This window comes from Trematomus bernacchii, unplaced genomic scaffold (genome assembly GCF_902827165.1).
Source record: "Trematomus bernacchii unplaced genomic scaffold, fTreBer1.1, whole genome shotgun sequence".
NCBI lineage: Eukaryota > Metazoa > Chordata > Actinopteri > Perciformes > Nototheniidae > Trematomus > Trematomus bernacchii.
In genome coordinates this window covers 1,485,819-1,557,907 of record NW_022987447.1, presented here as the reverse complement: position 1 = coordinate 1,557,907, position 72,089 = coordinate 1,485,819, and the positions used below count along the sequence as shown (strand labels likewise).

The 72,089-nt window shown below is 40.2% G+C and overlaps 4 protein-coding genes and 1 long non-coding RNA gene across 7 annotated transcripts in view; all 5 read right to left on the bottom strand.

The window, feature by feature from the left end:
* Nucleotides 1-24,007: 24,007 nt before the first annotated feature.
* On the bottom strand, nt 24,008-26,398 carry LOC117492499. 2 transcript variants are annotated; one of them, XR_004556854.1, is made up of 4 exons: nt 25,835-26,398; nt 24,647-24,797; nt 24,449-24,516; nt 24,008-24,266 (listed from the first exon to the last, which is right to left on the bottom strand). It is a non-coding gene; the product is annotated as an uncharacterized LOC117492499 (long non-coding RNA). The 2 variants fall into 2 exon arrangements; XR_004556853.1 differs by lacking the exon at nt 25,835-26,398 and having other exon boundaries at nt 24,647-25,186.
* A 1,807-nt stretch (nt 26,399-28,205) lies between these two features.
* plpbp (pyridoxal phosphate binding protein) lies at nt 28,206-37,691 on the bottom strand. The gene is made up of 8 exons (XM_034142775.1): nt 37,534-37,691; nt 36,595-36,702; nt 36,054-36,089; nt 35,900-35,975; nt 35,688-35,828; nt 31,790-31,932; nt 30,643-30,741; nt 28,206-29,261 (listed from the first exon to the last, which is right to left on the bottom strand). Exons 1-8 carry the CDS (start codon nt 37,642-37,644, stop codon nt 29,094-29,096), a joined length of 882 nt encoding a protein of 293 aa, XP_033998666.1. The 5' UTR covers nt 37,645-37,691; the 3' UTR covers nt 28,206-29,093.
* A 16,867-nt stretch (nt 37,692-54,558) lies between these two features.
* snrpg (small nuclear ribonucleoprotein polypeptide G) lies at nt 54,559-57,761 on the bottom strand. The gene is made up of 4 exons (XM_034142455.1): nt 57,606-57,761; nt 57,376-57,398; nt 56,691-56,815; nt 54,559-54,803 (listed from the first exon to the last, which is right to left on the bottom strand). The coding sequence occupies exons 1-4, from the start codon at nt 57,635-57,637 to the stop codon at nt 54,753-54,755; spliced, it is 231 nt and encodes a 76-aa protein (XP_033998346.1). The 5' UTR covers nt 57,638-57,761; the 3' UTR covers nt 54,559-54,752.
* A 472-nt stretch (nt 57,762-58,233) lies between these two features.
* On the bottom strand, nt 58,234-62,253 carry si:ch211-148l7.4 (uncharacterized protein LOC563603 homolog). Of its 2 annotated transcripts, none has more exons than XM_034142828.1 (2): nt 62,078-62,253; nt 58,234-61,178 (listed from the first exon to the last, which is right to left on the bottom strand). In XM_034142828.1, exon 2 carries the CDS (start codon nt 61,155-61,157, stop codon nt 59,574-59,576), a length of 1,584 nt encoding a protein of 527 aa, XP_033998719.1. In that variant the 5' UTR covers nt 61,158-61,178; nt 62,078-62,253; the 3' UTR covers nt 58,234-59,573. The 2 variants fall into 2 exon arrangements, with proteins under 2 accessions (XP_033998719.1, XP_033998710.1); XM_034142819.1 differs by having other exon boundaries at nt 58,234-61,175.
* Nucleotides 62,254-71,398: 9,145 nt separating this feature from the next.
* The window catches only part of LOC117492455 (TBC1 domain family member 22B-like), a 16,906-nt gene continuing 16,215 nt past the window's right edge, over nt 71,399-72,089 (bottom strand). Inside the window, 1 exon segment of the mRNA XM_034142724.1 lies at nt 71,399-72,089. This exon segment is cut by the window's right edge and continues 1,224 nt beyond it. The gene's annotated coding sequence lies outside the window, so the exon portion shown is untranslated.

Below are 72,089 nucleotides of genomic sequence, written 5' to 3'. Positions count from 1 at the left end.
CCTCACTGGTCCCCTGTGTACAGAGAAAAGGCAGTGGTACAATCTCATCAGAGCCACCTGTCATCGGTGAAACCTCCTCACTGCATAACGTCTCTCATTATATGTGTTATAATGTTTTTAATTTGCGTTGTCTGATTTATAATCCTATGTGCCGGCCGCAGAGTCTGTTGATACACTCTCCAGATTAACAGCAGCATGAAAATAACTGCCAATGCTCTATGATGCAGGCTACAGTAGAAATAGCTGGGATCTGGGTTTTACCCGCTTAATGTCCCGCCAATTGTTGAAAAAGCATCTCCGTACAATGACTTTAGTTTACAGTTCATAGTCCGTTTGAGGTTGCCTGGGTGAACGCAAACCCAACCTTCTGCAAATGAAACGATGTAATACACTTGCGTCTGGTGTAAAGACGCGGACTATTCGGCATGAATGCAACCTTAGAGATGGTTATTGCTCAGATCTTTGGTTCTTAGCCCCTCTACTATGCGACGAGTGGAATGTTATGTTCATTCTTGTGAGGATCCACAGTGCGGCCTTCCTCTTTTTCCTCCTCTGTGTTTTTGTCTGTCTGTCTTCCTGGCTGGGCGTGGCTGACCTACATTTGGATTTCCGTCTCCACACCGCTCCAGCTGTTGATCATCTCACTGATTGCCACTACTCACCTGCACCTGCTTAAAACCCTGGTTCTCATCCTCAGTCTTCGCCAGTTCTTCGTTTATTCTTCAGTGGTAAACTAACGTCCAGGCCTACTTAGCATTTTTTGCCTAGTAACTTTTGATGCTCCTAGTGAGAGGATTAACCTTCCTAACCCTGCTTCTTTCCCGTTCCAGATCCACACACCTGCCGCTCCGCCTGCCACGTCCAGCCACCTCCCTGGTCAGTCCTGCTCCTCGTCTCCCCTCTCTGAGCTCCTCGAGGTCTGAACCTCGGTTCCAGGATTCTCCTTCTGCGTCCTCTCAAACTCCTAGACTGTGCCTTGGTCTAAAATAAAGCCCATTTTTGACATTTTCAGTATGATCACAAATACATAACATCTGTTAAAAATCTGTTTTTATTAAAAAGTACAGGCTGCATGTGTTCTCAGCCTTCGAGAAACTTGACATGTTTTGGTATGTGTCTGAACACATACAAACTGATATTTCAACGTGTGCCTACTTTGTTCATGTACTGTTGAGGTTAATTTCAGTAGTTGTGTGCTATCATGTATTTACAAAGTGTGAAGAGGAGGAAACTTTAGAATAGGGAACCTGTTCAGGTCAATTAGAGTCAAACTACTAGCTTATTGGTTATGAACAAGACTTCAGTTTAAAATAGGGAACATGTTCTTAGATATAAATACCTCATTTTGAGTTATTTAAACACAATTAACACTTATAGTTTCATGTATTGTTACATAAGAATAGATCATATTTGTTAAGTGTTATTATGGGAGAATTACTATTATTGTGGTACTACTGCCTTATTAGGCCCATATTGAGCAGAGCATATTAAGACCAAAACTCATGTACAACAACTTCCTTACTTGCAATAAATAAGCACTAATTAGAGGGTTATTGAGGAAAAACTCTCAACTAATGGCCTATTACTTGTAGAATATGGTCATGTAGAATAAGGCATTAATAAGTGTTTTATAATGACTATTAAAGAGCCAATATACTGCTAATAAGCATGTTAATTAACAACTAGTTGATGGTTAATTTGTGTACCTTAATATAAAGGATTACCATCAATCAGGTTATAGAGCTAGATCATTTATTTAGCATCCAAACCATGATTCTAGTGATAAATTCCAGATTAAAGATAAATTAAGAAGATTAAAACACTGAACTTTAACTCTGATCGTTTCATATTGAACCCTTCTCTGTCATCTTGATAGTCAAGATAAAAGCCACTCACATGAATAAAACAATTAGTTGGGCTATAAATGTTGAACATATGTCATGGGTGGCCATTAGGTGTAGTCATTTAGTCTTTTATAATAACGCCATAAGATTATGTTTTTGTTATAGTATTGTTTTTTTGTTCTACATTGTTGAGCTTTAGTCAACTCCTAAGCACCCATTACAAAAACAGGTTAACACTATTTCATAGTGCAGATATTAGTGATTATAGAAAACGTATTTTGACATGTATTGGCATGAAGTGAAAAATAAATTTATAAAAAAGGACACAATATTCTCCATACTCTCCCTTTTACACTTTTACAAATTTAGCTGAGAAGAAAACCATGCTTATTTATACGATGAAAAGTGTTTTTCATGTGTACTTGCTCTTTTCTGTTGACCGTATAGTCCTGCTTTGGTTATTGTTTGTGTTATTTTGTTCAATAAACTTTTGCACAGATTTTATTTAGGAATGCTTCAAAGTGATGAGCCTAGTCTTAGCGACATGATTTATTGGGAAAAGTACCATCACTCTTTTTCTGGTTATGGGAACAACAGGTGTTTAATGGACAGGGACACTACTTATCATGTTTATCTTTCACATGGACGTAAACGTACAAACCTAAAATGTACTCAACAGTACTATTTTCTGATAAACAAGACATTCATCCTCTCACGAAAGGAGGGCTTGAGTTATCAGATATAGTTAAGATTACAGAGTATATAATATATATATATATATATATATATATAGCACTCTATTAAATATACCGTAGTACTTGCATAGAGTATATTCAGACAGGCATGGCGTGAAACTCAAAAAGTGGCAGCATGGTGAATACAATAATAATAATAATAATAATAATAATAATAAATTCAATTTATAAAGCACCTTTCATTGCTAACAGCAATCCCAAGGTGCTACAGGAGGCATAATAAAAACAAACAAATAAACAAAAGTTTAATCAAAAGCTTTTTTTTAAATAAAGGTTTTTAGGCCTTTCTTGAAGGCGTCAGTGGTCTGTGGAGTCCTCAGGTGGTCTGGGAGGGAATTCCACAGACGAGGAGCAGCTGCACAGAAAGCCCGATCCCCCCATTGTGCAGAAATACAGACATGTTTATCATCAATCAATCAATCAATCAAATTGTATTTATATAGTCCAATATCACAAATGTTACATTTGTCTCAGTGGACTTCACAGTTTGTACAGAATATAAGTATGACAATACGACACCCCCTGTCCTTGGACCCTCACATCGTACAAGGAAAAACTTCCAGAGAAACCCCACAGTTTAAAGGGGAAAATGGGAGAAACCTCAGGGAGAGCAACAGAGGAGGGATCCCTCCCCCAGGACGGACAGACGTGCAATAGATGCCGTGTGTAAATTGAAAAGATAATACATTTACAACCAGGGCTGGACTGGGACAGCAAATCGGCCCTGGCATTTAGACCCAGACCGGCCCAAATCCATAAAACAAACGAATAGTAGCGGTTCCTGACAAGAAGAATAACTCAGTATAATTTAAAAAAAACGCTATTATTATCCTTTTTACGTACCAGAGGCAAACAAAACTAATACATATAAGTATGTGTAACTATCAATCATTAGAAATTAGACCTTCAAACCCTCTCACAAAGCGAACAGTGACAAGCACTAATAGGGGGGTCTGGGGGGGTATGCCCCCCCAGAAGAAAAGTTTGAAAAATAACCCCTTAAATTATGACTTCTAGTGAATTTAGGGGGGGGGGACCCTATAGTGCCCTGCCTCCCCTTTCTATGACAACACAATAGAGATAGGACCAGATGAGTCTACAGGATGAGTCGACGGCATCTTTTTATATACATTGACGCTTTCATTTAATTTTTCCATCCTTTTTTTAATCGCTGTAATTGTATTGCCTTTTTCATCTATACACACGACACCTATTGCACGTCTGTCCGTCCTGGGAGAGGGATCCCTCTTCTGTTGCTCTCACAGAGGTTTCTTCCTACTTTCCACTGTTAATTGTGGGGTCTGTTTTGGGGAGTTTTTCCTTGAGCGCTGCAAGGGTCTAAGGACAGAGGATGTCGTACCTGTACACACTGTGAAGCCCTCTGAGACAAATTGTAATTTGTGATATTGGGCTATATAAATAAAATGTGATTGATTGATTGACGCACGCAAGGGGCTATAGTGCAAGTCTTAGGCGGCTGGTTTCTCAGAACCTCACAGAGCACACAGAACTGAAGGAACACAGGTTTAACCAAAAATACTATCCACTGTCTTTATTTTTTTTCCTGAGAATAGGTTTGAAAGAGACAGATTTAAATTTACAAAGAGAGTTGAAGCAACATTTGACAGAAATCCCACATAAATTACAAAAGTACACAACTAGCAAGATATATATACTGTATATATATACTGTACACACAAAGTAACTTATATACTAGACTGAAATAACTAAAATGAATGCTTGTTGTGGAGAGGGGCACTATGTCCAGCGTCCATTCCTCGGTGTGTGTGTGTGTGTGTGTGTGTGTGTGTGTGTGTGTGTGTGTGTGTGTGTGTGTGTGTCTGTTTGCATGTGTGAGTGTAGTTGGGGGGCTTTGGGAGAGTCAAAAAGGATGCAGGTGACCTCTTTGGTCCCTGATAGAGGTCCATACAAATAGGCATTGACATAACAATACCACACAGTTAATGGTCAAAACTACATGTGTGCCTCAATTTTTTTTTTTATTTCTATATTATTCATTCTATATATTGTCAATCAAAACTACCACAAAAAGCTGACTATAAACATTTTTCAGGTCCCAAAAGACCACTGTTGCCCTTATAACCACATAAGTAAATAAACTAAACAAAACAAGCTGCCAGCTGACAGTAATTGTTCATGAATGGTGGTTAACAAAATAATGACATTCTTTCAATGAGACAACGTATCAGAGTCCCATTAAGCTATATTTTAACTTGCCAGGGAAAACCTAAAAAAGCCAGCTTACTAGCTTGTAGGCTAACGAATGTTTCTCTTATAATATTTGTCTTATTAGTGCTTCATCAAGGGGATATTAATGGGTTCCAGAACTACAGAGTATCATAACCTTAATAATAATCTTTTCCTAATTTTCTTAGCTTCTGCTTACCGCGAGTTCTCCTCCCTCTCCTCACTCGCGCTGATCTCTCTCCCTGTACTAAACATGTCGGTTATTTTGACACAAGCGGCAGCATCAGCACGAAGGGCCTGCTTTTTTCTTGCCCGCAATTTTACTGCTCCCCCTTTTCGCTTGGCCTTCGTCTTCGCCTTCTCCATTTCTAACTCGAACTTTTTTTTTTCTCGAAAAAAAAGGCGGTTTGGCTTCAACGGCCGGCTCACCTCCTGGGGGCGTGATTTAATGATGCACACCGAGCGGCCCAAAGGGGGAGGTGATTAAAGATTTGATTGGGCCGGCCCAGTGTCAATTACTAAAAACATTTAAACAGAGGGCCAATCTACCCGTTTTATGGGCCGGGACTTCAGAAAAAAAAGAAAATGACGTGTCGGCCCAAAAGGCACGTCGGCCCACCGGGAAAATGCCCGGTATGCCAGATGGCCAGTCCAGCCCTGTTTACAACATAGGTAGTCCAAATGTTTGAAAATGCATGTGTCTATAATAAGAAGATGAATCCACGAGGATATCAACAATCCTGTGGGAGCCAGTGTTGTAGTCAAGTCACCAATTCACGAGTCCAAGTCACTCTCGAGTCACCACTCTTCGAGTCCGAGTCCAAGTCCGAGTCACCCAAGGAGTATCCGAGTCGAGTCCGAGTCATCATTACCTGTGTTTGAGTCCGAGTCCAAGTCTGAGTCACCCAAGGAGTGTCCGAGTCGAGTCCGAGTCATCATTACCTGTGTTCGAGTCCGAGTCCAAGTCCGAGTCACCTAAGAAGAGTCCAAGTCAAGTCCGAGTCACAAGTCTTCATGTATTAATCTTCGTGGATATATGTGTTGAAATGTAGCTGCTCCTCTACATTGCTTTTATCCTGTCATGTTATACTAATCTGTCTATTGAACTGCTGTGAAGCGAGTTTGGCTACAATTCTTGTAATAGGTGCTATACAAATATAAAGCTTATTACTAATATTAATATTATTATTATTATTGTAAATAACCTTTAATATGTCTAACAATATTTAAAATGAGTTACCTTTTAGAGAAGTGATTATATTTGTATGCCAATATTTTCCTATGGTAAAGTTTTCATTTTGCACTTTTATTTTGATAGTAATAAGATCGGGACTCTTATTTTGAAGGAACTTTTACCGGTTAAATCGGTTTACTGATAAAGATTTAGCCCCAGAAAGGACATGGCTACTTAGCATGCAAAATGACATCATTCTGCATGTTAAGTAGCCATGTGCTTTCGTGTTATCGGCTGAATCTTTATTTATTGATTAGATCACGTTACTCTGATGATAGTGTTCAAGACAGCCTATATGTCTGAACTCGATCCTTAGAGTAATGTGTTACGGAGCCTTCTCTTCAATATTGTTTCCACATGACGAGCATTTTGCGCTGCTCTTTTCCAATGTGGAAGCAGAATGTGTGAAAGCATACAGCACAATGTCAAGAGTCTGGTTATGACTGTCTCAAGACATCTTTGGACTGGAATAGCGGGGCCCAGTACGTGAACTCGCCTCGCAGGTGCACACGCCAGGATAGAGGACATCAGACTCCAGAGAAAACTTGCTTGATTCCGAGTCCAAGTCGGAGCCTCAATGTACAAGTCGAGTCCGAGTCATCGTGGGAGGAAAAATTCACGAGTCCGAGTCCAAGTCATCGTACACGAGAATTCACGAGTCCGAGTGCAAGTCATCGTGCGCGAGAATTCACGGGTCCAAATCGCGTCAATCAGTGCGAGTCCCGAGTCCCGAAAATCGGCACTCGAGTACTCCATCACTGGTGGGAGCCATCAGGGAAGTAGTATGATGAGAGTCAGGCAGGACCACAGTGACAGGTTCAGCCACGACTCGAAATCCAGGACTCAGTATCCAGGATCCAGGACTTAGGATCCAGGACTCAGGATGCAGGACACAGTACCCAAGACTCAGGATCCAGGACCACAGCAACAGGCACAGCCACGACTCAGGATCCAGGGCTCGCGATCCAGGACTCAGGACCACAGCAACAGGATCAGCCACGACTCAGGATCCCGGCGAAGATACCAAAAAATAAAAAATAAATTTGGGGGAAGCTGGGTTATTCGGAACATGAGAGTACACAGGTACAGACTGAGACAAGGAAGAAGTAAGGTGTCCCCCGACAGTCTAAGCCAGGGGTCAGCAACCCGCGGCTCTCGAGCCGCATGCAGCTCTTTAAGCCCTCTACTCTGGCTCCCTTGAGCTTAGACAAAAATAAGAAGGAAATAAAATAAAAATATTTGTAGGACTATTTATATTTTGTTGAACGGTTAAAAATGTTCGTATCTTGTATTTTGAGGTGATACTGTGACACATACATTTAAAAAAAACAAAACGTTTTAATTAGTTCAACTAAAATATGCGTCATATCCTGATACGGTCCCGCACCAGCGCCTTTTCTTGCAGGCGAATAACCTGACCCCCGGCTCGATGAGCGAACTATGGATAAATCAAAGAAAGGAAAAGTATCCGAGGAACACAGAGGGTTTAATTCTACGTGGTTAGAGTTATCTGCTTTCACAGCAAACGATGCTGACTTACCGGTATGTTTGATATGTGGAGAGAAGTTCTCAAAGGTGCTGCAGCCTTTACGTATTGGAGGAAAAACACGGAAGAGGAAGACAGCTGACGATCTTCAGTCATAATTCAATCAGTTAACTCTTTTTAGGGTGCAGCTATATGTTTTATTTATTTCAAAGTGGGCCCATTTTAATTATATTAATTTTCTTCAAATGTGCAGAGGACTCCCCAAGTGCTGTGTTGATTTATTTTAAAGTTGGCCTGTGTATGTTTTGTTATTCTCCTTATAAGAGTTATTTGTTTATTATTAGAGGTAAACAGTTTTCTATAATGTAATTAATAATAAATGCAAAAAAACTGCAGTTTTTGTCTATGATGTAACAATATATACAACTTTATAAGCTATCAAGCTATCAAATATGTTTTGTGGTTCCAGACAAAAAAATGTTGTGGAAAAGGGGGCAAAATGGCTCTTTTGGTCAAAAAGGTTGCAGACCCCTGGTCTAAGCCTATAGCAGCTAAACTAGGGTCTGAATCTAATCAGCCCTAACTATAAGCTTTTTCAAAAAGGAAGGTCTTAAGCGCACTCTTAAAAACGGATAGGGTGTCTGCCGCCTGAACACAAACTGGAAGCTGATTCCACAAAAGTGGAGATTGATAAGAAAAGGCTCTGGCTCCCATTGTACTTTTAGAGACTCTAGGAACAACCAACAACCCTGCATTCTTGGAACGCAATGCCCTAGTAGGACAGTAGGGTATAATGAGTTAACTCCAGCCCCTCGTGTCCTGTCGGTGTTCCGGCCCACTCCAGCTCCCCGTTTCCTGTCGGTGGTCCTGCCAACCCCATGTCCTGTTCCGTTGGGGGTCCCGCCGTCACCTGTCTCGCCGGGGGTCCTGCCAACTCCTTGTCCTGTTTCGTTGGGGGTTCCGCTGAGGGTCCTACCAACTCCGTGTCCTGTCCTGTTGGGGGTCCCGTCGACTACTGTTCTGCCGGGGGTCCTGCCAACCCCATGTCCTGGTCCGTTGGGGGTTCCGCTGGGGGTCCTTCCAACTCTGTGTCCTGTTCCGTTGGGGGTCCCGCCGTCACCTGTCTCGCCGGGGGTCCTGCCAACTCCTTGTCCTGTTTCGTTGGGGGTTCCGCTGGGAGTCCTGCCAACTCCGTGCCCTGACCTGTTGGGGCTCCCGCCAACACCTGTCCCGCCGGGGGTCCCGCCAACACCTGTTCTGTCGGAGGTCCAGCCAGCTCCAAATCCTGTTCAGTCAGAGGTCCCGCTGCCACCAGATCCTAACCCGCCGGGGGTCCCGCCTACACCATGTCCAGTTCTGTTGGGGGTCCTGCTGATGTGACCCACACAAAGTGTAATCACAATTGTATGTGTATAATTAATATGATTTAATATGACCTGTTTAACAATAGACAGCAGGGGGCAGTAGATGGCAGGGTATCACTGCCGCAAAGGGGTTGGTTATTATTTACGCGTCTGCCGTAAAATGTCTGACGTGATGACGGAGCTGTCGTTAGCTTGCCATTCTGGCAGAAGAGTCACCTGTGAATGTGTCACCCCTTACCATTGACCACAGTGAGCTAGTCAATGCCCAAAGGGAGGACCATGCAATCGGTGAGCTTATCAAACTTAAAGAGGCAAAGGCAGTATTGACCAATGAGGACAGGAAGAGAGCCAGTGGTACGCTCAGAAAGCTCATGCACGAGTGGGGAAAACTGCACATGGAAAATCAACTGTTGTACCGGACAGCCAGTCAGCGGCAGCAGCTCGTCTTACCATCACGATACCACCCCCTGGTACTAAAGCATCTCCATGACGACATGGGACATGTTGGGGCTGAGAGGGTCATCCACCTGGCTCGAGACCGTTTCTACTGGCCTTTCATGAAAAAGGACATTGAAACCTATGTAACCAGAAAGTGCCCCTGTATCAAACAAAAGAAACCTGTGACACACGTCAGAGCACCAATGGGCAGCATCACTTCATCTGCACCACTTGAGCTTGTGTCTATAGACTATATGCACCTGGAAACTAGCAAAGGGGGCTACGAGTACATTTTAGTAGTTATTGACCATTTTACCAGATTTGCTCAAGTCTACGCAACAAAAAATAAATCTGGCAGAACAGCTGCTGAAAAAATCTATAATGACTTCATTCCAAGATTCGGCTACCCGGCCAGGTTGCACCACGACCAAGGCAGAGAGTTCGAAAATGACCTGTTCAAGACCCTGAGGCATCTGGCTGGAGTTGCTCATTCGAGGACAACCCCATACCACCCCCAAGGAAACCCAGCTGAGAGGTTTAATAGAACACTGCTCCAAATGTTGAGGACCCTGGGAGAAACAGAAAAGAGCAACTGGAAAGACCACTTACCCCTGGTTGTACATGCATACAACTGCATCAGGCATGAGGCAACAGGCTTCTCACCCCACTACCTCATGTTTGGACGGCACCCGTGTCTCCCAGTAGATTTAATGTTTGGTCTGTCAGCCAAAGGTCAGACTGAAACAACACAGGGCTATGCTAAGAAATGGGCTCTGAGAATGAAAGAGGCTTACCGGATTGCATCTGAAAACAGTCAACACTCCAGTGCAAGAAACAAGAAGTACTACGACTGTCACATCAAGGGAGTTGTGCTCCAACCGGGTGATAGAGTCCTAGTCCGCAACATGAGTGAGAGAGGTGGACCTGGAAAATTGAGGTCCTACTGGGAACAAACTGTGTATGTCGTCAAAGAACAAGTTGGTGACATTCCTGTGTACAAAGTGTGCTCTGAGACAGGTGGTCATAAGATCCGTACCCTCCATCGAAATCTCCTACACGTTGTCAATGACCTACCTGTAAACTTGCCTGAACCAACAGGAAAGCTGCTACCACCTAGAGGGAAGAGCAAGAGTCATCATGTTGAGAAACAACGACAGAGAGAGACATCACAAAGCAGTGACTCAGAAAACTCTGATGATGAGGCACCTAGAGTACGATACTGGCTAAGAGTACCCCCACAAGCTGGACTTCACTCACAGAATGTTGAACCTAGCTCTGGATCTCAGCAAAACACAGACGGTCTGAAAAGGGTACCTGAACCACATAGATATAGAGTGCCATTGAGATATCATATACCAGAACAACATCGAGTTGTTACACCTGAGAGAGAAACCAGACAAGAACCACCAGAAGAACGGACTGATGAGGAAGACCTGCCTGTGGATTCTGAAGCACCGGAAGAGCATGAGGATGTACAAGTACCCTATGGCTATGACCGACCTGTGACACCTCAGGATGAGCCAGTGAGGAAATCCACACGGGACAGGAGACCTCCTCAAACGCTGACATATGACTCCCTTGGTCAGCCATCCTCCAGATCATGTGGGCCTACAGACCCAGCGGGACTATATACTGTACAAGCCCTGCCATTCTGGGGAATGCAGCCCCTTCCTATGCCACATTACACTACACACCAGACACTGCCTTACACTACACACCAGACACTGCCTTACACTACACACCAGACACTGCCTTACACTGTAATGCTGCCATACATACATGCATATTGAGAAGGAAAGATTGTTACACCCACTCTCATACATATTTTTATTCACCTGTACATTTAAAGAAGTGCCCTTGTGAGAGTGTGTATAAGTGTTTTAAGTTCAAAGAGAAGGGGCACAAGTTAAGAGGTTGATGGTTAATGTCGGGAGCCATTTTTCTTTGTCGGGGAGTGTGTGACCCACACAAAGTGTAATCACAATTGTATGTGTATAATTAATATGATTTAATATGACCTGTTTAACAATGGACAGCAGGGGGCAGTAGATGGCAGGGTATCACTGCCGCAAAGGGGTTGGTTATTATTTACGCGTCTGCCGTAAAATGTCTGACGTGATGACGGAGCTGTCGTTAGCTTGCCATTCTGGCAAGACCCGCCAAACGAGCAGTAAAAGGCATTCTCTGCTCATCATTTCTCCTGTTCTACAGGTCAGTAATGTGTACAGATTGTCACAAATGTTATAAATCGCAATGTCTTAAGTTTGAAGTGATGTTTAGATGTTGTTTATTATGTTTAATGCCGCGTAGAAGACCACCTCGTGGTGTCTGTGTGTGTATGTGTAATGGCGGTCGCTATTTAGATGTAAGACCACCTTGTGGTGGCTGTGTGTATGTATAATGGCGGTTGCTATTTAGATGTAGTAGACTCACGCTCCCTGATGAAAGTGAATGCAAGTTAATTGTTTATAGCTCCTGTGCACTTTATTAGCTACCTATTTTCAGTGTTAATATTCCAAATGACAAGGTGTGTTCTGTATTATCGATAGCCTATGTGCAGTCGTTCTTTAATTATTGTAAATGCTTGTAAGATGCTAATGCTAGCACATTTTAGACTAATGCTAATAGTTATCCTGAAAAGGTACAGTACATTCTTATTTTTAGTCATGAAGGTAATGACATTTGGTTATAGACAAATGTGTTTATTTTGAATACTTCAAGCATGGTAAAAGTATATTTTGAAGACATGAACATATAAACATGTGTTTATATTGAGAATAGGAAAAGGGCAAGAACAATTGTGTTTTGTTTTGTGCCAATTGTGAATAAATTCTGGCAAGACCCGCCAAACGAGCAGTAAAAGGCATTCTCTGCTCATCATTTCTCCTGTTCTACAGGAATATAATCTGTCATCGCGCCCTGCATAGTGGGGCCTGCTACACTGACGCGTCTTCTGCCTACACCTTGTCCTGTTCCGACGGCGGTCCCGTCGACACCAGCCCTTGTTCCGTCTGGGGTCCAGTCGACACCAGCCCTTGCCCCGTCCGGGGTCCCACTGACACCAGCCCATGTTCTGTCCAGGGTCCCGTCTGTGCCTGTCCCTTCGGGGGTTCCGTCTGCACCTGTCCCGACGGCTCCGTTTCCTGTCCGGCCGACACCGGTTCCTGTACCACCGGGGGTGGTGGTAGCCACCAGAGTGTATCGCAGCTTCCGGTTTTGGCTACGCATCACTCTCACTCCTTATTTGGTAACGTGTATGTGTATGTGGAACTTCCCCTCGATTCCATTGGCTCTAACGGTTAAAAAGAGATGTCAATCATCAAAATCGATCAAGGGGGGCCAGAGATAGGTAAAATCCACCCAAATGACCCCAGAAGTGTTTTTTATTTGCTAAATCTCTGTAAAAAGGTCAAATTTCACTTGTTTTGCATCAATCTTGATACAGGGTACTTATTATATGTTATAGTTTGGATTCCTAAAGCTTTTAGTCTACTATCCCATCATTCAAGGGTGGTTTTCACTATAAGTAATGTGGTTTTTTTGGACGGACACAATCATTTACATTTATGTACTATGTTCATTCTGAATTTACTTTAAAATAAAAAAAATCTATATTGATTCTGACTTTTCTACATCCAACTCACACGTTTATCATTGCTTTGAGAAAAAAGATTATTATTATTTTCCCCTTTTAGAAGTGTAGTTACGGTCATTTTTTCTGGGAATGTCATTTTCGAGCCTGAGACCTGGAAAACAGTTTGGGCTTAACATTAACATAAAAAAATGTAAGATCATCCACGTTTTTAAGTCCTTGAGGCAGTTGTTAGTGCAATTAATGTCTCACCAACTTGAAATGTTAACACAGAGAGAGAGATCAATAAAACACAAACACAGATATGGTTGAGATTAATTATTATTCAGTTGCGCAACAACAATAATAATTTGGAGCACATCACCTTCTGCCACAGCAGCAAATCGTGGAAATGCCCCACGTGTACAACAAACAGACAGCAGATATAGGTTTCTAAATTACACACGAACATTTTCCCTAACCCACCTTTAAGTGTTTCTGAAGTGAATTACCTACCCTACCTTTAAGTGTTTCTGAAGTGAATTACCTACCCCACCTTTAAAGGAGAGGTGTCAGGGCCATTTCCACTGATCATAATTCCATTGTTGAGGTATACTAAAATAGATTTATACTGTGCATTTTTCCAAACTCACATTGGTTTCTCATACAGCATCTCTGTAAACTACGTGTATTCACTGAATTTCACTCTCTGCCTTTAACGGCTCGTTGTAGCTCCCAAAGCTCCAGCCCCCACCCTCCCTGTGAGCACAGTGTGCTCTGATTGGTCGGGACGTTGTGAATCGCGCTGAGCTCCGTGGAGGTGTTGTTTCCTTGTTTAGGATACATAGCGAAACACAGCGAAACTCATCCTGAGCACACACAAACTCACATCCGAAGTAAAAACAATAAGTGTGGATTGATATTGAGTAAGAAAAAGGTTGATAAACGCTGTGAGAATGGGTCTGCAGAGAGAATTTCGCCGCGATCCCAACTGTCTGTTATCAGCCTGCAGCCAGGGAGGAGAAATCAGCTGAGCTGCCTGCTCCCTGCACACACATGTGTGTGTGAGGAAGTCCGTGGATTGGTCAATTTGGACGAAATGGACCAATCCGTGGAGCCGTTACGTTACGTCCGCGGAGCCGTTACGTTAAGCCCCCGCTGATTGGTCCATTTCGTTCCGGGTACGGCTTGACATCATGCCGTCCCGGAAGAATCAAATGGACAATGACGTATCTCCAACGAGGCGTTTTGGGGAGGTATTTTCTGTGTTAGAGTTTTACTCGCTATAGGGTGTACTTTGAGGGTTTTGACTCTGCACACCGTTTACATGCATAAAAACCTTCATAACACACAAGGGGACGGGTAATAACCGGAAAAGCATGACACCTCTCCTTTAAGTGTTTCTACCTTTCTCTCTAGGTTGTCCTCAGACGAGCCCTCCATCGTCGCTTCCAGTCATCCCGGTTCTCCGTATAGGATTTGGGATGACTTTGTTCTTCCATGGTTGGCTTTACTATGCTGATTAAGGACTGGGGGGCGCAACTCCTCTCAGTCCTGGTTTTAGTTCAGAGTGTCCTTCTCCTAGATGGGTTGCCTTCCATGGCTATGAGCCCCATCTGCCTTGCTCAGGGACACCTCGGTAGCACTTGGTCTTGCCGGGACTTGAATTGGTGACCTTCCAGTTGCTAAGCCAACTCCCCATCGACTTCGCCACCACCGCCCACAATGCTTTTGTACATAAATACAAAAGCATTGTACACAATTTAAACCAATCAATGTTGTGTAATTAACAAGGATAATCTGATGTTTTTGAGTTGATGAGTAGTGCACTGTTGATTGTTAGGTCAAGAGTGGGACACTCTTTTCCCGGAAGAAAAAGCAGCTCAGTCTTGTCAAGGTTGAGCTTGAGGTGGTGAGCAGACATCCACTGAGAGATGTCTGCTAGACAAGCAGAGATGCGTGCGACGACCTGGGTCTCTGAACGGGGAAAAGACAGAATTAATTGAGTGTCGTCAGCGTAGCTATGGTATGAAAAACCATGCGGGCTAATGACCGATCCGAGCGAGTTTGTGTACAAACTTAAGAGAAGAGGAGGGGACCAAGAACAGAGCCCTGAGGGACCCCTGTAGTTAATTGACAAGGGTCGGACTCGGACCCTCTCCAAGTTACCCTGTAGGTACGGTTTTTGAGGTATGAGGTGAGGAGGGAAAGTGCAGAGCCTGAAACTCCAAGTTCTTGGAGAGTGCGAAGGAGGATCTGATGATTCACCGTGTCGAATGCAGCAGACAGGTCCAAAAGGATGATGACAGAGGAGAGGGAGGCTGCTTTAGCAGTGTGCAGTTCCTCAGAGACAGCGAGGAGAGCAGTTTCTGTGAAGTGACCTGCCTTGAAACCAGACTGATGCGGATCAAGAAGGTTGTTCTGATGGAGATAACAGGAGAGTTGTTTAAAGACAGCGCGTTCAAGTGTTTTAGACAGGAACGGGAGGAGAGAGACAGGCCTGTAGTTTATAACATCAGACGGGTTGAGAGTGGGTTTCTTTAGGAGAGGGTTTACTCTTGCCTCCTTGAGACTGTTTGGAAAGTGACAAGAAGTTAGAGAAGTGTTGATGAAATGGGTGAGAAACGGTTGAATATCAGGAGCGATAGTCTGAAGGAGGTTTGAGGGGATAGGGTCCAGAGGACAGGTTGTAGGACGGGCAGAGGTAATGAGGGTAAGAACCTCACTTGGAGAGAGAGGGGAAAAAGAGGTTAGTGTGTGGGTGAAGGGAGGGTCTGGTGACCCAGCGGTGAGTAAAGGTGAGTCAGAAAAAGAAGAGCGAATATCATCAACCTTTTTTTCAAAGTAGTTGACGAAGTCGCTTCGAAGAAGGGGGGAGGGGGAAGGGGCTCTGGGGGGGTCCAGGAGGGAGGAGAAGATAGAAAATAGTTTTTTGGGATTGGAATAGGAAGAATGGATCTTATCTTGAAAGAATGTGCTTTTTGCCTGAGAGATCGAAGCAGAGAAAGAGGAGAGGAGAGCCTGATAGTTTAGGAGGTCATCATGGTGTTTGGATTTCCACCGTTTCCGCTCTGCTGCCCGAAGGATGGTTCTATTAGCACGCAGTGCGTCATTTAGCCAGGGAGCAGGAGGGGACTGACGAGCCTGCCGAGATGTGAGAGGACAGAGAGAGTCCAGAGAGGATGAAAGAGTAGAGAGGAGAGTTTCTGCAGCAGAGTTTGGAGGCAGGAGTTGGAACGAGTCAGAGGAAGGGAGGGCTGAGAGCACCGATGAGGCAAAGGTAGAGGGGGAGAGGGAACGAAGGTTATGGCGGACAGGTGCAGAATGAGAAGAGATTAGTTTGTTATGTTTGGAAAGGGGTAGAGAGAATGAAATGAAAAAGTGATCCGAGGTGTGAAGTGGGTTTACAGAGAGGTTAGAAGTAGTGCAGTTCCTTGAGAATATGAGATCAAGGACATTGCCAGCTTTATGAGTTGGTGGGGACGGAGACAGTGAGAAAGCAAAGGTGGTTAAAAGAGATGTTAGTTCAGATATCTTCCCTGTCTGGAGGTTGAAGTCTCCGAGAAGTACAGTGGGAGGGCCAGTTTCAGGGATGTGTGAGAGGAGATTATCTAATTCCTCCAAGAAGTCCCCCAAGGCGCCTGGTGGACGGTAGAGAACAACAATGGTTAATTGTATAGGATGGGTTACTGTGACGGCATGGAATTCAAAGGTGGAAGGAGTGAAGTTAGGTAGCTTGAAGAGGGAAAAGCTCCATTTGGGAGAGAGCAGGAGACCAGTGCCACCTCCTCTGCCAGTGGGTCTGGGTGCATGGGAGAAGGAATATGCTGTGGAGAGAGCTGCTGGGGTGGATGTGTTGGATGGTGTAATCCAGGTCTCAGTGAGAGCAAGGAAATCCAGAGACTGCAGGGAAGCGTAGCAAGAGATGAAGTCAGCCTTAGGAACAGCTGACTGGCAGTTCCACAGGCCACCTGTAACTAGATGTTGGATCTCAGTGGAGCATGTGGGATAGACGAGAGCAGGCCGGTTATATCGATCAGGAGATACACAGGGCCAGTGATAATTGCTAGAAGACACATGAACAGGAATGGAGAATATACACATGTTTTTAGCAAGAGTGGATATAAACACCAGCGATACTTAGCTCATTTAAAGTAGGATTTACCCACACACACACACACACACGCGCACACGCACGCACGCACGCACGCACGCACACACACACACACACACACACACACACAAATACACAACAGTTATATCAACCGTGAATATGCTGTTTTATCTTTCTAAAATAAACCAAATGTTGTGTGTTGTGTGTTGTGTGTGTGTGTGTGTGTGTGTGTGTGTGTGTGTGTGTGTGTGTGTGTGTGTGTGTGTGTGTGTGTGTGTGTGTGTGTGTGTGTGTGTGTGTGTGTGTGACTCACTGCCCTCGATGGGGTGCATTGTTTGGTTGGGGTTGTGCAGGAGCTCCATGGAGATGTTGATGTAGTAGTTGATGAACTTGTTGTCACTAAAACACACACCAGTTAGAAATACACAACATATACACACTACACAGTACACACCAGAGACCTACATTAAATATATAAATGATTATTTTATTAAATTAACGTATTCATTGTTAAAATGGCTTTTTATATTTCTATGTTTCTATTAACATATTTAATCTATTTTTAACTAATTCTATTTAACCTGTTTAAGTCTTTTTTATTCACTTTATATTTTCTGCATGTGTTTATTTACAAATTATTATTTTATATATATATATATTTTATATATATATTTTACTTTTACTTTTCTGTGATTTATTATCATTATATATTTCTAAATTGTCCCATTTACATATTTAATATATAATTTCCTTCTCTTCATATTTCCACATTGGTATTATTTGTATTATTTGTTGTTTTCTGACCTGAAGCGGTTCCTCTCGGTGAACGTCAGGGTCTGATTGTCCTCCTGAAGTCTCATCTCTACTCGGGAGCTGCTGAGGTTCCTCAGGATGTCCCAACCCTCTTGGTGGTCTGAAACCGACCAGACCAGAACCCAGTCCCCCAAAACCTGAAGACCAGCAGGGAATATTCAATATAGATAAAATGATTTATGGTCTTATTTTAACAATGTGATCACATGACTCCTTCTGACTGACTAGAATGAGTTGACTAAAAAAAGGCGTCCCACAGGGATCTGTACTCGGACCACTTTAGTTTTGTCTAAAATAGGATTTTACTTCCTCTCATCTTCCAAAAATATTTTTTTTACTTCATCGACCCTTTTAAATCATTTTCTTATATTTACATTAGGGCTGTCAAGTTAACGCGTTAATAAAAAAAATTAACGCCACTAATTATTTTAACGCGATTAACGCATGTGTATTTTTTGTCCTCGGCCGCCCCGTAGTTTCAGAGCGCATCGAGTTTAAAATACCATCTACAAGCTGATGCTGACAGCCCCGCTCCTGCTGCCCGCTTGTGGCAGACCACACTTCCACGCTCACCGGCAGGCCCGGACTGGCCATCGGGAGGACCGGGAGGGTGTGTGTATGTGTGGCGCGAGCGAGGCACACCTTACGTGTTGTTGTTGTTGTTAGCATCTGGTGCTAGCTAGCTGCGCTAACGGATATAAGGAGCTGTTTCAATGAAAACAGAGGAGCGACATTTCGCCGACAACTGCGCCGAGCACTTGACTTTATGCATGTAGCCAGACAGTGGGACATTGTACGAAAAGTCAGCACACTCAGCACGGATAGTGCGCGCAACATGATTGCAGCGTCCAGGCAGCTCCCGTTCACATATATATGCCTTGAGCTGCACATAGCTCCAACGATCCATCACAGTGTCTCCACATTCTCACACACACACACACACACACACACACACACACACACACACACACACACACACACACACACACACACACACACACACACACACACTTTGTATTGTATTAATGTATGAGAGAGGTTCCAGGTTGAATTGAGGCGAATATTTGTAATGTTCAGAGGTTGTTGTGTTTAATATTCATGAGAATATTTGTCATTGTTCAAATGATAATAAACAAACATATAAAGCATATTTGTCCACTCATATGTTGATAAGAGTATTCAAAACTTGAAAAATATCCCTCTAAGGTACATTTAGAACAGATAAAAAATGTGCGATTAATTTGCGATTAATCGCGATTAACTATGGACAATCATGGGATTAATCGCGATTAAATATTTTAATCGACTGACAGCCCTAATTTACATATCTTATTAAATCATCTAAATACTACTACTACTACTTTGCCTCAATAAAGACAACCGTTAATCACAGAGAAAATAACAAATCCAAATAAACGAATGAGAGCAGACAGACGTCAGTGTCCTGATGCGTTCAAGTTAATACTTTAATAGGAATTACCCCCTTTCTCCTGAAGGGAGACTTTTGGGCGTGTTAGCACCTGTGAGACACCGTAAAATAAATGATGGGTCTCACCTGCTGCATGTCGTCTCTGGCGAGCATCTTCAGGACCTGGCACTGATCGGGGTCCGCAGGGTTAGTGTTAGCAACAGCTAGCAGCAGCAGCAGCAGCAGCGCTCCCTTTAAGACTTTCATCCTGAGACTCAAATCAAAAAATCAAATGCACCTTCTGGTATCTGTGAAGACACTGATCCATGAGACGGCTGAACGGTTTATATGCCGAGCTCCAGAGACCCCGAGAGACCCCGAGAGCCCAAGCCGGTTCAAAGTCTGTGTGCTCAGAGTGTTATTGAACTGTGATCCAACTCCAACTGGCCCACTTCATTAATGTTTAAAAAGATTAAAAACACAGCGAGAGAGAACAGACAAACACTGAAGCTATTACAACACATCTTAATAACGTTTAGTTCTTTATTTGTGTATTAAAGGGGACCTATCATGCAAAATGCACTTTTGTACGTCTTTTATACATGAATATGTGTCCCCGGTGTTCCAGGGAACTCACCAAGTGTCAGAAAACACAACCCTCTCTCTTTTCCTCCATACCCAAATCTCTAAAAATGGGGCTGCAACGGATCTGATACAGACTGATCCAGATTTGAACATTTCTCTGACGTCAGGATGGAGGAGCTGACCTATCAGGGGAATGAGAGGTTGCCGTGGCATGGTAACAGCATGGTAACACGACGCTCGTAACTCGGCCCCCTCCTTTGCAGGGGGCGTGGTCAGCTGCAGCGCATGCAAAGACAGGGTGGAGGAGAGCAAAATAGAGCGAAATGAGGCATGGCTAAAATGCATGATCTGTTTGGTATTTTGAAAAAGAAAACGTATAAATATACCTTATATAGGTATGGCCCTACAATATATTATTCAAATATAGCATGATAGGTCCACTTTAAATATTCTGGTAACACTTTATATTAAGGTACACAAATTAACCATCAACTAGTTGTTAATTAACATGCATATTAGCAGTATGTTGGCCAGACCCGGCGTCATGGGCGGGCCCCATGAGGCCGGGCCCGCCCATCCAGGATTTGGGCCCGCTGTTTTAATCAGGGCAATACAACATTTTAATTGTTTTATTATTATGTTTATTGTTGTTATTTGTAGGGCTTTGTCCTAATATTTATTTTTGTTTTAAACTATGTTGAAAGATTAGTTTAATATCATTTTTGTATTTTGCTATGAAATTCTGAATGAAATTCTGAATGAAAGGCTGCGCGCGAGACTGGTTTTTCGCTGGGTTGAGTCGTGTGGGTTTTTGAGTGAGATGCGGCACAGCAGCCTGTCAGTTTACTCTTGCTAGGTTAGTTTGGCTATTATCATTTATATTTATCTGCAACAATGGATATCAGGAAGTGGTTCATGAAAGGAATATGGCAACTCAGCGCCAGATGCAGCCACATTAGAAGAAATCAGTTATGTTACCAACGAGCTAGCAAGCCAGCCAGGGACAAGGGAGGCTGGCAATCAATTATATTTTGAAGAGAAATTGACTCTCAAGCCGGCTCTCTCACAAACTCCTGCTCTGTGCGCAAGCAGACCGCTGCACACGCTCTCTGCCTGCCTCGCTCAATCTCTCTCTCTCCATCGCTCAACCTCACTCCACCTCTCCACCCTGTGTGCGCTCCTCAAGTTTGCCTGTGCTTGCCCAAGTTGGCACAGCGTTACAAATGTGCCACACAACCAACCAATGGATGTAGCCTATAATAAGACCGTCAACAGCCTTATGGCAACCTAAAACCCCTCTGTTTCCGTAACAACAATTCACGAGCGCCTCCCTCACCCTGCCCCCCCCCCCCCCCCCCCTTGACAAATCTCGAGCGTCTAACAGCCCTCCCCCGAAACTTGGGGTGGACCCGCCCTGGTAAATCAAATGCCCGCCCAGAGACGTATGCCTGCCGCCGGGTCTGATGTTGGCTCTTTATTAGTCATTATAAAACACTTATTAATGCCTTATTCTACATTACCATATTCTACAAGTAATAAGCCATTAGTTGAGAGTTTTTCCTCAATAACCCTCTAATTAGTGCTTATTTATTGCAAGTAAGAAAGTTGTTGTACATGAGTTTTGGTCTTAATATGCTCTGCTCAATATGGGCCTAATAAGGCAGTAGTACCACAAGAATAGTAATTCTCCCATAATAACACTTAACAAATATGATCTATTCTTAGGTAACAAGACATGAAACTATAAGTGTTAATTGTGTCTAAATAACTCAAAATTAAGTATTTATATCTAAGAATATGTTTTGGGGTATTGACAGTTCAACTACCAATAGCAAGGTGATATTGACCTGTATGTTTCATATTTGCACATTTATATTTTTGTGAAATTTGTACTGAAGGTTATACAGGAAACCGGGTACAGGAAGTAGGAGAAAGTGAACTGAATAGCATGGCAGTAGACATCCATGAGTAGACTGCTACTAATTTTCCCTTTGCAACCTGAAGAGTGAAAGGGTCAATGTATTTACCGACAGATGGAGCAGCTTATTTCAGACTCCAGCATACAGCTTCCTGCCTGCTACCTGCCGGCTACCTGCCTAAGACCTGCCAAAGACCAGTATCTGGGAATGTTAAGCCCTCCCACTATTTTCCAAGAGGGCGTTGCCAGATTTTCAATTTCAGGATTTAACCAGGAGATGGCGCTTCATTCACAAAAACAGGAAGACAACTTGTCATGGACTTTCAGTTTTGTTTAGAAGAGTATTTGAACACATCAATATTTTAGATCAAATAAAGTATATCTAATCTTGTAATTCAATAATATATAGTCTTTATATATTAAATAACTATGGCCAAACTAAGACTTAGTTTTTCAAAAGAGAAAATGCAGATATTATATAAAAAACTAAAGTTAAAATCTTGTTTTTAATGCCCCAAGAGCAATAAAAACACTTGGTAAAAAAATACAAGCTGTAAAAATAACATAATGATTAATTTCAGATGATAATACTTTTCAGTGTCTGTCTCATGCAGCAGCTGACCCGGCCGACAGTAAAAATAAACATTTATAACTAGTTTAGGTTGTTTGAGAGGTAATTAAAATAGCTAAGGGTGATGATCTGACTTGAAGTGTGTGTTTTGCTCCTAATTAAATGTTTTGATAAGTGCAAGCAGATCACAGTACAAGATGTGAAGTCAACAGGTATTCACTCAGAGGGGGGTAGCTACTATTTATTTTCAAATGCATATAGGCTCAGTCAAGAATTTGAATGGGATGGGGAGACGTGTGTGATTAAAAATGAGTGTCCAAACTATGGCCAAACTAAGACTTAGTTTTTCAAAAGAGAAAATGCAGATATTATATAAAAAACTAAAGTTAAAATCTTGTTTTTAATGCCCCAAGAGCAATAAAAACACTTGGTAAAAAAATCCTGAGTGAGGCTTTCATAAATTGTATTTAGCTGACGCTTTTATCCAAAGCGGCTTACTATTTAATAAATGATAAATGATTATTCATAACAAATATGACTGTGTGATTATTATTCATGCTATATACTGATATAGGGCTAAGTAAGCAATCAATCCTGCAAATTAACCCTTAGTTGTTCAATATATTTATTCAGACAATGTGAGTAGAAATACAGAAATTCTGCTCCCACCTAAGGCCAACGTTACAATATTACAACATTTCCCTAAAAACTTACCAAAACGTAAACATTTTTAAAACTCTTTCATTTCTGCTCCAGAGGCCATACATCTGAAAGGTCAAAAAAACAAACAGGGCTAGACAGCCATTTGTAGCATATGGGAGAATGGTGAAAAGAACCAACTGGACTGGGACCAATGGGAAAATGCCTCTTCCCCTCAATGTGAAGCAAAAGATTGAGTCCTATGTTTCCAATCGGTTCCCAAATGTGAACATTATTTTGTATTTTTATTAAATTTGACAATGTCAATTTCACTTTCCACTATGTACAGGTATCTTGGGTCAGTCTTGTCTTCCAAAAATCAGGAAGTAAAGTCAAGATGTGAACTCAACACGTAGTCACTCAGAGGGGGGTACTAATTATTTTCAAATGCATATAGGCAATGCTATCCATTTACATGTACTGTAGGCTCTTTCAGTCAAGAATTTGAATTTGAATGGGATGGGGAGACGCTCTGCCAACACTGACCCAATCTTCTGCTCCTTACAACACTGCCTGTGTTTTAACATGTTTTAACATGTTCTATTGTTTTGTTTTATTTGTTTTGTTTTAATGTTCTGTATTTTAAATTGTTTTATTTAAGTATCCCAGTAATGTACACTGTAAAAATAAATACAGGGGATTTTACAGTAAATTACTGGCAGCAAAGTTGCCAAGAAGTTACTGTATTTTTACTTTACAGTAGCGATCTTGTATTTTGTTTACAGTATCAAAATCAGTGCTGTATTTTTATATTACTGTATATTACTGTAATTTTGTATGTTGCTGTAATCTCAAAAACAATATTTTACTGTGATTATACAATACTGGTATTGTGAAATAACAATACATTACTGTTCTGTATACAGTATAATTTTACAGTAGTGTCTGCAATAAAACAGTATATTACTGCAGTTTTCTCTTTAACCAATTTTAGATCCTTGTCTCATTTGCAATAGGTGCTACCTGAAACGATAAACAAAAACTGGGATACAATTTAAATAAAATATGTTTATTGATTTCATTTCAATATTAAGTTCAATATGAAAAACATGGTAAAATAGGACAGTTCATAACAGATATAAATATAACAGTTCATAACTGATATAAATACAACAGTTTATGACAGATTAAAATACAACAGTTTATGACAGATTCAAATACAACAGACCAATTAAAATACAAAATCACAAGTAGTGAGGTCACAACATCAGATCACAACAGTACATCTTCTGTAATTATGTGAAAGTAAAAGGGTCCCCTGCAAGAGAAGGGGACAAAATGGAAAAGGCAGCATATCATTGAAAATGCTTTCTACTTCAAAACTGAAAAATTAAATACAATAGAGATCATACATGTATGAAGCACACATACAAAACATGTGGAATTAAAATACATGTTAGCTTTACATGTCAAAAGTAAAGTGTCAAACCAAATCCTTACCTAACATGATGAGCCTTGGTGTGCCTGGTAGGGTCAGTTGAGCCTCAATTTCATCATTGGTTGCAGTCCTACACACACACACACACACACACACACACAATAATATGTTCAAATTAATGTACAATACAATGTAATATTTGAAAGGCATAAATTATTACATTTTCATTGCACAAGATCATAATGTATAACTCCACTTACATCAGCCAAAAGGAAAAGAGCCTCTTCTTTTTCCTTGAAATGTGCCATCATGACCAGAATTGCAGAGAGATCTTGGTTGGAGGATTCCTCCTTGATTTGGGTGAGGACATTCTGAATCTCTGTCCTCCATTTGGTCCGCTGACTGTTGAAGCTGTTTAGCCATATAATACTGCTACTCAATCTCAAAATAAAATACGAACTTTTAGGGGAAAAAAAAGTGCAATAATAACGTTTATAAACCTAAATAATCCGTTAAAGGTCACAGCGGTTCTCTCCTCTTGCTCCTGATATTTTCACCCCGAAATATTGTACAGTAACAACAAAATTATACTGTAACATGACAGCACTATTTACAGTATTGCTGTAATATTAAAAGTATCATTTTTTAATTGCTGTATACATTTCCCGCCTAAGGATAATATTCCCACAATGCAGCAGCACTATGTACATAGTGCAGCAATACTGTAATGTTACTGTACATTGTACGGTAACATTACAGTATTGCTGTAATATTACAGTATGGTTTTAAAGTGCTGTATACATTTCCCGCCTAAGGATAATATTCCCACAATGCAGCATAATGTACAGTATCACACTGTATTACAAATTCAAAGTAAATGACTGTGGGTAATACAGCAATTTACTGCCTAGATTACAGATTTTGTTTACAGTGTATGTTGCATGTTTTAAATGTATTGTATTTACTTGTTTAAAATGAAATGTGTTTTAGATTGACTTTTAAAATCTAACTAACTACAGATGAAAAATAGCCTCTTGGCTAACTCTAACTATTCATATTCTTGACGGGAAGAGCAGTGTAAATAGTGGCCTATATGTATTTGAAAAGCAATATAAATCACACAGTTAGTATACAATAGGCATTAAAAGCATCATCAATAACCATTGCCCTTCTCCAATTCAAACCAAAAGAGAAAATGCAGATATTACACTCTGAAAAGAAAGGGTAGACATATCTGTACTCTTAGTGCCAAGTAGCTAAGCTATTCATTCGCAGAAATGTAAAGTGATCTAACTAAGTTCTATTACTTTAGACTGACAAAACTATTTTGTCGCCTTGACATTTCACAGACTAAACTGTTAATGTAGAAACATTTACAATATCAGTTAAGATCGATTAGATTACATCTGCCTTCCCCCTGTGTCCTAGGTGTTTGTGGACCAACTCACGAGCAAAGACATGGAGTTCATCGGAGACTCCATCTTCACCAGCATCGATAAGGAGATCATAGCTAAGATGGTTGAGTTCAGTAACAGGGTGAGTTCCTCTCTGTCTGCTGTCAGAAGATATGACCTGCGAGGCGAGCATCAGGCCAAGTTTTACAAGTGAGGTTTTCTTTCTGCATTTCAGCTGGTCCAGGAGGTGTGTGTGAAGCGGCGCTGGGGTCAGAAGGGAAGTCCCTGGGAGTTCTACCTGCGCGACTTGTTCCGCTGGTGTGAGCTGATGCAGGCCGACTAGTCTCCAGGGTTCTTCAACCCCGGTCAGCATGTAGCCCTGGTGTTTGCTGACAGGATGAGAGCGGAGGCTGACAAGGCTCAGGTACACTGCTGCTCCAACCTGCACCACAAACATAATCAGTACATTAATATAGGCAATTAGAAGTAGTTGAATTGGGTTTTCAAACAATCGTGTTTAATGAATTAGTGTCTGTTGTACTTGAGATACTTCCTTGTTTTCTTTTGTGTTTTGTTCCAGTTGTTTTTATACTTTTAATGTTGATACTGTTGCACTTGTGAAAACACTATGAAACAAAGATGATCTTTTATAAAAACCTATGATCGTTGTTTGGGACGTGTGTTGTCTTGCCATCTAAGTAGAGAGAGCAGGACATTTCAGACTCAGGCATAACAGAACCAGTCTTTTGGTTATCAAAGTGAAGGGTGCTGGCCAATTGAACTGACCATATCTGGTCCTGGTTTGAAGATCTGGGAAAAATACAACTACAGGTCCCTCAGAACAAGTTAGTCGGAAATGTATTTGGTTTGAACGTAATGGGTGGTAATCCTCAAAATATGGAGCTGTTTCAGAAAAGAGACTGCCTTCTGTCCTCCTCTTGGGAGTTTGTGTTTGTGAATTTTGCACGCTGAGGTTTAAAGGGGACCTATCATGCAAAATGCACTTTTTGATGTGTTTTATACATAAATATGTGCAGTTATGACATCAACCTCACTAATTATTCAACATCAGAACTAGTTATATTCTGTGGTTTTCCACAGCGCGCTCTGTGACAGCCTCATGAATCTTCACCTACCAGAAGGTGATTAAGTGTGGAATTTCCACCCCATCGTGTACAAGAAAGAAGCAAAAATCCCATAAGTGGACAAAACGGCATTGTTTCACTGAAATAGCGTCAAAATAACAAACTGCCACAAAAGTCACATTCTTAACGAAATCCAATCCAAAGTACTTTATTTTCTAGTTTTCATCTTTTATGCACAAAAGAGTATCTTTCAGTAACCTTCTGAGAGAATTAAGCATAAATCTGTCAAATGTTGAAAACAACATTGTTTGACTGGTATAGCGTCAAAATCACAAAGTGCCATTAAGAGTCACATTCTTAACGAAAATCGGCAGCACTTTACAATAAGACTACCCTTATAAAGGGTTTACGAATAGTTTGTAATTCATTTATTAATTAGGTTCTGAACACTTTATAAATCATTAATAAGCTTTTATAAGACATGAGATAAACAGGGCAAACGTGACCGGTTGCTTGCCAAATAGTGAGTCCACATTTATCTGTACGGCTAAGCCTTATATTGGCTACTTAGCTTACTTCGTCTTCTTCATCAGCCAGCATCCTTAGTATCTGTTGTTCACCGAGTTGATTCTCGCTAAGTAGCCAATATAAGGCTTAGTCATCTTGCCAAATAGTGAGCCTGTGTTGATGTTAGAACTGGTTTATAAATGGTTCTTAATGATTAATAAAGTGTTTACAACCTAATTCATAACCTAATTATATGTTAGAACTGGTTTATAAATGGTTCTTGATGATTAATAAAGTGTTTACAACCCAATTCATAACCTAATTATAAACCCTTTATGAATCCTTTATAAGGATAGTCTTATTGTAAAGTGGTACCCAAAAATCTACTAACACAAAGTACTTCATTTTCTAGTTTTAAGCTTTTATCCACAAAAGTGTATCTTTCAGTAACTTTTTGAGAGAATTAAGGATACATCTGTCAAATGTTCAAAACTGCATTGTCTCCCTGTAAGTCTTAAAAACACAAACTGCCATGAAAGAAAACCAATTCCTTACATAGTGCTAAGGAACACAATGTAACGTACAAAGTGCTTCATATTCTACCAGTTGAAAATTGTTGCATGTATTAGTGTATTTATGAGTGTCGTGTACAAGAAAGAAGCAAAAATCCCATAAGTGGACAAAACGGCTTTGTTTCACTGAAATAGCGTCAAAATCACAAAGTGCTATTAAGAGTCACATTATAAAATTATTTTGTTTATTTATCACTCTTGAAATATTCTTATTTCCCCTGAAGTCACCTCCATGACTTAATAAAGACAATTTGGCCAAACAACTTTCTGTGTTTGATTTTATTAGAGCCACTTTGCCAAATACAAGAAAATACACGGCGAACGGCAGAAATGTTCAGCAAAAACATTTGTTGCTCATCTTTGACCTCCCAAACAACGCCTCATAAGACAGCAACCACACGTTAATCATTAGTTTAGTTTGATCACTGACAGTAAAAGCACTTTTCATGGAGACAGGACAACACACTGACCTTGTGACAGAATCCACTGCGAAACCGTGATATAGCTGCAGTGTAAAATCCACTGAAAACAGAAACACCACTTTGCATAGATTCACTCGTTCATCTGCAATAACGCAAAAACACAAGACCTACACAAACAAAACTCTTTCTCCAGGTTCGCTCTCCTTCATATCAAGAATAGAGATCTGTCACAGCTGGAACACCATAAGAAACAATGTGAAACACAATACTATGTGTCATTATAAAGGGATAAATGATTTATTAAATCAAGTCTTTGTCTCATCTGTACAACAAAAACGGTACATTGTACTGTGTGGGATTCCTGTCTGGGACACACTCTTTCAGAAGTCACATGTTGGACTGGAAAGGTAGAAAATATCACGACACATCCAAACAAATCTTCACTCATCTTTTCCAGATGTCATCGTGTTTTCTACATTTGTGTCTTTGCCAGTTATCTTGAAGGAAGGAAGTCAGAGCACTACAGGTTAGTAACACACAACTTTAAAAAAAGGTACAACTAGTTCTGTACTGAATGCCGCTTTTTAATGCTTAAAAGAGCAACAAGGGCAATTACACTTTAAAATTATGCAACAATTTTTGCAATCCTAGCTCCACGTGGCTGAAATTATGTGCTCCACTGCTCTCCTCAGTGTGGTTCTCTCCTCCAGGACCTCAGAGCGGCTCCTCACGGTTTGGACACGGTCAGGTGCTGCATCTTCTTGGCCGCCTCCTCTGTCACGCTCTTGGCGGTTTTCTCCGGGCTGGGGGCCGGAGTGTTGGTCGCACTGTTGGGATACTCCCTGTTGCCGAATATAACGCTTCCCACCCGCACGTTGGTGGAGCCCACCTCGATCTTTAATGTAAAGGAGTACACGTTAGAGCAGGAAAGACCCCTAATGAGTGAGATAAGATAACTTAACGGCATTAATCACATTAACAATTAATCCAATAACAGCCATAACTATGGACTTCTCAAAGGCATCTGAACCAACAGACAAGACAACTAAAATCCAACACACAAATGAGAGATTATACATTTGAACATAACCACTATATGGCCATGAACAAATTACATTTGCCCTGCAATCAAATAAATCTGAACATAGCGTATTGTACGTGTTAAATCATCTATAGCCTGTACAGTTTCCATCTCAGAAATATGGCAAAGCTCAGGTCTGTTGTGTCATTAGCGGAGCTTGAAATGATCATTCATGCTTTTATATCATCCCGGCTGGATTACTGTACAGTAACTACATTTTCACGTGTCTCAGCAAGTCATCTCTCAACCATCTACAAATGGTCCAGAATGCTGCTTCAAGACTGTTAACCAGGTCAAGCAGGATGACACACATTACACCCATTTTAAAATCCTTACATTGGCTCCCCACTCGTTTTAGAATTTATTTTAAGGTCCTGGTTATTACATATAGAGCCCTGCGTGGAAATGCACCGGAATATATAAGTGACCTCCTCCATCCTTACACCGCCAGTACGTCACTTATGGCGCATTTCCACCGCAGGCCTCGCTCGACTTAGTACGGTTTTGTTAGGCCTTGTTAGGCCCGGCTCACTTTAATGCTGCGCTTCCATTACAGTTTAGGAACTGGGGTAGTATCTATAGTAACGCAGTGTAAGCGGAGCCGTGACGTCATCTTCAATGAGAACCCCAGAAAAACAACATCAGCCGTTAGCTGTTAGCACTCAAGCTCACAGCTCCTCATATCTGTTCAGAAACTACTAATGCATTTTTTGCATTAGTCTTTTTTGTTTTGAACTGTATGCATTCATTAAATACAAAGAGGATTAACACACACACATAAATGAAAAAGCAAACTGATTCAAATGTTCCTCCTATTTTTGTTAAATTTGATGGCCAATTTATTTATTTTTCATAAATTATAAATCCATAGTACTCCCACTTTGATAACAGCATGGATATTTGACTAAGAAAATGATAGGACCACCCCCCTCCCTCTCCACCATTTCTTCCATAAGGACAACATATCAAAAAATGTTAGGGTTTACAAATTCATAAAGAAATATGTAATGCACTTCTATAAATTAATCAAATTCACCTAGTCTGACTGAATAAATGTTTAAATACTGGGCACTAAAATACATCATTTGTGTTCGTCAATTTGTGACCCTGAAAATTAAAAAAAATTAAAAACGTACCTAAAGAAAGATTTGCTTTGATATTTGTGTTCTAAGTGCTGATGAGGAGCGATACTTACGGCGTGGTCGAAGTCTGTGGACATCCCCATGCTGAGCTCCACCCGCTCCAGAGGCATCTGCAGGCCGTCACACAGCTGCTGCCTGCGCCCCAGCAGCGTCTGCACCACACACACTCCTTAGTCTACTGCACAGTACCAGAGTCTGCATTCTTATTCCATCTTACACCTACACTATTAACTTGCTGCATTTTACAATTGTATCACTTTCACTTGTGTTTATTGCACTATTTTACTTATCTATTTCTTTGTCTAAAGTATTTAGTGTTTTGCATTATTGGAGGGAATTAAGATTTTCATTACCAACAAATACAACTACTAATACTCTAGCTATTGTGTACATGACAGTAAAACTATCGAATCGTGAAATCAATATTTATGAGTTTTAAAAATATATCTGATGCTGACATATCTGCTGATGGGATTTATAGCATATTAATGCATAACAAATACAGTGTGATCAGCCGTACAGTCGACAGTTCAAACCTGTGTGTGTGTCAGTGCTCTTTGGTGGAAAAACACTGTTCCTAATACGTCAGACCTTAATGTGGCATTTTTGTAACACTTTAATGTCTGCAAAAGATAATACCAGCCTTGCAGATGTATCTAGACTCCCTCTAGTTGAGATACAGATCTGTCTTTAAAAAAATAATGTTGGAGATCTATTTCGGTTTAGTATTTGTTCTTTCAAAGTGGAGTTATTGGTTGTTTCTTTTTTTGGTTTTAGTTATTTTGCATAAGAACAATCTGCCTTGAGAAGGACACACGTTTGTATCAGTGTAGAGTTTTAGTTTACTGTAGATATACAGCAGACATCATTTTCACATCAGCCTCATAACCAAGTGTTATTCATGAGAGCCTTTTAGAGGGCTGCAGCGTATCAATATTTTCATTCAATCATCAGCTCATCTGATGATCAGTATTTTAGTTTAGTTTTCCCTATAATAACCCATCACAGTCCATCAAACCCCAAGTTGATGTATTTTTATGTAAGTCCAAACCCCAAAGACATGTTACTGAAAATAACTTAAACAGAGGATAGCGGGCGTTATGGACATTTGAGAGGTTGAAAACAGCTTAATCAACAGTCATATTATTATTATACTTCTATTGTTATTATTGGACATAAAATAGCTCTAGTGTTTTGTACCTGAAAGTCTGGGTTGGGGCCGAGGTTGAGGTCGTATCCGTAGCGACCGATGGTCATGAGTCCTAAGAAGTCCAGAGCGGCGCAGTGGGACAGGATGTGCTGCACCGTGCTCACCGTGTCCTCGGGGGGGAGCCCGTGTTTATCTGCAGGGACATGGGACACACCGTTAGCAAACATGGATCACTCCCCATAGGGACGCTGCTCAGGAACCGGGCGGTCAACGGTTTGAGTCCCGGTACGGACAATAAATATACAAAATGTGGTGTGCACCTGGAGAGGTGAGTTTGACTCCTGGGCACTGCCGAGGTGTCCTTAAGCAAGGCACTGAAACCCAACCATGACATCCTCTTTGCTCTGACACCAAAATAACTTTTAGGTGTGACAGAACTGAATTAATACTACACAGAATCTAATGTGGTTAAAAGATAGAAACCACTACAGTATATATTATTTATTTTATAAAAACAAATGATCCCTATGATCTCTCTGATGTTTAGTTTAAATGTAAACACAATCCTAAGAGAGATAAGCAATTGGTGAGGATTACAATCTGCGAACTTTGAGAATTCCCAACTAAAAAGTATCCGGAGTGAGACTTTGCAAGGTCCCATCATCATTTTTCCAGTAATTCTATCATATGCTGGGGGGTCTTGATATTTCAATAAGAAAGGCTTGAAGACATTAACATTGTGCAGGGACTAGGGGTGTAACGGTATCCGTATTCGTCCCGAACCGTCACGGTTCGGGACGAATACGGATACAGATACATCATCCTCCCGCTTGGACTACTGCAATGGTGTCCTGTTTGGGGTTCCCAACAAAACCCTGGACAGGCTCCAGTATGTTCCAAACGGTGCTGCTAGGGTACTCACAAATACAAAGCCGTGGCAGCACATCACTCCCACCCTCATCCACCTCCACTGGTTGCCGGTCTAGTCCCGCATATCATACAAAATCCTCCTCCTTACCTACAAGTCCCTCCATGCCCATGCCCCCCAGTACCTATCAGACATCCTTCACCCACATGCCCCACCCCGGAACCTGCGGTCTTCAGACTCTGGCCTGCTTACCACCCCCCGCACCAAACTGCGAACCTTCGGGGACAGAGCCTTCAGTGTGGCAGCCCCCACCCTCTGGAACGCTCTCCCTGCGGAGATCCGCAACATCCCCACACTCGACGCCTTCAAAAAGGCCCTCAAGACCCATCTGTTTACTAAGGCCTTTGGCCTCTAAATCTATCTGTTGTTTTGTCTGTCTGACTGGTTGTCTGACTGCCTTTTGTTTTGTTATGTTTGTTTCTGTCCTATTCTTCTTTGTTAAGCGACCTTGGGTCCCATGAAAGGCGCTATATAAATCCAAGCTATTATTATTATTATTATCACGGTTCGGACGTCACGGTTCGGCACATGCAGTCACACGACGGATACGCCTTTTTTATGAAGGGAAAAAAGTCTGTCACTCAGGGCAGTATCCATTACACTATATATAATCCAGGGGGCGGTATTGCGCCTAAAAGCTGTTTGCCTGCCGCCCTTAAACAACAAATGAAGAACAAGAAGAAAACACAACAAACCGAACAAAATACAAGAAGAAGAAAAGTTAGTATGACGATTTCAGATAACACACAGGAGCTAGAAGACCCACCTGCTTCTTTTAAATCAGCTGTGTGGGAACATTTCAGGTTCCCTGTGGACTACAATAACGATGGAGTGCGAGTGGTGGATCGGACGAGGACGGTGTGTCGGCGTTGTTCGACAGCGGTGCGGTATGCTAATGGTAACACACGCCAAACATGCTAAATCATATCAGAAGGCTTCACCCAGATTTGCCAATCACCGGAGCCCGGCAAAAGACAACAGCAGTTCAACAGCTTCTCCCCGCTGTTTTTAAGAAGCCAATAGACATGAAAGCCGAGAGACCAAAAGAAATAATGGAAGCTATTGGCATATATATTTCAACGGCTATGCGCCCTGGAAACACTTTCTTATTATTTATTTTGTAATATTTTCAAGACATTCTTTTTAGTATTACAGCTTGATGAAACCTTTTTGTTTGACATCAGCCATTATAGATAATATGGCCATCTGAGTGTGTGTGGTACTGTTTGTGGTTTGTTTTTAACTGTGTAATACAGTTAATTATTCAAAATGTTAGAGTTCCTTATTTTTATACTGAAACTTGCACTACTGTTCAAAAATAAAAAACAACAAACATGGAATTATGCATTTGGGACTTATTTTTGCTTTTTCTTGTTGTACCGAACCCATACCGAACCGTGACCCCTAGGGGTGTAACGGTTCACAAACATTTCGGTTCGGTACGTACCTCGGTTTTTAGCTCACGGTTCGGTACGTTTTCGGTACAGCAGAAAAAATTATCACAAAACATAAAATATTTTTTGGGGGGTTTTAATTATTATTAAACTGTGAATAATGTAGTCACTCAAATAAATATAAAAAATATAATACAATAAACATTAAGGTGCAGCATTTTGATGAACTGAAATAGTCTGCATTTGAACTTTACTGTACTAGTACTCACAAAACATAACATATTAGTTATGGGTTTTTAATTATTATTAAACTGAATATTCACTCAAATAAATACAAAATATAATAAAATAAACATTAAGGTGCAGCATTTCGATGAACTGAAATAATCTGTATTTGAACTGTACTGTACTAGTACCTTAGCAGCCAGATTGACATTAGGACTTGCTTGCTTGTCATTGTATTTTCATGTTTTTTTTAAGAAAAATTAACTTGTCCACATTGCTTGCCAAAAGGGCAGATCTGCTGGCACTAACAATGTCTCCTGCTGTGGAGAACACCCTCTCGCTAGGGACAGAGGTAGCAGATACAGCCAGGTAGCGCTTTGCTAACATGGCAACATAAGGATATTTGGCGTTTGTAATAGCTTTGGCTCGGTCTGAACTTTTTGCGAGTGGTGGAGGCTTAAATGCTAGTGGGAGTTGGGTTTGCACTTCAGTCATTTTTCTTTTGGTACCTGTGATATTCACGTTCGGGTGATGCCTTTTCAAATGAGTGTGCAAGTTTGATGTATTGCCAGCCGCGTAACCAATTTTAGTTGAACAATGCCAACAAACAGCTTTGGTTCTGTCCACCTGTCTTTGTCCGTCATCCTTGTACGTAACTGCGAAACCAAAATGTTCCCACACCGGAGACTTCAATGATGCTGGAGGATTTTCGAGCTCAACTTTATCTGCGTTCGCCAGTTCCTCAAATGACTGACTACATTTGAACGCATCCCTGTGACCAGCTCTCATAGTATGCCTCTCGTCCAATGAAATGACTTGGTCGCTCTATGACGCGTTGAACCCAATGTGAGCAAATTACACTTCCAAAAAGTTGTTCACGTTCTCAATTTTTTACGTTTAACGTTATATTCGTTCAGTACACTTCGGTACACACGTGTACCGAACCGAAGGGCCCATACCGAATATTTTCGGTACGAATACGTATACCGTTACACCCCTAGTGACCCCCAAACCGAGGTACGTACCGAACTGTTAATTCTGTGAACCGTTACACCCCTAGCAGGGACTCTTCTGAGCGATGCAGCCCCTCTGCTCTGACACCTCTCTATAAAATGCATGTGTTTGTGCATGTGTGTATTTCAGGCCTAGTGTGTATTTGAACTGTAAATCCCAGGGGTCAGTAACCTTTAATATCAAATACAATTTGTCTGGACCCGCAAAACATATTTGATAACACAGCTTTTAAAGAAGTTATACTATATAAAAAAACTATAGTTTGTTGCATCTATTTCTACATGTTATAACATAATTTCACCTTGTGGGACTACTAAAGTAGGTCTTATTTTTCTTTTTCTTTTTCAGTATATTTGAGCAGAACAAAGTGCTGAATTTGAGACGTACTCTGTTCTCCGCTGGTGTTGAGCTGCACCATGACCTTTAACCTCTGGGTGCTGGCTCCTCTGAGGCGCTGCCAGGAGCTGTTCACCCGGTCCGCCAGCTTGGCAGAGTCCACCGTCTCCACCACGAACAGGTTGGGCACGCCTGGATAACAAAACACACACTCAGTGAACGCTGTCAACACACAGAGGGGCGGGGGCGGGGGCGGCACTCACCCAGGAGTTTGTTCACATTGTTCTTCTGCAGATGGCCGATGAAGTGCCACCTGATTTCTGGACATGAGGCCAAAATCTTGAAAAGAAAAAGAAACACTGTTTGAATATGTGGAAAAGGTAGATACTACCTTTTAATTTAAATATATCAAATTACCAGAGGATCAGAAGCTTTGTCCACGAGTTCATTAACCTGGAGAGGAGATAAAGGAAGAAGATGATGATGATAAACAGCCTCAAATGGTATCATACAGAGATAGAAATACTGCCAGTGAAAGGAAAACATAAAATTGTGAAGGAGTGATATAACAATTGTTATTTTAACATAAAAAGGGTAATTTAAATAATCTTCTACAGTCAAAACATCTTTACCAGTAGGTTTCCTGGCTCTTAATTTTTTATAGAAGACCAAATAACTTATATGATGTGTGAGGACTATGTTAAAGCTACACAGAATCAAAGTGTACATAAGATATAAAAAACATATCAGACAAATTTCAACACAATCCAATGAAAAATAAGCGAGACAAATAGTCTGCAATGGGACTTTGCAAGGTCCCATCAATTTAATGGACATTTCCCCATAATGTTCCCATTACATCTATGATATGCTGGGGGGGTCTTAATGAAAGGAAGGCCCCTTCATGATTATGCAGGCACACTTTGGACTGATGCAGACCTGCAGCATTTATACTCACATAGTTTTCTCCAAAGTTCCGATGCCCTTGTCTGTAGGCCTCCACAACCATCTCTGGAGGTTTGGTCTTGCTGACGGCGACGAGGCGGGGCGGCACGGCTGGGAGAGTCTGAGGGAGGACAGAACACCATCAGATCTCAGTGATGTGACTCAGCCTGAGAGGTCCTGCTAGACCACCATGAAGCTCGCTGTTTCTGGCTACTTTGTTCCCCTTAAGGAAGACATTCTTAGTAGAAAATCACTCATGGTGTCCCCTTTAATCAAATATCTGTTCAACCGAGTTACTTCAGAAAGAATCATGCAAAATATATAAATGTTGTTCAAATCAACTGTAAGTCTTGTGTTTATCAAAATTGTGCTCAAAAGTAGCTTTAAAATAAAAACATTCAGCATTAACAAAGCTTAAAAGATCGACTAATCGACTAAGGAAATCTAAGTAAAGTAAGACCAAAATGAGCAATTAGTCCACTGATCGACTAAGAAGGGCATGTCATTCATTCAGCTCTTCTTATAATTAAGATGATTAGTACCTAAAAACAAAAGAGACCTCAGGATGTTTGATTGTATGATCCTTAAATGCTTTAATGTAATCACCAACATACCCCCCACCCCCCACTGTCACAGAGCTGTGGAGTGAGGATGATACACAGCGTGCTCGTGTTTACTAAATAGCCCAAAGATATGACAAATGGCATCCAGAACCCGGACAGCAGGCCTCCACTGTGCAGCCCCGTGCAGAGCGGATCCTGTTCCCCCGCCTGTAATACCCATGCATTGGGGTTATGGAAGTGCTGCCACCAGCCCCACTAACTCCCGGCCAGAGGTTGAGGTGTTAGGCAGCCTTACATAACGGGTCGTGCCGCCGCAGCACGACGTTCTCGGTCCTCTCTGGAGCACCGCTGCCGGAGCTCCAGAGAGGAGCCTCCCGGGTAGCAGTTACCTTGGGCCGCCGTGCCGCCGCCTGGTTCACCCGCTCCACCACCGACTGTAGCGCCTTCCCAACCTCCTCCGACATTGCTACTTTCCACATACGGGCGAGCGACGACGACATACAACGTAGAGAGACGAGTCTGCGATGACGACAATCGCCTTTCAAAATAAAAGTCCACCTGAGTAGGGAGCGTGTCCTTCAGAGAGCGCCCCCTGCTGCCAGGCTTCAGCCCGGCAGTCTAACTAAAGGAGAGGGGCTCCAGATGAGAGATGAACAGCACGAGGCATTTGCTTATGGAATGCCGTTTTAAGCCAAAATTAAATAAATACATAAATAATTAAATAAATACATATATATATAAATATGCCTATGAAATAAATAAATAAGGTTATCAAATACAATCTGAATGAAATAAACAAGGCAATAAATATATATAAATGTACATTTAAATACACATTTATTTATTTCATGGGACTTTTATTTCATAATGCCACATTTATTTATTTCAAGAGACTTTTATTTCATAATGCCACATTTATTTATTTCAAGAGACTTTTATTTCATAATGCCACATTTATTTATTTCAGGGGACTTGTATTTCATAATGCCACATTTATTTATTTCAGGGGACTTGTATTTCATAATGCTACATTTATTTATTTCAGGGGACTTGTATTTCATAATGCCACATTACATTTCCATTTCTAATATTCAAATGAACGGGGCGTGGTTAGCTCACAGATCCAGACCAAAGCAACAGCACCACAACACTGACTCAATAGCTCTTGTTTCACACTCCAGTACTCTTAAGTGGTTTGACAGCCAAACCGGTTCCGGTTCGGGGGGGGGGTGCTAGTGGATCGCCGGAGGAGTGAGCAGAGGGTAGAATTGTCGATTCAGTTGCGCGCGCTACGCTACCATGGAAACCAAACAATGGTGTAGCTGTATTAAAGTCCGGGTGGAAACAGTCCTGAGTAAATCTGATTTTGTCAGAAATCGGGAGAAATGCGGGAGAAATATGACCCCGGGAGGAAACCGGGAGAGGGCAATGAAATCGGGAGTCTCCCGCGAAAATCGGGAGGGTTGGCAAGTATGCACCAAACCGGTTCCAGAGCCAGTTCCAGGATACAGCCTGATTTAGCTCTGGTTTTTCACTGTTTCAGCCACAGCGGAGCCGGCTCTAAACACCGAAAACCGGTTCTTAGCTGACCCCACTTGGCTGCCCGGCAAGAATCAAGAACCACGCTCACGTCGTAGGGAGGCGAGATTAACTTGAGCAATAACAGTTTATGGCGAATAGCCTACGGCAAATGAAAGTTGTAACAAGCAGTAGCGCTGAGCAAAGTGACTAGAACGCAACCACACACTTGTCTGATTCTGTTTATCTGTACCTTACTTTGACCATCTGTTCGCTGTTATTGATCATTGTGGAGAGCAGGCAGACGTTTTGTTTTGTATTATAGCAGCTATCGGATGGAATCAATACATGGGCTGCACAGGTTGCCATGTCCGACTATCACAAGTAGAATCATAATGAAAAATATGCTGGTAAAATGTTCCTGTAGAAAACGGCTTATGCCACAATAGGATAGCAACAAGTAGTCAAGATAGTCAGATTAGCTTCGGTTGCTATCAGAGGCGCGGGAAGTTATTTTGAGTGGGGGTGCTGAGCTGTCCGATGTGCTAATTACGCACGGGGGGGGTTGACGTTGACATACACCGAGCAAAACCACACACACAGTGCATAACAACGGACTCCAGTGCACGCTATTACGGCACTAACCCTAACCCTAAAGCGCGAGCACACACACACACACTATTAAGATGTAAAATATTATTTTAACAATGTGGAATTTACATTCATTGAATTAGGCTATCAAGGCATTGCTAATTCCTGGCTACATATTACACAGATTCTGCGTAATAATGCCCTGCCCCTGCATCTTCTATTTCAATCTTTTTAGCAGATTTAGCGCACACTCTATCTTACTCTCACGTACTTTACTTGTAATGTTCCACAAGATACAATGCAACATCCTAGTTGTGCTAACTTCTGGACTGATGCTCATGCCTGGTCCCTCGGCTCCTGTCGTCCCCCCCGGGCCAGCTGTGCATCAACAAATAATGTCCCCCTGGCAAACGTATATTGCAACATGTTCCCATATTTTTTCCCAACATATTTTTTTATATATATAAGTAACTGTCCACAAACTGCCAATACTTAACAAGAATAACACAAACAACAATATTACACAAATGACTAGTAGTCACACATTTGAACAACATTTAGTATCTTAATGTCTTTTCCTGTATCCATATTATCTTGTTCTTTATATACCTATTCACTAGTATTGAGTAAGTATAACTGTCAGTCAAAGTCCTTCAGATGCACCGGCCTTCTGACAGGCCTGCCTGACCTCGTGCACGGAGTGCGGGGCATCCCGTCCGGCCCCGTTTCTGCCTCTGCGCTGCTGCTCTCGTCCTGTGTTGGTTCAGGCTCACCATTCAGCTCAGCATAAGCTCCTTCCCCTGCTGTGATGTCCTCATCTAGCTCCTTAGTCATCCTGATATGCTACATGCTGCAGTCCGTACCTTGCAGTGGAGTGTTCCTGTGATCCAGCGTGGCTAAATAGGGGTCGCTGCCTGCCCGTTTAGTTTTAGCCATCAGCCTTTTGGCTGTTTTAACAGCCGATTCCACTTTCCCATTGCTTTGCGGGTATCCTGGAGAGGACGTTTTGTGTCTGAAGTCCCATGACCTGCTGAAATTCCTGAACTCCTCCGATGTGTATTGAGGACCATTGTCTGAGAACACCACATCTGGAATTCCATATCTGGCAAAGTGAGCTTTTAGTTTCCGAATCATTGTTTTAGATTTTGTATTCTCCAGACCAGGGGTTTTCAAAATGTGTTATGTTCTCCCCTCAGAGAACATAAGAACAGCCGCGCCCCCCTCCCAATTATTATTGCTATTATTATTATTATTATTATTATTATTGTTGTTGTTGCTATAATGCAGGGGTATTCATTTGCATTTCAAAGAGTTCCAGTAAGAGAAAATGTCATTAAATGCTCTGTTTTCTCTGTCTACCTTTCTTTGTTTTTGAACACGCCATTTGAAATGACTCCGACTGTTTCTCTCTTCTTGTCTCTTCTCTGTGTGTGTGTTTGAATCTATCATGCTGACTCACTGACTGCACCGATTTGATTGGCTGAGTAGCGTCACCTCCTTAAAACATTAAACAATAACTTTTTTAAACCTTTTGATCTTTATGTTTTAAACATTTTTGTAAAACATTTTTAACATTTTCAACATCGTGGATAAATCCTTATATGCTCCCGGCAACAAACTGAACGCCAACTTTTCCTCCTTTTTACACTCACCCCTACTTTAGTGGGAACGATGAGTCTGCATCTTTGATGCGCACAGGCGGATGATGGGGGGATCAGAGTCCTGCATCGGGTCGGGTACTCGAGGCGTGACCCGCAAAAAAAGTGATTCGCGGGTGGTAAGTAGTAGTACTGATACTGTTTCAATTACATTAGTATGCATAAAAAGTGACAGGTCACATCCCCCACTAATTATGCTAATGACCCCCTTTGATATGCTAATGACCCCTTTGTTCGAGGTGTTATCGCGTGTAGGTGTGATATCACAGTTAGGTGTGATATCCTTTGATGTGAGGGGTGAGGTGTTATCACGTGTAGGTGTGATATTCCCCCCTGTAGCAGATCCTTTGTTGTCTAATCTAATTAGCCTTTGATGTCTGCCCTTTGTTGTCTAATCTAATTACCCTTTGATGTCTGTCCTTTGATGTGAGGGTTGAGGTGTTATCACGTGTAGGTGTGATATTCCCCCCTGTAGTAGACTATTTTGTTGTCTAATCTACTTACCCTTTGATGTCTGTCCTTTGATGTAAGGGGGGTGAGGTGTTATAACATGCCGGTGTGATATCACACCGGCATGTTATAAGCCTTTGATGTCAATCTAATTCCCCTTTGATGTCTGTCCTTTGATCAGTGTTTGTAACTAGTGTTAATTAAGGCAGTCTCTTTGAAGTTGTGTGAGACTGTCTCGCACCCCGTCCCCCTTGCACCCCGTCCCCCTCTCACCCCTTCCTGTCACCCCGTCCCCTCCTTTTGCTAAATAAAAAGCCACTCATTTACACTCACCAAGTCACCTAAAACTTTCAAAAAGAAAATGGCAAAGAGACGCATCAATATGGGTTTAATCAGCGAGACGCCTGTGACAACTTACCGCCATCCGTCGGGAGCGCCAGTCAAGAAACGGATGCAGTATCTGTGCCGGGTTCAGACCCTCCGTCAGAGGCTCTTCATGAAAATGGAGTCTGGATGTGTGACACTGTCTCCCCCCGTCCCCCTCACACCCCTTCCTCTCACACCCCTTCCTCTCCCCCTTCCTGTCACCTCCTGATTTTGCTATCAGCCATTAATTTTCACTCACTAAGTCACCTAAAACTTTTATTGTCCTCTCTAAATTAGATTAGTTTTGAATATGATTTGTGTTAACTAAGGATGTTCTCTTACGTTGTATGGCTTGTGAACTAATGTTTAATTACTTTACTAACTACAAGGGACTCTCTTTTTTGAAAAGAGGGTAATAATAATTTAAAAAAGATGTTAATGACCCCCTGATATTGTATTTGTAATGTTTAATTACTTCACACAACTTTAAAAGCCCCTATGAAGTTGTTGTTAAGTATGTATGGCTTGTGAACTGGATGTTCTCTTAAGTTGTATGGCTTGTGAACTAATGTTTAATTACTTTATTAACTACAAGGAAGTCTCTTTGAAGAGGGTAATAATAATTTAAAGATCCTAATGCCCCCTTGATCTTGTCTTTTTTATTGTTTAATTACTGTATTAACTATAAGGAAGATGTACTGGTGTGTTTCCCTAGATGATGTAAATAGTGCCATGTTAGGGGGACATCACGGAGCTCAGGAGTCCGCCCTTGGAGGCTTGGAGAGCGGACAAAGAGAGGTGTATTTACCGGTGTTGAGCCCTGGATGATGTAAATAGTCCAAGTGCCATGTTAGAGGGACATTACGGAACTCAGGAGTCTGCCCTTTGAGGCTTTTGTTAACATTAATGCTTTTTGCTTTTGTTTTTGTTACTAAGATACTTTTTAGATACACTTTTGAAGTGAGCAACACTTTACAACTGGTGCTTTTTAAGGAATATGGTTTCTTGGTAGAATATAAAGTACTTTGTATGGAATTGGGTTTTCTTTAGAGCTGTTTTCAGTGAGACAATGCAGTTATTGATACTTTTAAGTTTCAAGTTTCAAGGCTTTATGGCATATGCCCATTAGCTACAGTGTAGATATGTCAATGAAAAACATAGGTCACAGGCTCCTCCAACAGTGCAAAAAAAAAAATATATATATATATATATATATATATATATATATATATATATATATATATATATATATATATATAGAGCACATAAAACAGATAAAATACTGCAATAGAATGTTTTGATATGACAGATTTGTGCGTAATTCTCTCACAAAGGAACTGTAAGATACACGTTTATGTATGCAAAAAGTTAAAACTAGAAAAAATGAAATACTTTGTCTAAATAGATGTTATTTAAGAATGTGACTCTAAAAGGCAAGTTTGTGATTTTAACACTTTTTTACTGACACTAGGCAGATTTAGCTTTTTTTATCTCGTTGTCTTTCTCTTACTTTTTGGATACAGTTTTATGTATGACAACTTTACAACTGCTAGAAAGTTAAGTACTTTTTCTGACCAGATTTTCTTTAAGACTGTGACTCTTAAAGGCACTTTGGGATTTTAGTAAGACAATCCAGTTTTCTGGAAATAACTTAAATGATTTTTGTTTTTTCTCCTACAAAGATACTTATAGTTACACTTTAATGGATGCAAAACTTTATAACTTGGTAAAATATTCATTAATTTGTAATGAATTGAGATTCTTAAAGAATCAAACTCTAAATGGAGAGTTTGTGATTTTAACACTGTTTCGATGAAACAATGCAGTTTTGATAACTTGACTTGACTAACATTACTTTTTTAAATATATGTTTTTTAGATGACTTTACTGATTTTTGCTTTTTTCTGCTACCAAGATACTTTTAGATACAGTGTGTTGTCTGACAACTTTACAACTGGTAGAATGTCAATCACTGTGTAACACCTTTTTATTTTCTTAAATGACTCTAAAAGACAAGTTTTGTGATTTTAACACTTTTTGACTGACACTAGGCAGATTTAGGCTTTTTTCTCTTGCCAATATACTTTTAGATACACTTTGAGGTATGCAAAAAGTTAAAACTAGAAAAATCAAATACTTTGTCTAAACAGATGTTATTTAAGAATGTGACTCTTAATGGCAGCTTTTTGATTTAAGTAACCCAGCTAGAAATGTTTTGTTCTAAAAACATTCTGAGAATGTTACATTCATTGTTCTAGGAATGTTTTCAGCGGGAAGTTTTCTTTTGGTTCCCAGAACATTCTTCTGAAAGGTAGGATAACGTTCTCTAAAAACATTCTTAAAATGTTTGGTGATAACATTGTTAGAACATTATGCCCTCCTATTCTTAAAACGTTTTCAGCGGGAAGTTTTTGTTTGGTTCCCAGAATGTTCTTCTGAAAGGTAGGATAACGTTCTCTAAAAACATTCTTAAAATGTTTGGTGATAACCTTCCTAAAATGTTTTTGATAACATTGTTAGAACATTATGCCCTACTATTCTTAAAACGTTTTCAGCAGAAGCTTTTATTTTGGTTCCCAGAATGTTCTTCTGAAAGGTAGGATAACGTTCTCTAAAAACATTCTTAAAATGTTTTTGATAACATTGTTAGAACATTATGCCCTACTGTTCTTAAAACGTTTTCAGCTGCAAGTTAGATTTTTTATGTTGCCAGAATGTTATTATTTTAGAGAAGGATAACATGTTTTATGTTTAAAACAGTATGCAAATGTTCTGTGGTAACAATTTACTACAATATTTTTACATTATTAGAACATAAAGACATAATATTCCTGTAATTGTTCAACTCAAAATTCCTGGGTAACTAGACTGACCACTGTAACTATTGGAATTTGACTATTAACACATGTAAGAGGATGAATCGGAGCTGGTGAAAGTAACATTTGTTTATTAGAAAAGGGGAGCTGGGAGTGGAGGTTGGTTATGGCAGCAGTGGGAAACAGTTGTTCCAGGGTGGAGAGGCCTGGCTGGTCTTGGGAGTGTGGAAGGCCTTGGATTCCTCCTGGGAGAGACATAAAAATTAGTGTGAGGCAAAAGCAGGCAAAGTTGTCAAAGAATATGCTGGTTAAAAGCTAGAGCGGCACGCAACAAACCGTTCACGGCAACAATCCGGCAGGGAATGAGTGCAGGCTGCAGGCTTTCATAGTGTGACTGATGAGCAGGTTGCAGGTGTGGTTGATTGGAGATTGCTCCCAGCCGTGTAGAGCAGACCAGCAGGCAGGTGGGGGGAGAGAGAGACATACACAGTAGAAACAAACACATGAGCCTCGTCTCAATACCCCTCCTCGACTCCTCCTTTCCCTCACTCGCGTCCCTTCCTTGCGTCTTAGCTCCGCCTCCGTAAGATGCGAGCGAGAGACACGAGGAGGTGACGCGACAGAGGAGTCCTCAGGTATTAATTGGGATGTCCTCCTTCACTCAAACGTCACTCTTAAACGACGTCTGTTAATGATGACATGTGCACAGCTGTATCCCCTCTCATCGGGCTTAACTGAATAACCCCTTAGAACCGGCCCATTTGTTGTTAAATATGTATTTAAATGATGAATCTTTCTCTTGTTAGTCAAGGAATTCAATGTATGATGGTTGGTTCTGCTTTTGTGTTCCGTTTTGGTGTAAAATGTACATTTCAATAAAATTATAATTATAATAATGTGAAAGCCTTTACTCTGAACATGTGTGTCCTGTAGATCCCCACATTCACCACAAACCCACATTCAGGACTGTGCATTTTAAATAATTTAACTACTCAATATTTTAACACAAAACAAAACAAATAATTGTTATTTATCAAGATCTAGCCATTTATGAAATAGCTTTCTTAATAGCTATGTTTTAGTGACGTTCAAGATCATTAAACATGACTTAAATTGTTAGTATAACCTTAAGAAATGAATTGCACATAATAATTCCCACGGAGCTGTGAGCACTTATACATTTATGTGACGCTTTTCCACTCATTCTTCCAGTTCTCAGTTTTCCTCTCTTGAAATCGACCAGCTGTGAAGGTGGGGGCGGGGCTTTTATACGCGAGTAGTGAAAACACTTCCGCGTAGTCTGCTCTCGTGTATCCTCCCTTTCGTCTCCTCCCGCACCCCTCCTCCCTCACCCCTCCTCGACTCCTCCATGTGCATTTCAGCTATAGAGTGGCGAAGTCCCTCCCCTTCCGGTTGAGCCCCATGGGACCTTATTTCGGAAAAGTTATGCATTGAAGTCAATGGAGAGAGAAAGATTATCTTTCGATCCCGTTTGAATTGTGCCACGAATTACACATATGATGTTTGTCAATTTAAAAGATAATTTTGCAAGTCAAAAAAATTAAAATGTGTCGTAAAACTGTGAAGTAACACATTTGTTTGTGTGAAAGGCTCAATGAACTACATCTCTGGTCAACCACACACGTCACCAAGATGGCCGTCACTACTGTCTTGTCAACAAACGATTGACTATCACCACAATGAAACACGTCCTGAAGAATGTCATGCAAAGCCTGCCTTCCTTTGATTCTCTCTGAACTGCCTGGTCGTTTTAATGTTTAATGTCAACCATTTGTGCAGATAGCATGAAGTAGAAAAGATCGCCGATGCTAACGTTAGCGTTAGCATTTCTCCCCCGGAATTAAATGGTGTATTATAGAATGATCACACCGGTGACAGTACTATTCAAAGGGTTCACGAAATATGACTACTACTCTTACTGTTTAACATTTTGGGTTACTTAATGTTACTTCATGTTAAGGCTAATAAAAATGACAAGGCTGTAATGCTAACTAACGTGCTAGCTACTAGCTAGGTAGCTAACTTGATCAAGCCACTCCTGGTCGTTTCATCAGACGGGAAGCAAAAGAACGAGCAAGACCCATTGCTGGTATAATAACAACCTGGTACTAAGCACACAGGCATCTTGTTAAAGTTATCTTATCTTAGCCAGCGCCATATAGATAGATTATATCTATATTGCGCTGATCTTAGGTATCTGAATGGTGGAGGTAAACAATTGTGACATCACTTACGCGACTCTGGGATTTGTAGTCTTTCTAGTTACGTATTTTTCATAGTCTTATATTTCAACAGTTTTACGACAAACTGTGACTTTTTTGACATGGAAATGATTTTTTAAGATTGACAAACATCATATATGTAATTCATGGCACAATTCAAACGGGATCGAAAGATAAGTTTTCTCTCCCCATTGACTTCAATGCATAACTTTTCCGGAATAAGGTCCCATACCCCGGAAGTAAGTGGGAGGGACTTCGCCACTCTATTGGGACGTCCTTCAACATGGCGTGTCTTGATCGATTTCCGGGTCAAGTCCCGGAGGAGGGGAAGAGAGGAGTCGAGGAGGGGTATTGAGACGAGCCTCTGGAAACACTAACAGGGGTTTAAGGGACAGGCAGTGATAGTCGGTCCGTTCTTCTATATGTCTGTCTTTGGTTTTCTAAGTGTTATTCGATCCATATGACAATAGAGATATGTGCATAAACAACAAAAACACTTGGGGTATAATGTTCGAACAATGTTATCACCAAACATTTTAAGAATGTTTTTAGAGAACGTTATCCTACCTTTCAGAAGTACATTCTAGGAACCAAAATAAAACTTCTCGATTAAACCATTCCTAGAACAATGAATGGTAACATTCTCAGAATGTTTTTAGAACCAACAATGTCTAGCTGGGAACTCAGACATGCCTACGCAAACATGCAATATCATGAATTACATGCTTGTTTTTTAAAAAAAAAAGAGGAAAATATGGTGACATCAGATTTAAAAAAAAAAATCCTTTTCAAACAAATGCAACAAGTTTGTATTTTAAAGCGCACTACAAATAAATCTGACGTTGACCATGACCGTGTTAATATTTCGCATCACAGGAAAGTTTTATAAAAAAATAATAACCTCCTGAAAACATTATCCAAATGTTGCTTTCAAAATGTTCTTCATTTGTTATCATGTAACATTGAGGGAATGTTTTATAAAGAACATCTTTAATGTGTTACCCCAACAACGTCCAAAACACATCCTTAGAAGGTTGCAGGCAAAACGTTCCACCTTTGTTAACATATCACATTAAAGGAACATTTTATAAAACACTTTTTCATCTCAGGCCTCAATAACATCCTGAAAACATTTTCAGAATGTTTCTTGGAGAATGTTCTTCATTTGTTATCATGTAACATTGAGGGAACGTTTTATAAAGAACATCTTTAATTAGTTACCCAACAACGTCCAAAACACGTCGTTAGAATGTTGCAGGCAAAGCGTTCCACCTTTGTTAACATATCACATTAAAGGAACATTTTATAAAAAAACGTTCTGTCATCTCAGGCCTCAATAACATCCTCAAAACATCCTCTGAATGTTGCAGTTCAAACGTTATGTCTTAGTTAACCTTAAACCTTATAGGAACATTATTTGAAAAAATAAACATCCTAAAAAGGTTCTTTGAACATCAGATTAAAACGTTTATTTAAAACCTTATTAGAACCTGTAGGTAATGTTAGCCAAAGTTGTGAGAACGTTCCCCGCTAGCTGGGATGTCTGTCGGTCTCAAATCTAAAGGGTGCAATAACGATTTTTATCCAATATGCATAAACAGCGGACACTGTTTATACACAGCCCTCACAAACCACACACGGCCAGATAGCTTATCTAACAGTTAGAACCTACATACGAGACACAACCTTTATAGTCAGAAAAAAGTGTGATTATTTTCGGATATTTTACACATATGATATTATGAATACTGTGGGCCTACATACCTTAGTGTGATTATAAGTGCATGTGAGTGAATATTGGCATGCATAAATTCGTTTTTATACGTCCTATTCATTGTCTCAATGCGCTCATACATCTTAAGAAAGTTATCACCAAAAATGTTAAGAATGTTTTTAGAGAACGTTATCCTACCTTTCAGAAGAACATTCTGGGAACCAAAATAAAACGTCCCGCTGAAAACGTTTTAAGAACAGTAGGGCATAATGTCCTAACAATGTTATCAAAAACATCTTAAGAAGGTTATCAAAAACATCTTAAGAAGGTTATCAAAAACATCTTAAGAAGGTTATCACCAAACATTTCCAGAATGTTTTTAAAGAACGTTATCCTACCTTTCAGAAGAACATTCTGGGAACCAAACTAAAACGTCCTGCTGAAAACGTTTTAAGAACAGTAGGGCATAATGTTCTAACAATGTTATCAAAAACATCTTAAGAAGGTTATCAAAAACATCTTAAGAAGGTTATCACCAAACATTTCAAGAATGTTTTTAAAGAACGTTATCCTACCTTTCAGAAGAACATTCTGGGAACCAAAATAAAACGTCCCGTTGAAAACATTCCTAGAACAAAAATGTCTAGCTGGGAACTCACACATGCCACCGCAAACATGCAATATCTGCCTACAGCTTATCATGAATTACATGCTTGTTTGTTTTTTTCAAAAGGAAAATATGGTGACAACAGATTTTTTTTTAAACAGTCTTTTCAAACAAATGCAACAAGTTTGTTTTTTAAAGCGCTCTAGAAATAAATCTGACCATGACCGTGTTAATATTTGCCATAACAGGAACGTTTTATAAAAAAAAGAATAACATCCTGAAAACATTTTCAGAATGTTTCTTGGAGAATGTTCTTCATTTGTTATCATGTAACATTGAGGGAAACGTTTTTATAAAGAACATCTTTAATGTGTTACCCAACAACGTCCAAAACACATCCTTAGAATGTTGCAGGCAAAACGTTCCACCTTTGTTAACATATCACATTAAAGGAACATTTTATAAAACACTTTCTGTCATCTCAGGCCTCAATAACATCCTGAAAACATTTTCAGAATGTTGCTTGGAGAATGTTCTTCATTTGTTATCATGTAACATTAAAGGAACATTTTATAAAACACTTTCTGTCATCTCAGGCCTCAATAACATCCTCAAAACATCCTCTGAATGTTGCAGTTAAAACGTTATGTCTTAGTTAACCTTAAACCTTATAGGAACATTATTTGAAAAAATAAACATCCTAAAAAGGTTCTTTGAACATCAGATGAAAACGTTTCTTTAAAACCTTATTAGAAACAATAGGTAACGTTAGCCAAAGTTGTGAGAACGTTCCCCGCTAGCTGGGAAGACAATCCAGTTAAGCAATGTCGTTTTTGATGACTTTACTGATTTTTGCTTTTTTCTGCTACCAAGATACTTTTAGATACAGTTTGTTGTCTGAAAACTTTACAACTGGTAGAATGTCAATCACTGTGTAACACTTTTTATTTTCCTAAAGACTGTGACTCTAAAAGACAAGTTTTGTGATTTTAACACTTTTTTACTGACACTAGGCAGATTTAGGCTTTTTTTCCTTGCCAAGATACTTTTAGACACACTTTGAGGTATGCAAAACCTTAAAACTAGAAAATGAAGTACATTGTCTGATTAGATTTTTTCTTAAAGACTGTTTCTCTAAAAGGCAAGTTTTGTGATTTTAACACTTATTTACTGACACTAGGCAGATTTTGGCTTTTTTCTCTTTTCTTGTGTTACTAAGATACTTTTAGATACACTTTGATGTATGCAACACTTAACAACTGGTAGAATATGAAGTACTTTGTAAGGAATTCGGTTTCTTTTAATGGCCGTTTTTCAAAACACTTGTCCAGTTAAACAATGTAGGTTTTTTTTTTTTTTTTCTGATAACCTTACATATTTTAGTTATTTTCTGCTACCAAGATACTTTTAGATACACTTTGATGTATGCAACACTTAACAAAGGGTATAATATGAAGTCCTTTGTAAGGAATGGGGTTTCTTTAATACCCCGTTTTTATTTTTTAAAACACTTGTTCAGTTAAACAATGTAGGTTTTCTCTGATATTTTAGTTATTTTCAGCTACCAAGATACTTTTTTTGATACACTTTTATGTAGGAACATTTGACAACTGGTAGAATGTCAATTAATTTGTAACAAATGTATTTTCTTAAAGACTGTGACTCTAAAAGGCAAGTTGGTGATTTTAACACTTTTTTTTACTGACACTAGGCAGATTTAGCTTTTTTCTCCCGTTGTCTTTCACTTACTTTTTGGATACAGTTTTATGTATGACAACTTTACAACTGGTAGAAAGTTAAGTACTTTTTCTGAACAGATTTTCTTTAAGACTGTGACTCTTAAATCCAGTTTTCTGGAAATAACTTAAATGATTTTTGTTTTTTCTCCTACAAAGATACTTATAGTTACACTTAATGGGTGCAAAACTTTATAACTTGGTAAAATATTCATTAATTTGTAATGAATTGAGTTTCTTTTTTTTTCTTTTTTTTCAACATACAATGACTTTTCCATACATTTTTTTCTGACAAACTATACTTTGACTTTTTCCGTAAAATCGTGACAAACTATTACTTATTCTTAAATTTGACCTCTTGCTGCTTGGTTGGAAATGATAGATGAAAAAGCTACAAAGCTTAAAGAACTTTCTAAAAACTCTCAATTCTACAGATGACTCCCCCCACTCAACGCATTAAGTTCACCCCCACTCAGCAAATCATCTAAAACGAAGGACCCCACTAAGACGACCGTTGAAAACTAGCCATGGATCTGAGAAAAACCAAGTCTCCCCCCACGAGTTGCAGCCAGGAACAAACTCCTGGACTATCATCATCACCACCATTTTGGACACCCAAATCTTGCAGTACTACTGCTGCTGATGTTACTCCTTGGGCCAAGACGTCTCTGTTTTTGGACACAGTGAAAGCGGAGTTGGTTGATATTCTGGAGAAGGGTGCTGCATCGGTACAGAGAAGAAATCTGCAATGGATGCCGAGTCAGTCACCCCGGCCAGAGGCAACACGAGTGTCTGTATGACATGCCAGAATATTTCTTCAGAAACAATTACGAGTTAATGAAAAGACTTTGGCTTGCCGACTTCATTACTGTGATTGACCAGAGTCTTAATGATAAAAACATTTACACGGCTGAATGGAGGATCCAAGGCGCTTCGGAGGCTTTTCTGCACAATCTCAAAAACTGCAGACGCCTCAAGGAGAGACTTGAAAAGATCCATGCCGAGCTGGATGGAGAAGAAGAAGACTAATAACCAGTTAAAGTTAAATGGAAACGAGTGAAAAGGCAATACATGGACTGTATCGAACTGGAAACTTTGTTTCTGACTTTTATTCAGCAGCAAACTTTGTGTGCGTCAATTACTCCAACATAGCGGATCCTCAGAGGCTTAAAGCATTGGCTTAGCCTCTACACCCCTTATGTTGCTTATGTAGCGAGTGAAGCTAGTTTGAACAAATGATCTTTTAGGCTTGATTGAAAATAACACATTGTCTGACATTATCATATATGTTATATCATTACTGTTATATCATTGCTTACTATTCGTGGTTATCAAGTATCAGACACTTAAACAACAGAGAAGGTTTTAAGAAATAGGACTATACTGACAAATGACATCTTATCCTTGTCTGTTCTGTAGGAAGAAGGAACATAACAGAGTGGGACTACACTTAAAAACTGAAGTTTGTTCCAATACGAAGATTGTGTCCTTAAAACGAGTCACCTCGCAATATTATGCACATTATTTATTCAGCCGTTTGCTGTTTAATCTGATGGGGAATATATCATTCAAAAGAGAGAAAAAAGCGTATTAAACTAGACAAACGCTCAATACAGGCGATGACGTCACCTTTGCACGTCCCCGCGAACAGGGCTTCAATCTACGGCAAGCCTTCAACCTGCGGCACAACACCGGCACTAAGTACGGCGAAGTACTTGGTGTGAAAGCGGTTATTGAGTCAGTGTTGTGGTGCTGTTGCTTTGGTCTGGATCTGTGAGCTAACCACGCCCCGTTCATTTGAATAGAGAGGCGAAGTCCCGCCCTTCTACTTCCGCCCCATGGGACCTTATTTCGGAAAAATTATGCATTGAAGTCAATGGGGAGAGAAAGATTATCTTTCGATCCCGTTTGAATTGTGCCATGAATTACACATATGATGTTTGTCGATCTTTAAAAATCATTTCCATGTAAAAAAACTCACAGTTTGTCTTAAAACTGTTGAAATATAAGACTATGAAAAATACGCAACTAGAAAGACTACAAATCTCAGAATCCCGGTCCCGCATGCTGGCTCTTACGGAACCGACTAACTCCCCTTGTGTGTATGTACAGCTCTCAACATGCCCAGACTTGGAGTTTGTTTGTTTGTAGCCTTTATTTAACCAGGTGAAAAATCCCATTGAGATCAACGATCTCTTTTTCAAGGGAGACCTGCGGTACATTGGTTACACATAAAAACAACAGAAAACAAAAAGGACATCACAACATAATTACAGGGGTATAAATTAGCAACCTATTCACAATGACAGATATCTAATAACATTTCATCCAGCCGTAGTGATTTTCACCTTTTAATACTTTTCGCCTCATTCTGAAAGAAAGAAGTGAAATGTGCCAACGTGACGGCCGTCTTGGTGTGTGGTGCGAGACGGGAGATGTAGTTCATTGAGCGGTTTCTCACAAAAAAAGTGTTACTTCACAGTTTTACGACATATTTTTATTTTTTTGACTTGCAAAATTATCTTTTAAATTGACAAACATCATATGTGTAATTCGTGGCACAATTCAAATGGGATCGAAAGATAATCTTTCTCTCTTCATTGACTTAAATATATACTTTTTCCGAAATAAGGTCCCATGGAGCTCCACCGGAAAGGGAGGGACTTCGCCTCTCTATATAAGAAATGGAAATGTAATGTGGCATTATGAAATACAAGTCCTCTGAAATAAATAAATGTGGCATTATGAAATAAAAGTCCCATGAAATAAATAAATGTGGCATTATGAAATAAAAGTCTCTATGAAATAAATAAATGTGTATTTAATTGTACATTTATTGCCTTGTTTATTTATTTCAGAATGTATTTCATAACCTTATTTATTTATTTCATAGGCATATTTATATATGTATTTATTTAATTTTGGCTTAAACGGCATTCCATATTTACTCAGTGCGTCACAGGTGCATGCGATATTTTTTTCCCCATATCTGTTGATCAAAGCACACTCAACCCGTCTTTTTGTTGTTTCCTTCAGAAGTTATTGACATGTAGTTGTGTCTCTTATCCATGGTTTAGCCAAATACAATAAGACATTGTTTTTGATAGAGCGTGTGCTTATTTCTAGCTTGTATTTATTCACAAAAGCAGGATTATGGGAACACACTTAGCCTATATGGAATTATTATGTGTCCATTTCCATAACTGCCAACTGTTAACATATCTATATATACACATTTGATTCAGGTTTTAAAAAAGGACTATTATATATTTGGTATTTAATATCCAGGCACAGAATGTATTGAGAAAGCAGTGTGGCTGTCCTGCAGCTACTGCTCAATGTCAACTGAGAGGACACCTGGAGGAGTTTCTGTTGAGAGGAGGAGCCCACCTCAGACAAACCACCTCAGACAGACCGTTAATCATTGCACTGGAAACAAGCATTATGAAGGATCTTGTGCAAAAGTGCTATCAGCTGTTCTGGAGCTGGCTCTGACTTTTAAAGTTAAACAACTTTGCTGGAGGGGGCTTCATGGGATTTTACCTGTATGTGATTTTTAATTGCCAGACATTCAACCAATGCAATTGTTGACCTAATTCTCATGAACAGAAACATAATCTACAGTGCCATGAATAAAGAACATTTGACAGTGGCTTCAGGCAGTCATCTGTGACTTGGTGTTAATACTCTGTCATTAGTAAACTAAACAGACAACTTACAAAGAAAAACTGGTTTATTCACAAGATCAATATCTCACACGCAATTCAAAATATGTCAAAACATAACATCCTCATCAATGGAAATCAGATGACACATGTTACAGTTCAAAGACACACAAACGCATTGCCTCTTTCAAAACAAAAAAGTATAACAGAATGTAAAAAAGGTGTGGATCATTCTCTTCTCCTCTCATACTCGCTCCAGGGCCTCCAACATGATGATGCTGTTTCCCCTGATGACCTGTGAAACATGAAAGAACGCAAAGTTAACACTGTTTATTAAAGTCAGACTTTCTCCATGTGTCACTGTCATAACCTCTACAATTAACCAGAATGCAATTGCATTTCACCAATGCTACATGTGCACAACTGTTTAGTATATTTTTGACTGTGTAGTCTAGTTTCTTCAGTTTTACTTGCATAACTACAGAGATTATGTGCGAGGCTCTGTTCGTTGCAAATGTACAGCTGACTTCTCTGCTGATACTCATTACTGTCCCTGAACACATCGTGAAGGTTCTGTGAATAACGTGCTACACCCTGTGTAGACATTATGCTAGTACACTTGTGTTTTTTCTGCCTTGCCAGAAGGATTAAATAACTCCTGTATTCATTACTTCTTTACTAAAATACTTTAATCTAAAGAGGGCATACAATGTACTTGTATGACTCTTTGCAAGAGCTGCTTAAGCACATATTCATATTTGAGAAAATATGTTTATGTCAGCATTAGAAATTATATATCAATTGAATTTAAATTAATACCTCCGTTTTTGTATAAATTGATATTATTGGACCTTGCTATGGTCAGGTGAAAGTGCCGTAACGCAGATTTCAGTGGACATGTCAGAAAAGTTGGATGTTTTTCCGTGTTAAGGCGAGACACTACAGGTGAATAGGGTAATTTTTTTACTTAAAGATATCAGCTAGAAATTTCTCCAGTTAATTCGTTGCATTAAGACAATTGTTTTTTGTATTACAAGTTTTCTGAAATAGCATGTTTAAATATGCAAATGAGCCATAATCTCATTAAATATGCGCATATTTGAATATATTTCAGGAACACAAATCTAAACATTGGATAAAGCCAGGTTCAAAATTCTTATTTCATTTTGTAATCATATTAGAATCTAAAGTTTTTACACAAGGGATTTTGGATATCTCTTTTTATCACTCCATAAATCAGAAAATACTGTCAACAGCCCTAAAATATCAATTTTCGCCATGTTTTTAGGTATAAAATGTTATATAATTCAGGCTATGAATGATATGAGGCCCGTTTTTTGTTGCGTTTCCACTAGGGGTAGTTCCGGCTAACAGGTACCGTTTCACAGTTTTTCTGGCCCTCCAAAATTGTGGTTCTTTCCGGGCCAACAACCGGGCTGAATATGCTAAACTATTGACGTGAGTGGCTACAACTACAACACAATGAACATATTTTACCGTGATTTAATTGTAATACACGTTTCAAAATGATGCCGAAGTAACAACATACTGATACCGGTTAGTAAAAATCATGAATTAATGCTTTGACAAGTCTGCAGACAGACGGCAGGCGAAAAACCTTTTAAAATGAGTGTTGTCTAAATGGAGATCGGCTAAGCTAACGCAGAATATGCTCCGACCGTCCACACTCACAACAACGGCCTATACAGACATAATAAAGCAGCGACTGTATTCACCATGACACAGGCAGTCTGTGGTTTGTACTTGTTTAACTTTTGTCTAGTTTCTGAACAGATATGAGGAGCTGTGAGCTCTGAGTGCTAACAGCTAACGGCTGATGTTTGGTTTTGTGGTTCGCATTGAAGATGACGTCACGGCTCCGCCTACACTGCGTTACTATAGTTACTGCCCCAGCTACTAAACTGTAATGGAAACGCAGCATGAAATGAGCCTGGCCTACCAAGGCCTAACTATACCGTACTACGCCGTGCGAGGCCCTGCAGTGGAAATGCGCCATAAGAGGCCACCGTACTTATAAATAAACACAGCATTTATACCACCAAAATAAAATGTAGTATATTGCACTAAGTAGTAGAAAGGATTGGTTTTGAATACAGCTTAGTTCTTACATAGGATTTGTTGACGATCAGAAAAACAAAGAACACCAAGCTGAGATACTGACCACCATGCCGATGTTGTTCTGTTGTCCACCTGGGCCCATCTCCAGAGAGTCGTCCACCACCAGGTTCATGAAGGGGTCGAACCCGCGCAGGATGCCCTGCACATGTCTGCCTCCATTCAACTTCACTGAAGGACAAAAATAAATCTGATAAATATTGCATGATTTTAAGGGGGACCTTGCTCTCACAGGATGTTCTGCTGATATTCCCTGATCCAGTTCCAATACACAACACTAACCTTTCGCTTTTAATTGGGAAGCTTTAAGATGCTATAGGTTGCCAGTTGTTTTTTTACTACATATGCACACATTTTGATAAGCTTTGAGTGTATTTAACCATCGACTGTTGATTGCTTCTATTCTTTTTAAACTGTTGCTCAGAAGGATGTATGTCTGTGTGCTCTTTGCATTATCAGTCGGTTAAAATTATTTTAGTTTTGTTCAACAGGAACAAAACCGGCAAACTAAATAATTTGTAAACTAGACATTCTAGAAAGTATACTTTTAAACTTTATGTTGCAAATGCATTACATTAAAAATACCCATTTTTATTTAAACACTACAACTTTAATGATTTAATATTTTTTCTTGGCCTATTGTACTTTTTAAACGAGTGCTTTCCATGGGTTAAAGGCTGTCATTTGAACAATTTAAGTAGGCTTAAATATCGGCTTTTGAGTATACTCACAGGAAAGCTTCTTGTCCATGAATCTGTAGAAAGAAAAACATTAGAGTTATGTTAGTGAGGCTTTTAGACGATAACTACTAAGCTAGCATTCGGACCGGCTAGCTAATGTTAGCTAGCTTCCTTGGCAAACAACGTAGCAGGGTAACTTCACGGGTATCATTTTCGAGAATAAAACGTCGGCAAATTACAGTATACGTTATATATTCATTTAAACAAACCCGAATACTTACTTCTTCAACTCTGGGGGGTGTGCTTTGCTCATGTTGTCTGTATTTTCTAAAAACCGACTCAGTTGTTTGAATGTTCGTCGTTCAGTCGTTCACAATACAGCGGAAGGAAAACGTGCGCTGAGCGACCGGAAGTTCCTGTCGCTACTAAATGCTAAGAGCGCCGCCGTAAGGCCGGGAGGAGACAGTCCTGCTAGTTCATTTCATATATTTTCTGAACAAAACAGTCGGAACGAAAGTCAGGTAAAGCACAAGATAAGCTTGAATAACGTTGCAAATTAAGGCATCACCTAAATGTAAAATCTTCTTGCAACATAACTTAAATACATTTTATTTAATAAACACGGTTTAATGTAATGTTGAATGTAAATGTCCCCTCTGTGGGACTAATAAAGGTATTCTCATTCTGAATGATCCAGGTGATCCCCACTTGTCAGTCAGTCATTCAGCTTTGTGTCTGCTCTAGACTGAGTGTAGTTTTTAACATTGTTAGTGTAGCAACTAACATATGACATACATATATGCATACAATTTAAAATAAAGAGCTCAAACATTTAATGAGCACTAAGAACATTTGTTAGAAAAATGTGATTGTATACACAACATTAGTATAAAGAACACAGACAAAATATTTAATGAGAATAGTTTTAATTGTTGTCTATTAAGAGCCATAACCTCATTTACTAAACACCGTGAAACGTAGAAGCTTTAAAACCTATTAAATCTTTCTCTACATTTTCACAGTATTACTTTGAAAACAGTAGCCGAAACCTCTTAGAAAATAACAAAAACAACTGATGTTGATCCTTGTTCATTCGTCAAAGCGCACTTCTCAAGCATCACACACTGAAGGGCTGCCATCCATTCATATGTTTGCATAGATAATATCACCCAAGTACATTGCAGCTAAAAAGAAAGGCTGTGATGAAAGGCTTCCCATGGCAGCTATTCAACTGTAGTTTATTCTGTAGATAAAGACAATAACTTACACATGTTGGAACCTCAAAACAAGATCTCGTACTTAAGGATTTCACAGCACTATATTTATATCTAGTGCTTCAATACAGCCAGTGACACACCAGAGTCCCCACCAATTGGTGACTAATTATTGCCAAATCTAATAAAGAAAAACAACGTAAAGACATAGCTGACATACCTGACCTCAGATATATCTTACTTGGCTAAAGCACTCTAGATGTTTGGTGTAAAAAATAGTCTCTAGCAAACTAAATATCTGTGGCAGTGCATTGGCAATGTCCTGAGCTTACAAAAACACTGGCAGCAGGAACAGTAAAATAGAGTGGAGATAGCAAACTCAAACGCACAAACTATATTAAAGGAGCATACAGGTGTTTTTGCATGTTTTCCCCCAATCTTTCAGTATGACCACTTGCTAGACAGGTTATTCATTACAGTAGACCTGTTGGTTTAGAGTGTGTTCATTACATTTTAAAGCTAAAATTATTCATATTTGTGCTCGATGTTTTAATGACAAATCTTTTTAGCAATGCCAACTTTTACTTATGTTGCGATTGGTTTCACAAATGATATTGCTAATGCAGATTAAAATCTGAGATTTTTGAAGGTCCCATAATCACTTAAGCAAACTAGTGATCCATTTTTAAATTTTATGCTGGGAAAAGGTAAATTACCAAACTGAATTATCATCTTCTTCAAATTGATTTACATACTGTACTGTAAATGAAACATTTGATGTAGCAATCATTAGTATATGTGAGTGAAAGGCCAAGAAACATGCAGTATTGTATGGTCCTTTAACAATGCATTCTCTTGAAGCGTTGATATGTTGGTATGGATGACGTTAAACCAACAGCGTGGGTATAAAACAAGATGTTATGAATGCTTAATCAATGAACAGGTGAATCAACAAGAAATTCAACAAGATTTCATCACTCTCTCTCGAACCCTTCAAGGCAAAAAGTGGATCTCTGCTAACATTCACAGTGGATGTCAGGCTTTGCTGTGATGTGTGCAGCCCTCAGTGATGCTGTCCTCTTCCACCCTGACGCGCAGGTGCTCCTGACAGTGTTCTAGGAAAGAGTCCAGTGCAGAGAAGCCCTGCTGACACGGCACACAGTGGTACAGCCTCTGCCGCTTTGAGCCCGGCCATTTGCACGTATCCATCTCATGTGTGCAGACACTGCACTGCCTCCTCTTTAGGGCGGACTGGTGCAGCTCCACGTGCTCCTTCAGCTGCGACTGCAGAGAGAAAACCTCTGCACAGGAGGGGCATGGAAATTCGCTCTCCAGTTCCTCCTCCTCCTCCTCCTCCTCCTCGGCTTTAGGCACTTCTGAGCAACTCCCTGGATTAGTAACCTTTTCCTCTGTCCTGGGCATTTTCCTGGGCCTCCCTCGACCAGCTTTAACAATCTTGAGTTCCGTTGTGATGCTTTTTACTTTATTTGATCCATTATCTGATAATTCTTTGATGGTACATTCTACAGGCTGGCTTGTGGGGATGCTTGAGGCTGTGTGCTGTTTGTAATGTGCCCTAAGTGACAAATGATGGACGAAGACTTTTCCACAGACCTGACATGGATACGCTCCTCCTCTCCTGCGCTTTCTAATGACCGGCTTGGGTTCACTCAAAATAATTTTCTCCCTGCTGTGTTTCTCTTTTCTGTGCACGTACAGCTTAGAAGTGCTAGTGAAAACCATGTCACAAGAGCGACAGTTCAGAAGTTTCCTACTGGATTTTGGCCTTTTAATTAAATCTCCATTCACCTTGTTATTCCTTCCTTTCCTCACTTCTCCACCAGCAGCTTTGGTCTTTTGTCCCCGAGGAGGCTTCAGCAGCTTCTCTGCATGGTTAGTCTGTTTATGGCGTTGCAGTCCAGCCTCTGTGTGGAACATTTTCGAACAGAATTGACAACCATTAACCACTCTGCTGACAGGCCAATGGGTGTCTGAAGAGTCAGAGCAAGCAGAGTCTTCCTCAGAAACTGGTGGGGAATCCTCTGGAAGGCGACTTGCATCAACTACGTCTGAAGGGGAAGGTGGTTCACTACAACCAGCTTGCTGATGGTGCAGCAGAGCCTGCTTCTGATTAAAGCCCCTCCCACATGGGGCACATGCGTAAGGGCTACCATCCAGCATGTGAGTCTGGCGGTGAGGCGAGTTGTCCTGCGGCCTGCCAGGATCTGAGCTGAGGGTCCTACATGTAGGGCACGGAGCACACAGCTGTGACTCTCCATGACAAACCTCACATGGGGAAGCATCATGATTGCACTTATGTAGCTGCAAGGACGACTTTAGGGAGAACTCCTGCCCACAGGACGGACACCGGTGAGGCTTGGGTAATGCATGTTTTAGTTCCTGGTGATGCAACAGTTCTGTCCCATAAAGGAAGCCCTCACCACATTCTGGACAGACATAAGAGGACAGTTGGGATGGTGGCGGCCTCTTGTTTTGCGTGTGCTGTTTTGTGTCAGCCCGTGCAATAAAGCTGGCAAGCCTGGAGAGAGTGTCTGCTGTCGCCCCCGAGCGGCTGAACGACTCCGGTGCCCGGGTGGTGCTCCAGCTGACCCCATCCATCCTCCACCAAGCTCCTTTCTGCTTTAGGGGAGATAGAAGTAGATACCTTATTACTTTCTTACACTAACTTATATACTTTTTGTATTTGATTTTATCTTGAATTGTATTATCCTTGTGTGTATCTGTACTGTCCTGCTTTTCACTCTCACTCTGTTGCTGCTTAAACTGCTGAATTTCCCCACGGGGATTAATAAAGGTCCATCTTATCTTGTCTTATTCATCCCAAATTGGGAAATGATTTTGTCAAGCAATATACACGAGTTAAAAATATCTAAAAATACGTAATAAGATAAAAATATAATACAAATGAACCACAACAGCAAATATATACAAACTCACAGTAGAAAGACGTGTATCACTAGAGTATTTTAATAATACACAACGAAAGGAATACTGAATCAATTAGAATACTCGGCACAATTTCATTATGAAACAGAAATATACTAACTTTGGATTATATATAGATATATATATATATATATATATATATCTATATATTACAATTGTGAGAAGCAGTTTAAGTCGTCAGAACCTCAGAAATCAGAACCCTAAGAAAAGGCTAAAGCATGCAGCATTAAAAAGAAAGAAATTGAAGCTGCTCTTGCCTGACAGTGAAGTGAGACAGCTAACGTGTGTGAAGTTTTGTAGGAAAGGGGAAGCTACTAGCTTGTTCCTTTTCCTTGCTTATATTATCAACAATGTTTAGCTAGGTTTCATTATGCAGCAATAAAGAACACGAGTTGAATAATAGCCTAATAGCTAACGGCCATAAACCATAGTGAGAATTCAATGTTAACGTTGCAGGAATGTACTATCGGTGCAGCTCAACTCCAGCCTAGCTTCGTGTTTGCTAACGTTAGCCCTTTGCTAATTGCACAAACGTGTTAGAAATGCAGCTTATGGTACTTAAAATATCTTACCTTGGCCCTCAGACAGGTGCAACTCGAAGGGTATCTTCACAACGGGCTGGATTCAGACGTTTTGTCGCGGTAACATATGCTTTCGTTACCGAAAATAACACCGACATGGCTGCAGAAGTGAAACCGAAGTTGGGGCAGCATTACAACTCTGAGCCGTCAGCGTCACTTCCGGCCCACGCGCCACCTGCCCACTTCTTCTTCTTCTTTTCTTTAATGGCGAATCGCTTCCTACTGTTCCTATCGCCACCTACTGTTGATTTATTAAATGTTCATATCAAATCCTTGTCCTTGTTTTTGAGGAACTTGTTAACTTAATTTCTTGATTTACTTTCGTATATTGACTTGAAATCCATGTCCTTGATGTTATGTTGTTCCAGTGCAGTTTTCAGAATGAGTCTTTGTCTGTTATATTCCGGGCAACTAAAAAATACATGATGTATTGTCTCTGGTTGTTGGCAACCATAACAATTGCCATTTGGATGTTTTCCAATCAGATGCATTGTTGAGTTTAATCCAGAGTGACCCAATTTTATCCTGCTGTTAATGCTCTGTTCTCTTCTACTCCCCCAAGTGCTTTCCGTTCCTACTTCCCTTTGTATCTGGTATAAATGTCTTCCTTTAGTGTTACTGTCCCATAATGATTGCCATTGTTGCTTGATAACAATTGTTGTAACAGATTTGACTTCTGCTCTACTGATGGGTACCATTATACCAATCTGGTTTGCTTTCAAACCACATTTTGCCAGTTGATCCACTACCTCATTCCCTCTAATACCCACATGCGCTGGAACCCACACAAATTGAACAACAATTCCCAAATGAACTAACCTAAACATGATGTGTAAAATGTCATGTAAAATATCCTGACGACATTCTGAAGAGAAGTTGTTTATACTCTCCAGAGCTGCGCTGGAGTCAGAGCAAATGACCACTCGCATTGGCTGTATTTCCTCTACCCACTGAAGTGCTAGTGAGATAGCCATCATCTCTACTGAGTATACTGCGATGTGATCACTCGTTCGCTTTCCCACTTTGACCTTTAATTCTGGAACATAAAATGCACAACTAGTTTGACCATTTTCTGGATTTTTGGATCCATCAGTAAATATTTGTATAAACTGCCCATATTGTTCATGTAGAACAGTATTCACATAAGCCTGCACATTGATTTTGTTTTTCATTGAATGTAACCGTTTCAATAAGGATAAATCTACTATAGGTTGAGGTAGCAACACCGTCGGACTAATATTCCATTCTTTAACTTTGAATTCCTTACATAATTCCAAAACACAAACACAAAAACTTTCTTTTTTAATTTTGTTACTTTCCCAACTTGTTTGTACAGTTTGTTTAGTAGGGTGAGTATCTTTATGGCCCTGTAGATTTGCCCAGTAATGAACAATTAACAGTTTTCTCCTAAAAAAACTTGGTATTTCTCCGACCTCTACCTGAAGTGCCGACACTGGTGTAGATCTGACTGCCCCACAGCATATCCTTAGTGCTTGTGCCTGGACTCTATCTATTTTTTGAAGAGAAGAGTATGCAGCTGAACCATACACTATTAGTCCGTATTCTATGACTGATCTAATTAAGGCTGTGTATACGTTCCTCAAAGCAGCTTTATCAGCCCCCCACTTAGTGCCTGCCAAGCACCTCATAACATTTAAAACCTTTTTACATGTATCTACTACTTTATCAATGTGTGTACTCCATGTGACTCTCTCGTCCAACCATATTCCCAGAAACTTAAATGTCATCACTTTCTTTAGTTCTTGTCCATAAAGTTTTAACCTAACCTCCTCACCTATCCTTTTCCTCGTAACAAAGAAAGTTTCAGTTTTTTCCACCGACAATCTAAACCCCCATGTCAGAGACCAGCTTTCAATCTCCGTAATGGCTTCCTGAATCTTACCTACAATATAATTTACATTTCTGCCCCTTTTCCAAATAGCTCCGTCATCTGCAAAAAGTGACTTACCAATATCAGATCCTACTTGTGTATATATATCATTGATCATGATAGAAAACAAAAGAGGACTAATTACACTCCCCTGCGGGGTTCCATTTTCAACTTCATGCCTTCGAGAATATGAATTGCCAACTCGGACTCTGATGGCACGGCCAAACAAAAAATCCATAATCCAATTATAAACGTTACCTCCCAGACCCATAATGTCCAGTTGTATGAATAATCCTTCGTTCCACATCATATCGTAAGCTTTTTCCACATCAAAGAATACAGCTACAACACACTCCTTATTCGCTTGGGCTTTCCTAACTTCAGATTCCAGGCACAGCAGTGGATCTAAAGTACTCCGCCCTCTTCTAAACCCACTCTGATAAGGAGTCATTCATTCAATTTTTTTTCAACATAGTATGTCAGCCTTTCTGTTATCATTCTTTCCATAACTTTACACAAGTGCGATGTCAGAGCTATAGGTCTATAACTGCCTGGACTGGTTGGATCTTTCCCAGGTTTTCTAATAGGAATAATGACAGACTCTTTCCATATCATTGGCAGCTTCCCTTTCTCCCAAATCTTATTGTACATCTCCAGCAGCTTTCCTAATGCAAAATCACTTCATTTGGTCAACATTATGTAACATACATTATCTTTCCCAGGAGCAGTCATTTTACACTTACTTAGTGCTCTTCTCAACTCTTGAATAGAAAAAGGTACATTTACAACACTCTGCGACACATTTCTTTCCTCATATACATTAGGATGTTCATCTAACACTTCCTGCCTCCTGATCTTACCTTCTTCTGTCAAATTTTCTGAAGAATGAACTTTGACAAAATTCTTAGCTAGAATTTCTGCCTTCTCCATCCATAGCACCAGTGGCAATTTAATAATAATAATAATAATAATAATAAATTATATTTCTATAGCGCTTTTCTTGAACCCAAAGACGCTTTACATTTTGGGAGGGAGGGTAGACAAACAAAACAAAACAAAAACAAAACAAAAAACAAACAAACAAACAAAACAAAACAGAAAAGCAGTCAGGAGGAAGTTGGTTGAGAGGGGGGGGGGGGCTTATGGATATACAGAGTTGAAGATGTGGGTTTTGAGGTGGGACTGGAACAGGGTGAGGGACTCAGACTCACGGAGGTCTTGGGGGAGGGAGTTCCAGAGCTTCGGGGCTGCCACAGAGAAGGTTCTGTCCCCGAAGCTCCGGAGTTTGGCCTTGGGGATGGAAAGCAAACCGGCTGAGGTGGCGGGGGGTGTGTGTGTCTACAGAAGGTCCAGTTGTGATAGACACGGTTCGCCACTGCGTAAAGGAGTGAGTTGCAATAGTCCAGGCGGGAGGAGATGAAGGCGTGAATGAGTCGCTCAGCTGCGGGGCGGGTGAGAGAGGGACAGAGTTTGGCAATATTGCGGAGGTGGAAAAATCAGGTTTTTACAACTTGGCGGATGTGGACCTCAAGGGAGAGGGTGGGGTCAAATATAACGCCAAGGTTGCGTGCCTGGGTGGAGGGGGGAAACAGGGGTGCCATCAATGGTGAGTGTCAGGTTGGGGGTTTTGCTGAGGGTGGATTTGGAGCCGATGAGGAGGAGTTCAGTTTTATTGCTGTTGAGTTTGAGGAATTGTGTTGCATCCAGGATTTTATTGCAGTCAGACAGGATTCGATGTGGGTGAGGGGGGGGGGCTGTGGGGGGATTTGGTGCTGAGGTAAATCTGTGTGTCGTCAGCGTAACAGTGAAAGTCCAGGTTGTAGTGGTGGAGAATCTGACCAAGGGGGAGGATGTAGATGATGAAGAGGAGGGGGCCGAGTACTGAACCTTGGGGAACACCTTGGGTGACTGAGGCTGTGGCAGAGGAGTGGTTGTTGAGGGAGATGAAGTGGGATCTGTCTGAGAGGTAGGACTGGAGCCACCTGAGTGCAGTACCTTCGATATCGATGTCCTGGAGTCGGGTGAGCAGGATGGTGTGGCTCACGGTATCGAAGGCTGCACTCAGGTCGAGGAGGATGAGGATGTTGAGGGAACCGGTATCAGCAGAGGTGAGGAAGTCATTGAGGACTTTGATGAGTGCCGTTTCTGTACTGTGGTAGGGACGAAAACCAGACTGAAGGGGTTCAAAAAGGTGATTTGTTTGGAGATGGCGGTGGAGCTGTTTGGAGATGATGCGTTCTATTGTTTTTGAGAGAAAGGGGAGGTTGGAGATGGGGCAGTAATTACTGAGGGAGGAGGGATCCAGACCAGGTTTCTTGAGGATGGGAGTGACAGCAGCAGTTTTGAAGGCAGAGGGAACGGTTCCTTGGGACAGGGAGGAGTTGAAAAGGTTGACAAGGTAGGGGCAGAGGACGGGGAGGCAGGACTTCAGTAGAGGGGTGGGTAGAGGGTCAAGCGAGCAGGTTGTGGGTTTGGTGGAGCTGATCAGTTTGAGTATTGCAGGGGAGTAACCAGGGGGATTTTCCCCTCCATGCTCTAACACAGGCAGGTTACTCTGCTGTCTAATTCCCCTCATCTTCTTAATCATTCCCCATACTTTATCTAATGGCGTAGTTCTCACAATACTTGAACAGAATCCTCTCCAACACTCCCTTTTTGCTCTTTTAACAATTGTCCTTACCTGAGCCTGTGCCATTTTATATTCTAATAAATTGTGTAATGAATGTGTCTTTCTTAACTTTCCAAACAGCCTGTTTTTGTTTCGGATTGCATCATTACATTCTTTGTTCCACCACGGCACCATCTTAACACATTTACTAAGTTTACCAGTTTTATTCCCAATAGTTTGATTAGCGCTTTTAATTATATTTGATGTAAATTGCTCATTTATTTCATCAATACTTCCTGCCATATCAATCTTATCAAATTCATTATCACACAATTTAGCAAACATCTCCCAATTTGCTTTAGAAAAAGTCCATCTCATGATACCGTCTAGCTCAACCACATTACTTATATCAAACTTGATTATAATCGGAAGATGATCACTCCCAATACGGTTATCTGCCAATACTTCCCAACTGCTACCAGAAGCTAATTCACTTGTTACCAGAGTTAGATCGATCGCAGACTCTGTTCCATCTCTAAAATTGAGTCTTGTACCTTGCCCATTATTTAAACAAACTAATTCCTTTGCCTCCATTACGTCCTCCACCACCTGTCCGTTGTAATCTGTTGATCTCCCTCCCCACATTGTATTATATGCATTAAAATCACCACACCATATTATTTCATTTCCTTGACAAAGACTGTCTAATTCCTCTATTTTGAGTTTATTACATGGATTATAAAAATTCAGGACACTAATTTTCCTTTTATTAACCCAAACTTCTACACCCACTATTTCTAAATCAAGACTGTTCTTAAATGTTAGCCTACTATAAGACATTATTTCTCTGATAAAGATTGCACATCGCCCTCCCTGACCATCATTTCTATCTTGTCTTATAGCACTATATCCCCCAATAATGAAGTCCAAATGAGTCTTCAGCCATGTTTCTTGAATACAAATAACATCTGGTTTTTCTTTGAACTGATATATATATAGGTCTTGAATTCTTGTCCATTTGCAATAAGGCTTCTAGCATTCCACTGCAGAATGAGAAACACCATTCATCTACTCACTCATCTGTGAATCATCATTATTGGGGGCTAGCATATCATGTAGCATTTCAACGGTTATATCCTTTATCCCCAAAGATGCACCTGCTGCTTCCACTATTGTTTTCAGTCTTGACCTCTTTTTTGCTTGTTGCAAAGCAACATTCACCACTTTTCCAATAAAGGCCACAAAGTTGTACTTATTAACAATCAATGCATCCTCTCCTATCACACACTTATGTGAACACTTTGTGGAGCTTTCCTTTGCCTGGGAGTTTGGGAAAATCTTCTGAAGAGAATATACTTGCTGCTACTTGGGATTTCCTAGCTATGTTTAGTGATACCTTTTCTGTTGCTTCAGCATATGAGACTTTATTTTGCACTTTGTATCTCTGCACCTCCTTGGCCTTTTTCTGCACTTCGCAGCGCTGATACGCAGCACTATGTTCCCCACCACAGTTACAACATGTCACCTTAGCACCTGCAGCACAACTACCATATTCATGTTCCCCCGCACATGTTGGACACCTGGGCTTAGTTGCTTTGCACTTGTCTGCCACATGCCCAAACCTTTGGCATTTAAAGCACCGCAGAGGTTTATTGATGAATTCTCTTACTGGAAAGCTCATGCAACCTATCATTATCTTCTGTTGAATTCAATCAGGAGAGACGGTTTTGATGTAATAATACATATTTATTGCGCAGATGCACAAATGAATGCAATGGTAATTTTGGCGATTAGGCCCCGTTGTGCAGGAAGTATCATTCTGGAGGGTAGAACCGATCCGATGAAACCCCCCTGGGGTCTAGACACTGGTGGTGGTGAATGGATAGTTGGGTCGGTCTGAAGAGGAGTGGTTTAGCTTGACCCTGGATTCAGAGGGACAGGAGGTGAAAAGGGGGTGGAGGAGGGTTGCGCCGATCCACCTGGAATGAGAGCTGTCAGAGGGGAGAGGAGATTTAAAAGGTTTGACAGAGCGCTATGATAGGCTTTTGGGAATAGAGCGAAGTGATTGGTTAAGCTGAAGAGTGACGCCCCCGGGCACTTATTGAGAGGAGAGAGAGTAATAACATGGGAATAGAAATACATGAATGAGTAGAGACGGTCTTCCTGGTTGAACTTGCGCTGAGCTTCATTTGTTTCTTCAAACTGAAGAAGAACAGACAAACTATCCACTATCTTACCCTGATACCTAGTAGGAAGACGCTTAACTACAGACACTTTGCCCCCTTTCATTTCTTTCTTGAGTTCTTCCATGCTGATTTCTATCGGAACTCCACTGATAACTCCAAGTCTTTTCCCATTTGCTCCAGGAACATGGCATTTAATTCAAACTTCATTCAGGGTCTTCATTTTCAGTAACTTTTCCTGTTGTTTTGCATTCATCATTTCTACCAACATCCGTCCTTTGCTCAGAAATCTTGCTTGCTTTATCGATCCAATTTCTTTGTGAATCGCTTTAGTCAGGGCCACTGGATGTAGCTTAGCTGCTGATTGCTCACCAAACTCCACAATCACTTTCCACTCTTCATTCTCAATCCTTTTCTTTACTTTCTTCAATTCATTCTGCGAATCAGATTCACTGAGACTGTCACTTGACATGTCTATCTTCTTTCTTGAATTCTTTTTTCTTACTTTATTCCATCCTCCTTCTCCTTCAGATGCACTTTCCATATCCTCCACTCCAGGACTCAAAGACGCCATTCCACCAGCTGCTCTCAATCTCACCTGCCCACTTCAAACAGGCTTACAATTATGAACCAAACGCATGTATCTGTATTGATGTGAGTCAGAGCTGGAGTGTAATGAAGTACATTCACTCATACTGTTCCTAAGTACAATTTTGAAATACTTCTGCTTTACTTGAGTATTCCCATTGTATGCTACTTTATATCTACTCGGCTACATTTTGAAAGCCAATATTGTATGTGTTACTCCACTACATTTATTTGACAGGCAGCTTTAGTTAGTTACGTTTTAGATCTAGATCATTATCTAATACAAATCAACCAATAAACCAACATATTGATATATTAATATATATATTAAGATATTACGATATCCAGAAGCAGTATACAAAGTCATTTGGGGTCTGCTACTGTAATATATTGTGAAACTTATCTAGAACATTTTATATTGAGTATTCTTGTGGTTCATGTCCTTTATACTGTAGATATGTACATAGACTTGCTGCTGTTTTTGTTGTTATTTTAGTTCATTTAATTTATTATGTTTATACTTTCTTCCAGCTTTAAAGATTTAAAGATTTAAATGTCTGTCCACTTAGCTGCTGCAATAAAAATGATTTCACAAATGGGATCAATAAAGTACCTATCCATCCATCTATCTATCTATCTATCAATCAATATATCTATTTAAATGAGCTCTACACTTACGATTTGTTATAAACGCATAAATGCATCAATAATCACAATTTATAATTAAATATGATTCTGAAATGGGTCTTCAGGCATAATGGGTACTTTTACTTTTGGCACTGTTACTTCTTGTAACAGAGTAGATTTTACATTATATGTATTGCTACTTATACTTAAGTAAAAATCGAAGTACTTTACCACCACTGTGTTAGAATAAGTATTGTGTAAAACCTAAAAAATCCTAACACATTTTTAACATGATATATATGACATTCATCAATCGCAGACTTACCAGCCATTTTATTAGGTACACTTTTTCAAAAATATTTTCAAGATCTGCTTCAGGTTTCCACGTGTTGAGTGTTCAGAGATGGTCTTCTGCACCTTGGCTGTAACCACTGATTATTTTAGTTACTGTTGCCTCTTATCATCTTGAACCAGTCCATTCTCAACAAGGCATTTTCTCCCAGAGAACTGCCGCTCACTGGATATTTCCCTTTCTCGGACCATTCTCTGTAAACCCTAGAGATGGTTGTGCGTGAAAACCCCAGCAGTCAGTTCATCAGCAGTTTCTGAAATACTCAGACCAGCCTGTGTGGCACCAACAACCATACCACGTTTAAAGTCTCTTAAATCTCCTTTCTTCCCCGTTCTGATGCTCTGTCTGAACTTCACCAGGCCGTCTGGACCGTGTCTACATGCCTAAATGCATTGAGTTGCCGCCATGTGATTGGCTGATTAGATATCTGCGTTAAGGAGCAGTTGAACAGGTGTACCTAATAAAGGGGCCATTCAGTGTATATTTGTATGGTACATTTTTTACATAAACGGATGCAAAATAACAGGACGTTTTTTATGTAACTTAAAAGAACATAATACCATTTAAAGAACATAATACAATTCAAACATACAGACAATAAAAGAGTAAGACTTAAATAAATAAAACTGTCAACATGTAAACATGTATGCCACTTCTTTTTTTAGGTTATTAAGTTAACGCTCATTCTTCTATGAACAATAATGTTGACTACATGTTTTTTTTTCAATAAGAAATATTGAAAAGAATACTTTGACAATGTATATTGAGTAATTAAACATGTTGCTACCAAAACTATAGTGTCTGTTTTTGGCAGGCCTTAAAAACCCTTTAATATATGATAACAGTAATGGTTTCTGATCATTTTTGGCAAGTGTGTGTGTGATGGTGGGGGGCACCACCACACACACACTTGCCAAAAATGAAAGAATAACAAAGGTTTAGTATAAAGCAAATGTTAATATACAGCCAATGTGTGCTGTCATTATTCAATATTGACTTTTGATTGTAATGCTGAATCACTCAGAAACAGATTTGATTGACCAAAGACAGCATGAACACCTTGGAAAGATATCAACAGTTGTTTTTTATTTTTCAGCCTTTAGAGTCAACATCATATTTTGAGGACATTATGACCTTTAGATGGAGTGAACAATCAGTTGGCGCACCTGAATGAAAAAACAAAACAACTTTAAGGCTAAAGGCATACATTCAACAACATCACTTGAAATACATTAAAAGTTAGGGAAAAGAAGGTGGATGAACACGAGATTATAGCAGGCTTAACAAAGCTAAACACAAAACTGGCAATGAATAAACCATAAGTAAGTATATGACAGTGTTAGATTGTTCCAAAAATGAAAATGATCTATTTCACAGACTCAAATTAAGTACCATAGCATCTTCAGAATATATAGTGCCATACTTCAGAAGGACCGAATCACTCTTGAATATGAATTAAGACTCATTAAACAGTGTCGACACTGTCTGTAAAATAAAAAGTCAAAATGGCAAAAGACAATTTCAAAAAGAACATCTCTTGTAGATTAGGAAATCAAATGATCAAAGGCTAATGATTGTCATATATTTCAGACATACATTGTGGTATAATTATCACTGGTAATGAAGGTAGATGAGTAGTAACACATATATTCACCCCTCAATGGTCACAGATACAAGAGCAACCTAACCTGAAGCACATACAAATATAAAATACAAACATTAATGATAACACAGCAATTATCCATGTCACATTT

What these genes read in the sequence shown, in the direction of transcription:
- snrpg (XM_034142455.1), bottom strand. Translation starts at nt 57,637, where the DNA reads ATGAGCAAAGCACACCCCCCAGAGTTGAAGAA. An exon ending in CACCCCCCAGAGTTGAAGAA is followed by an intron (nt 57,399 to 57,605) that starts GTAAGTATTCGG and finishes TTCTTTCTACAG; the next exon opens with ATTCATGGACAAGAAGCTTT. An exon ending in CATGGACAAGAAGCTTTCCT is followed by an intron (nt 56,816 to 57,375) that starts GTGAGTATACTC and finishes TTTGTCCTTCAG; the next exon opens with TGAAGTTGAATGGAGGCAGA.
- plpbp (XM_034142775.1), bottom strand. Translation starts at nt 37,644, where the DNA reads ATGTCGTCGTCGCTCGCCCGTATGTGGAAAGTAGCAATGTCGGAGGAG. An exon ending in GGAACTTTGGAGAAAACTAT is followed by an intron (nt 36,090 to 36,594) that starts GTGAGTATAAAT and finishes TCTCCTCTCCAG; the next exon opens with GTTAATGAACTCGTGGACAA. An exon ending in CCACAGACTTCGACCACGCC is followed by an intron (nt 29,262 to 30,642) that starts GTAAGTATCGCT and finishes TTTACATTAAAG; the next exon opens with ATCGAGGTGGGCTCCACCAA.
- si:ch211-148l7.4 (XM_034142828.1), bottom strand. Translation starts at nt 61,157, where the DNA reads ATGGATGGGGTCAGCTGGAGCACCACCCGGGCACCGGAGTCGTTCAGC.